Source organism: Physcomitrium patens, chromosome 8 (genome assembly GCF_059467195.1).
Source record: "Physcomitrium patens ecotype Gransden chromosome 8, ASM5946719v1, whole genome shotgun sequence".
Lineage (NCBI taxonomy): Eukaryota > Viridiplantae > Streptophyta > Bryopsida > Funariales > Funariaceae > Physcomitrium > Physcomitrium patens.
Window position 1 is genome coordinate 2,142,924 of NC_143417.1, and position 72,089 is coordinate 2,215,012.

The 72,089-nt window shown below is 34.5% G+C and overlaps 2 protein-coding genes across 3 annotated transcripts; both read left to right on the top strand.

Annotated features, from left to right (window-relative positions):
• The first annotated feature begins 7,878 nt into the window (after positions 1–7,878).
• LOC112285352 (uncharacterized) lies at positions 7,879–10,717 on the top strand. Of its 2 annotated transcripts, none has more exons than XM_024526088.3 (4): positions 7,879–9,045; positions 9,171–9,355; positions 9,589–9,864; positions 10,110–10,717. In XM_024526088.3, exons 1-4 carry the CDS (start codon positions 8,189–8,191, stop codon positions 10,397–10,399), a joined length of 1,608 nt encoding a protein of 535 aa, XP_024381856.1. In that variant the 5' UTR covers positions 7,879–8,188; the 3' UTR covers positions 10,400–10,717. The 2 variants fall into 2 exon arrangements, with proteins under 2 accessions (XP_024381856.1, XP_024381857.1); XM_024526089.3 differs by having other exon boundaries at positions 7,880–8,934.
• A 4,756-nt stretch (positions 10,718–15,473) lies between these two features.
• LOC112285571 (cell number regulator 2) lies at positions 15,474–16,796 on the top strand. The gene is made up of 4 exons (XM_024526495.3): positions 15,474–15,686; positions 15,842–15,913; positions 16,023–16,235; positions 16,455–16,796. The coding sequence occupies exons 1-4, from the start codon at positions 15,614–15,616 to the stop codon at positions 16,520–16,522; spliced, it is 426 nt and encodes a 141-aa protein (XP_024382263.1). The 5' UTR covers positions 15,474–15,613; the 3' UTR covers positions 16,523–16,796.
• The last annotated feature ends 55,293 nt before the right edge of the window (positions 16,797–72,089 follow it).

Below are 72,089 nucleotides of genomic sequence, written 5' to 3' on the forward strand. Positions count from 1 at the left end.
GTAGCGAATACAATTCGTCGCATCATAGATTTCCTCAACATATGATGACCGCTCCTCGTGGAACTCGTCTCTAGAAGGGGGGATAATGTCACGGCCATAATCATGTAAGCTAATAATTACATATAGAAATAGGTAGAAGTAAGTAAAAGTAGATAAAAGTAAGTTAATTCTATAATATTTAATATAGAAGCTTCTTAGAAACTTCCTAGATGCTGCTTTGACTTCATAGGTGTCTTTAATTGACTTTTTGGATTAGAAACGTGGTCAACAAGTTGGCCATGTGCCACACATGTTGTTAGCTTGAAGATCAAGCTAACTATGTGGCCCACACGTAGAAAAACTTGCCTTGTAAGTCAAGGCATGTGTCTTACAAAGTCAACACATATTGGAGGTCCTATAGAACATCGCCACGTAGCCCCTAGTTAGATAGTATATATAGAGACAAGAGTGAAGGCTTCTTCACTCTTGTCAACTCCTTTCTTGCTTCTAGTCCAAGTTCAAGAGTCTTTAGTTTCTTGTCTTGTGGCAATAGCCATTCCAGTTTCCTTTTAATATACCTACTTGTTTATATTTTGACTTATTATATCGAGATAGCCTTTTGGTGTATATTTTTCCTCATCGAGTCTTTGTCCTTGACATATATACTCATATTTAGGAAGCTTCTCAAGCAACTTATACCAACTAGAAAGCTTCTAGAAGGTTCTAGAGACTTGCTTCTAGAAGGTTCTAGAAACTTATCTCTAGAAGGTTCTAAAGACTATGTCCCTAACATCTTCTACCAACTAAGAAGCTTCTAGAAGGTTCCAGAGACTTGCTTCTAGAAGGTTCTAGAAACTTGTCTCTAGAAGGTTCTAGAAACTTGTCTCTAGAAGGTTCTAGAAACTTGTCTTTAGAAGGTTCTAAGGACTATGTCCCTAATATCACCTCTTCCTTTAGCTTTGAGGTCTCTGAGAAGCAATATTGTTGTTAATCAGTACCAATGCAAAAAAATGAAGATCTGTCGCATAACGTCTGCTATGAACTCCAACTGTTGTTCGCGAGGCAAGTGGTTCATTAGCCCTTGAAGCCAACGGTAGTGGCCTACTCCTTCGATTTTTGACTAAGCATGAACTTCCGTGTTCTCATTGTGAAATTTTCCTGAAAACATGCCTTCTCACTCACGATCGTAAGCAGGCTCGAACTCAAATACAATAACCAATGATCAGTTACTTGGTATCCTCCATCGTCGTCGTGGTATAGGCAGTTCTTCATCTCGGGGTCACCTTCGTGAGCTAGTTGGTTAAGATAATCTGACTAGCATAGTATCTATCTCTTAGCTATCCATATCAGAAGACCAAACTATGGCTACTGAAAAAATTCTACTTTATCTTGGAGAAAATAACTACATCAACTACGAATTTTGGTAGTGCTCTCCCCTTTTCTTATATTCTTGGGTGAGCAAGCTTCAGAAGGAAGCTATCGTCGAACTGGCTTAGGTTTATGAGGACGTTGTTGATGAAACTCTAGTACCTTTTGCAAGGCATTGGCGAGATTTTCAGCTGGCTCCTACGTTCGCTCATTAATATCATAGCCGCACCAATAAACAAGATACTCCAACTTGTCCCACCTTCACCGTGAATCCAGCATCTTTTCAACCTCATATTCCTCGTGGTTCTCGATCTCAATACTAGGTGGCAGACATTGCACTCTTCCAAGAAAAGACGACTCTCGATAAGGCTCCAATAGAGAAACATCAAAGATTGGATGGATCTTCATAGAAGCCGATAATTCCAGACAGTACACCATTGGATTGATTTGCTTCTGGATGATAAATAGTCCCAATCTTCGATAGTCCAACTTATCACATGGTCGCTTGGTCTTGATATTCCGTCGAAGAAGCCATGCTTCATCTCCAATTTTGAAAGTAGGTACTTGATTCCGAAATCTATCTGCAGACGCCTTGTAGGATTCTTGAGCGGATTGTAATTGAAGCTTCAATGTATTTTGAAGCTCTGATAGTTGTTTCGCAAATCCTTCAGTTGCTGGATTGTTATTTGTTGATGGACTCAATAAATCAAGCTTTCGATGATACCCATAGTTGGAAAAGAATGGTGTGTATTGAGTCGACGCATGGAGGGTGTTGTTATATGCAAACTCGGCTAGCGGCAGATATGTGGTCCAATCATCTTGCTGATAGTTGATGCTGCATCATAAGTATTGTTCCAAGACTTGGTTCACCCATTCCATTTGGTCTTCAGTTTGAGGATGAAAAGCCGAAGAAAGCTTGATATCCACCTTTAGTATCTCAAAGAGAAATCTCCAAAACTTTGATACGAACTGGGTTCCTCGATCTGATATGATATCATCTGGTAGTCCATGATATCGATATACATTATCGAGAAAGAGCCTTGCTGTGACTTCACTCGATGATGTCTTCTTGCAAGGAACAAAGTGTACCATCTTTGTAAGCCAATCTATCACGACAAAGATGCTGTCAAATGAGTTCAATGATGGCAGGTCCGTGATGAAGTCTATGGAAACTAAAGACCATGGTCGACGTGGAATCGTCAATGGCTGTAGGAGTCCATAAGGGCGATGCCGAGGATTCTTGGATCTTGAACAGATGTCGTAGGAGAGGACAAAATCTTTCACATCCTTCCACATTTGGGGCCACCAAAAATCTTGAGAAATAAGCTCCAAGGTCTTGTTGAATCCAAAATGTCCCACAGCTGGAAAATCGTGGCAAGATTGAAGAACTCGGAGTTGAGTTGGTTCTTTTGGAATATACAACCGCTCCTCAAAGTACAAAAGATCTCCCTCCACCTTGAACTTGTCGTCATTGGCACGTTGCTTGATATCAATGGCTACTGAATCTTCAATGTTCACGGCACGTACATGATTCAAGAAGTCAACATCAATTGGCACAATAGTAGCGCAAAGCCAAAATTGCTCTAGCTTCAACAATGTTGTACATTATTGATTAAATGCTGCTTCTCCAACCTTTGGTACAAAATACGATCTCCTCGATAAGGCATCAGATAGTCCTTGCTGCTTTCTAGGTCGATAAGTGATAACAAAATCGAACCTAGATAGCGACATACTCCACCAAGCTTGATGTTGATTTAGAACTCGAGCCGACATGAAATACTCCAAATTCTTGTGATCTGTATATACGGTCACTGGATGTGTAGCTCCTTCAAAAAAGTGACGCCATTCTTGGAAAGAATCTACTATAGTAAGAAGTTTTTTATTGTGGATCTCATAATTGATTTCAATAGCAGAGAACTTTTGAGAATAGAATGCAACCGGATGGAGCTTCTTGTCTTCTCTTATTTGTGAAAGTACAGCTTCCAAAGCAAAATCTCAAGCATCAGTTTCTAAATAAAAGGTCTTTGTAAAGTCTGGATGTACTAAGATTGGAGCCGTATTAAATGCGGTCTTCAGGTCTTGAAACACCTTCTCTGCTAGAGGTCCCCATTCCAGCTTATCCTTGCATGTCAAATAAGTGAGAAGAGCAACAAATTGACAGTAATTATTGATGAAGATCTGATAGAAGTTGACAAAACCAAGAAAGCATTGTAGGTCTCTAACTATCTTTGGAACCTCCCATGAGACGATTGCTTCCACCTTCTTGGGGTCCATCTTCAAGCCTTCCGTAGTCGTAACGAACCCCAAAAACTCCATCTCTATTTGGTGAAATAAACACTTCTCTAACTTGGCATATAGTCCTCGCTTGTGTAGTTTCTCCAAGACCAAACGAACATGCTTTTTATGCTCTTCCTCATTTTTGGAGAATATCAAAATATCATCTAAATAGATGACAACAAAATCGTCAAGGTGCTCTCGAAAAATATCATTCATCATATGTTGAAAGACTGTTGAAGCATTGGTAAGACCAAAAGGCATGACATTATACTCAAAATGGCCATACCTTGTACGAAATGTTGTCTTCTACTCATCTCCTTCCTTGATTCGTACGAGGTTGTAAGCTCCCCTTAGATCAATTTTTGTAAAGATCCTTGTACATCCAAGTTGTTCTAAGAGACCAGAAATCAAGGGTAATGGATAACGATTCTTCTTTGTTACCTTGTTGAGGCCTCGATAATCCACGCACATCTGCAACGAGCCATCTTTTTTCTTCACAAATAAGATGAGTGCTCCAGCTAACGATTTTGAATGATGGATGAAGTTCTTGGCTAGATTCTTGTCAATGTACTTCCGCAACTCCGCAAATTCCATTTGCGATAGACTGTAGATTGGGCCAAAAGGCGGTTGTGCTCCTTCTTGCAAGTCTATGGCGCAATCATATGGTCGGTGTTCTGGTAGCATGTCGGCATTCTTCTTTTGAAAGACATCTTTAAAATCCTTATATTGCTCAGGTATTCTTGCTGTCGAGATCTTCTCCCTGGTAGTTGGAGCCGCATAAATGACAAATGGAGTACCTTCCTTGGACGATCTTATAAACGCTCTTACTCCAATGAATAAGGATTTTTCTATTCGAGATTTTCTACTAGGCTTGCTCTTGGGTGATTTTGTGAGAAAGGTCATCTTCTGCAACCTCCAATCTATGGATGGGTTATGCTTTTTCAACCAGGTAAGATCAAGAATAACAGGATTTGATGGGGTTCTAATAATATTGAAAATAATATGACTACTATGGCCCTTAAACGTCACTTCTATATGTTTTGATTTATGGGTGACACTACCAAACAATAAAGGTCGCTCATCTATGACCTCAACGTGAACAGGTTTGGATTTTTGTACTAAAAGAATCTTATGATGCTTCACAAATTCTTCGTCTAAGAAATAAGCAGATGCTCCTGAATCTAATAATGCTAAGGTTCTCAGTTTTTGAAGGCCAATAAGTAAAGGGATTGTAAAGCAAAGGGCAAGTTGAGTGGAAAGAAAGGAACCTGGTTGTTGTTGCGATATTTCACTGTCCAACCGCACAGTTCCTATTGTGGTTGGGCATCCTCGTTTTTCTGAACAAACGCACCTCTAGTCCTGACAATATGTCGATTTTGCTTCTTGGGGCAATTTCCAACTTTGTAGCCTTCTTCACCGCAATACAAGCATAGACCCTCCTCCATACGCCACTTTTTTTCTTCTTGGGTAAGGGATTTGACACGTATCGCATCAATTTGCATGTCTTCTACCTCTGAATGTGAATTCATGCTACTTGCCGACATAGTTGGGGCATTGCGAACCGTATGTTGTCTTGAACATTAATCTTGGCGGCATTGGAATAGGTGATTATCGCACTTCACAGCTTGGCTAATAGCTTCGTCGAGCGTTTGTGGATCAAGAAGAGTTAACAGCAAATCCTTCATATCATCCCTTAAATTCCAATAGAATTGACTCATCAACGCTTCTTCATCCTAATTGATGTTGCATGTTAATTGCCTGAAGTTCCATGCATAGACTGATGTAGAGCGCATCCCTTGTCGTAGTGACTAGATCTTTGTTGTAGCCCATCGAACCTTGTCGTGTTTACCAAATGCTTCCGCAAACGCCTCCAAAAAGGTTTCAAAGTTGTTTAGTATGGACGATTGTTTCTCAAACAAAGGAACAAACCATGATAGAGCTTGCCCTGTAAGTAAGGTTCCAACAAGCCCAACACGTGACTCCTCCGTTGGATAGCGTTCGGGCTATAAAACTACTATCAACCTGATTTGATTGACGAATCCTTGAAACTTGGAACGCGTACCATCGAACTTATCCGGAAGGCTAACTCGGGGCTCCTTATGTTGTAGAACCAGCGGTGCTTGTCGAACGTGAGGCAAAGTTGCTTCTCCAAGTACAGAAGTTTGAGGCTGGTACAACCTAGATTGTGCCATCCCAGATGCTCCATCATTATGAAGCCTTGCCACAACTCCTTCAATCTCTGTAGTTCTTTGCGATAACGTAGCGAGGGTGTTCATGATAGCATCCAACTTGGACTCCGAACTTTCTGTCATACTAATGTCTTGGCCTCCGGCCATTCTAAGAAAAGGACAGAAGTGACTCTACAAGAAGACAATATTGGTTTAGAGGAGGGTACTCTGCAACCTCTAAAATGCCTTAAGAGCTTCAAGAAAAGAGGTAATCCACTCTCTCCAAGAAGAATAAGACTCCAATATTGTAACAAAAGAAGTATCAGTTTAGAGGAGGGTAATCCGCAACCTCTAAAATGCTAGTACACTTCCAAACAAAGGGGTAATCCACACTCTAACGAGGAAGAAACTAGCTCTGATATGTGAGGTGAGTGAAATCTCGACAAACTGTCACGGACACAGAAATACAGACTTGAGATCTAACAAGAAGTTCGAGAAGAATTGGTAAGAACTAGATTAATCAGATGAATACAAGAACAACACCAGAGAGGTGAGTTAGAGCTCCAAGAGATGTGTTATTGAGACTGAAGAACTCTTCAATATCGATTCCAATATATACTCATATTTAGGAAGCTTCTCAAGCAACTTCTATTAACTAAGAAGCTTCTAGAAGGTTCCAGAGACTTGCTTCTAGAAGGTTCTAGAAACTTGTCTTTAGAAGGTTCTAAGGACTATGTCCCTAACAAATACATGGCTAATTTGTTGGCCAAGTTTCTAAGCTACCAATCACATGTATAAAGGTGTATTACATCTATGAAGCTTTTCTATAAGATATTGTCAAATTAACTTACTTTTATCTATTTTGTTCTATTCATATTATCTAAATAATTATAGATATATCCATGACATTTTTTTATTTTATTTTTGTTAATTTTATTGAATCCTCTGAGTTTGTATATACTAGTCTTTGATTTTTTTTTGTATAATACTTGTGTATGGATGCTTCTATCTTCAAAGCATCTTTTGTATTTTCATACAACTGAAGAGATATTGAACCTATTCCTACTTCTTTGTGTTGTGACCGATCTTGCTCTATTCTATTCTAAACTTCACAAGGATTGGTGCAATTGGATCCTTGAGAGATGCAAATTGCTTCATTGGTTGATGCTATCCAATACTACAACTAATTATTCACATAATGGATTGTCTGCAAAATTTAGATCTAAGCGCTTATACATGCTTTGATTTTCATAAAGCCCTTGCTATTCATTTATGATCCATTTGGTGCCCAATAATTAGTCCAACATAAGTTCGTGGCAACTCTTGCCATATTAGTGATAGATTATTTTGCCATATCAATTTTGCTCAAACTACCATCCATTATAAATATTAGTATTTAAATTAATAAAATATATCAATAAAAGAAAATATTATAAATTCAAAAAAAAAAACCAATATGTAAATTTTATTGCAAATTAACAGCAATATTTTTCATTGCTACACCATGAAGATATATCCATGATTTCATGGTTAATTGTTCCACTTTTGATATTCTTAATATTTAGTCAAAGAAGAATAGTTAATAAAATATTTTGATTATTATTGTTCTAAAACACAATAATTTGGAGTTCATCCCACAATCATCCCACTTTAAGACAACAGTAAATGAAAAATCAGAGAGTTTCTTCAGTAATAGATAATAAAACCCTAATTCCTACATTGGGTACAAAATTCCAAAGAAAACCTGCTTTACTCACAAGCCACAGACCTTATTGAAGTTGTTTACTTCAATTTCATAACAACTTGTGAAGACATGATCCAAAATCATCTAAAACTAGTAAATCATGATGATGAAAAATCCCCAAAAATGTAAAGAAAACTAGCAAACAGGCACGTTGTTGTTGCATAAATAAAATGGTGTACTTTTTTTGTAGTTGTTTTTTTGGTAGAAATATTGTCATACACAAACATCTATCCAGCGTGATGTTGATGGACTTTCAGAAACCATCCAGAGCGGTTGGAACATCCATCCATTTCGATGGCATTAAATAGTGCAACCCAGCACCTGATCAGCAGTGTTCATGAGCAGCTACCCAGATGGTGTTCAGTAATTTGGAAGCTTTTTAGGGTTTAGGGTTTATGGATGTGTGGAACCCAGGATTGTGAACGAAAGCAAAGTGCTCACAGAGCTCTTAAAGTCAGTAATCAAGCTGCAGCTGCTTTTGAGGTTCTGTAGTTTAGTAGATGGTTTTGAGGATTTGGGCTTGTTTCCTAAGGTGGAGGTTTGCATATATTTATATATATATATATATATATATATATATTTATTGATAGATAGATACAACCGTAGGCCTTGAGTTGTCACCAAATTGATTTTGTGGGTTTAGGGTTTAGGAATGGATTTCATGGAGCAGCATGAGATTGTGGCGACAGCGGGGTACATTCTGGATCGTGGGTTTACTCGTGTTGCTTTGCAATTCCCTGACGAGCTTCTGCACGCCAGTGTTGAGGTCACGTCGTTGCTTCTCTCTGCTTTGAGCGAAAGAAATATTTCTCATGGCGTGAAGTTGTTTGTCATGGCGGATACCACATATGGTAGCTGCTGTGTTGACGAGGTAGCCGCTGCTCATGTGGACGCGCAGTGCGTCATACATTACGGCCATACGTGTCTTAGCCAGACATCTCGCCTTCCTGTATTCTTTGTCTTCGGCCGAGGGCGGATCGATGCATATCGTTGTAGCCAAGCGATTATGAATTTTGATTCTAACCAGGGTCAACCAGTCGTGGTCTTGTTTGGATTGCAATATGCACACGCAGTGGAGGACATTCGAAGAGAGGTAGATGCCGGTAGAGATGGTGGTGGCGGCGCCCGGACAGTTGTGTTTGCGGAGATCCCGAGACATGAGATGGAGCCAGTTCGAAATTCGGATTCGTGTTCTGGACTTCATGGATCCGGTGGTTGTTCGCAAGGGGCTTGTACTCCACGAGTGTGCGATGGTGGTCAAGTGTCTTCCGCATGCTCGACACGTTCGAATTCCAACGCTGCTTGTGTGAAAAGCCCACGAGTTGCTTCAGAGCAGGACTTGAAGCAAGACAGGGCGAAGACTGCACAATTGGCTGAGATTATAGGAGGTCTGAAATGGTATGTACCGAAGGGTACGACGATGGAGGATGTTGCGATTCTTTGGATCGGGGATGAAGGGGCAGCACTCACGAATTTATTACTAACTTATAACAAGAATAATATAATGAGGTACTTCATGGAGTTTCAGAATGGGGTACTTCAGTTTTGAATGGCATCTCGATATTTGAACTGTGCCCTAATTTGAGATGAAGGGTTCAGGGCGATGCTAATTCGTGCATGTTCGTTCTCGTCAGGTATAATGCAGACAATGATGTTTTGGTGAAAGACTTACCGAGCAAGAGCAGAGATCTAATGCGAAGGTTTGCTCTTGTTGAACGTGCAAAAGAAGCGAGCATCGTTGGGATTGTAGTCGGCACTTTGGGTGTTGCCGGATACAACGAATCAATTCGGCGTGTACGAGAGATAGTTGCTGCAGCAGGTCGGCCATATTCTTAATCTTTGGATTGTGTGTATGTGAATTTGGCAGTCATTCGTTGTGTATCACGTGTACTTTTTGTGTTTCAATACGAGCTAATTAAGCGATTCGTGAATTATGTACTTGATCAAACCCTAACTCCTAAAACGTTCATAATTTTTGGAGGTAAAATTGATTGCCACCGGACTTTGTTTAGAATTTGGGATTCTGTTCTGAATGAGTGATATGTATTGCAGGTAAAAAATCATATACGATGCTTATGGGCAGGCCCAATCCAGCGAAACTTGCAAATTTTCCCGAGTGTGATGTATTTGTACTTGTGGCATGTGCCCAAACAATACTTCTAGATAGCAAAGAGTACCTCGCTCCTCTTATCACACCCTTCGAAGCAGAATTGGCGTTTGTTGAAGGCAAAGAGTGGACTGGGGCCTTCAGTCTGGAATTGGGGTCGCTACCGAAACCTGGGGAAGAACCATCGTACAATGAAGCTGAAGCTCGAACCTTTCCTTCGGGTTCGTTGATCGTGACTTTGTACATTCGGTCCTGCTTTAAAAAGCTTAGTTTTGTTATATAATGGTCGAGTGTACTAACCACAACCATATGCCATTCGATTATTTTCTTTTTGTAAAAAAATAAAAAAGAAAACTGTGTAGTATCATAACTAAAGTAGACATCTCATGTGACGGCTTTGTCTTAAAGAAGTAGGGTATTGGACATTCTAAGTGCAAAGGTTGACAACACTTTTATGTATGTGCAGATGATGATGAAAACAGAGAATCAGTTCTATCAGAAGTTTCTGGACGTGCTCTACAATTGCGTCCTCCAGTATCTTCTTTGGCTGTTGCTAGTTCTGGGCGTACAAGCACTGGAGCAACGTCGAGCTCAGAGTATTTGGCTCTCCGCAGCTATCAAGGATTGGAGATGCATGATTCTGAAGCCGCACAGGACACCTCCATCACTGATTCAGCTATTGCTGCCAGTTATGAAGTTGTGGAAGGACGAACTGGACGAGCAGCAGGATACAGCGATGAAGCTGCAAATATGTAGCGAAACCACCCTCTGCAATGAAGGATTGCATGCGAGTTTGAGAGTTTTCTTTCCTCACATGCTTCAACGGTTTTTTTTCGGTAATTCGTAGTTATGTAAAGTAGATGATTTTTAGCCGAGCTTTATTGATAGGACGGATAAGCCTTGTGATTGAAAGGTTTAAACATGGTTTCGATTGGTCAATTAGGTTCTTCTTCAGCTTGTATGCTGTATTAGAATTTAGGATGGTCCATTCTTTAATCACTTGGCAAAAGAAACACTTACACAAAATGTAAATTCTAACTAAAACTTTTTAAAAGAGTTTTATTTGTTAAGAGACGAGTTTGTAAAAATTGTGTGATGGCTGAGTAGCAAGTTTGGATGCACTTTACGTTATTTCATTTCCATTTTATTTCTTTGCTTGCCTACTTGCCTAGTGTTTGATATTGGTATACAGCTGCAACTTGGTAAATGGCATGAGGTAGAAAAGTTGCTAACCTCCAATGTTTTGCATTTGAATGTGTATTTTTTTGTGCTAATATTTAGTCTTGAAAAGTGGAAATGGAATTGACCTTCAAGAGAAAAAGAGAGTAACAAGAACCAGACGTTGCAATGTTGATTTCAAGACTTGGCATCAACCTGCAAGTCTTGGAATCAACACGGTCCGGAAGTGGATTCCAATGCCACGGGCTCGCTGTGTGAGCGTCGCTCGTCATTGCAGGCGTTTTCGTGGGTTTCTGTTGTGCTGCTGGTGCTTTGGAAAGTGTGTGGAGTGTGGACGGGAGTGCTAGAATGAGCTCCCATCTAGTCTCCGAGACCCATGACTAACTGTGAAACCTTTTGCGCCAACTGAAAGAGAGCTTCCGTTGCAGTATTACTATGGAGCCGGACTTTTTCTTGCGTTCGAGAATAACGTGCAGTGGAATCTTACCTGTCTTGTCTGTTTTATTCCTTGCACGAAACGTCGTTCGAATCGGAGTTAGACCAGCGTGGCATGTGATGTATTTGATCTGATCAGCAATTGGGGGATAGTCATGCTTAGGTTTCAAATCGAGTAGGTTAGAGAGTTTGACGAGGGTAAAGAAGATTGGCGGCAAAAACATGGATGCAAACGTGTAACAACGACAATGTTGTTCCTGTTATTGAAGCAAAAGCAGGAGACGATACCCAATCCCATCATTCTGTTCTGTGATGCTGGACTGTGTTGGAAGTACACCTGCTTGAAATTATCCGTAGCTTTCAGAGGCTTTACATGAGGGCTATGTAGTATTTTTGTGAATGCACACAATGCCCAGACTCTCAATTAAATGTGATGTACCTTGTTTATGTCCACTTCATAATCATTGGCAGAACGACTAGATCTTTGCTTTCAATGAGGTAGAACATGCCGGACAGTAGTGATCGCCGTTTCCTGCATGACTGTATGCTTACCAAAATACGAAGTGTACTTGATTTTTGGCTTTACTCTCTGCAGAATCCGGGAAAGATCCATCCTTGAGATCATGTGTAAGTTAGAAAGGAAGTTACAAAGCAGAGGAAAATCTATCCAAAACCCTAAACGTAAACATAGACTGCCAAACACGGTGACAAGGGTGCACTTTCCAGGAGTTTATTTTCTCTCATTCACATCATGTAGTCTTGGGTTAGGTCTGTACTGAAAATATTTAGTGCAGCACTTGACGTTTGCTGCGGGACTTCCATCTAAGTGTGAGGCATTATATAACGTATCATAACGGTTTTACGACGTTTCACAATAATACTAATAAAGTGTTATCGATTTGGGCAGCTACTTTTCATCGTGAGAATTAATCTCCCATCTTTGCATTTTGATGTAATTTTGTTTAGTGGTCTACTGTGTAAAAGGCATAAATTTCTTTCTATATTGAAGTGCGCTGTAGTTGGTGGGCTACTTCGTTAGCTACAGTGGGTAGTGTATAACCTGCCCAAAATTATTTCCAAGAGTGATCATGCGAGCACAGCTACCGCTAGCATAGACAAAGTTTAGTAAGGAGTTCCCGGGGAGGAAGGTTGCAAGAAAATTGGGCAAGCACCGCAAGTCACTATATATCTTAAAAGACCATCATTTTCATTTAAGATTTGGTAATCAAGACATTACAATTTGGTGATTGTTCTTTGATAGGAGCATAAATCTCACGTCACTACCAACTTCTAACAGATGTGGTTCGTATATTATGGGCCACACGAGTGTGCGATAAGTTTATGATTGATTGTGTGAGTGTAGTTTTTGCCAGTGGTTGATGGAGAAGGCAAAACAAAGGGTCTAATTACCAGTGTGATATAGAAAGTATTGGTGGAAAAAGACTTCAGATACCTTGATGTGATAAGGTGAAATATCAAATAATTAGCTCGAGGATAAGGTGATTGTTTCGCTGAATCTCAGATGCTTTCATTCACCGATAATGTTGCTGTTATGATCTTTTCTCAACGAGGAATCAGTCATGGAGAAGAACAGTTCCATGTGAATTTTTCTAAAAGTAAATGTTAAAAGCGCTTAGTACTATTACCTGATGCTTTATAAGAGTTATTATTATTATTATTATTAATTAATGATTTTTTTTTTTGTGTTTGCAAGACAGAAAGAGCTCTCAATGTAGAAGAGACCGGGAAGTCTACTTAGAAGAAGAGTATTGGGCAGAAGCGAGCAGATGGTGCGTTCGAGGAAGGAGGCTCACAAAAAAGAATGTTCCATTGACGAAAAGGCAAGTAAAAAAAATTCAGTGGGTGGGAAATCTTGTAGGAGTGGAGGGGAAGGTGTCTACAATCGGTAGGTATACATCCTGTTGTGTGGCCGAGCATGAACTGCAAGTGTTGTTGCCGCTCACGAAGTAAGTTGAACAAGTTGAATTCTTTAGATAAATAATAATTACTATTTTTGGTACAATCATGTAGTTGCCTAATTTTATCAATGTGTGAAGTCAAATATATTACTAATCAATCCTTTCTCCCTCCCCTTGTTTCAACAGAGGTTTGTTTTGTCGGCAACAAGATCTCGAGTTGTTTTTATTGTATTAAAAACTGAACAGCAGCATATATCAGCTGAACAGTACCGTGGAGATTTCAATAAGTAGGACCTAGCCAAGCACATTGACTACATTATAGTAATGGCATAGTCGCTCCTTTTATTTACAGTAGAAGAAGTTTCCAACTGTCCTGTACGGAGATTAAGTTATTCCACGAGGTTTTATGTCATGTGGTTTGCATAATGCCAGTCATTTTACCAGGTTTGTATTCATTTTAAAAATTTCAATCATCCACAACGCACGTGCGTTGAATCCCAGAAGTACCCACCTAGCCCAACTTCATGACATAAGGTGGGCTATTTCTGACTGCATGTTTTAAATTGTAATTACAGGTTACAACTTTGTTGTACACACCGATTTTTTACAACTTTGTTTTATATGTCATTTATTTTATTTTTTATTATTTATTTTTTTCATATTATCTTGTCGAAAAGTTCTTGATTGCATGCTTTTAAGATACTCTGAATTTTCTTAACGTTTTGAAGTCACTGGCAGCAGTTGCAGCACTGTGCCTCTCATGAGTATTTCTGCAATGTTTATGATGTTCAAGGTGCTTTCATGTTGCTCACTGCTCAAGGAATGCCAACAATCCCAAAGAGATATGTATATAATATATCAAATGATAAGGTTTCCACAATAGGTCACAATGCTTGCCACCGAAAACTACATGAACACAATGTAAAAACCTTGCTAAAAAACAGCCCAGTAATCATATGGTTGTAGAAATCAACTATTACACCTTTGATAACTTAAATTACACATTACAACTTGATCATGGAATTTTGGATATTCCTAGATACAAACTCAGTAGATATCCTATCAAACCAATCATAACACTAATAGAACTCAATATACTATATATATTAAATATTATATAAAATAATATATATATATATATATATATATACACACAAATCTCATCATGTAGCAAATCAACATACAATATACTACAAAATACCACATGTCTTAAAAGGTACAACACATACAGTAACACATCCACTCTTGCTGTGCTTGTAGTACAACACCAACTACAGTGAACACGGTTTACTTACATTCAGACTTACTAATTGCACAACTCAATCCTAATAACTCATGTAAATATCTAGACATACAGGCTTATATACACAGATGAATGTATATATATTCGTGTTTAGATATGCCGATGAATGTTGAAGAAAAGGAAGTGGAAAGGAAAGATGGTGCTGCCGCTGTTGCCAGAGGTCGAAGTTGCAGGTGCATGTTGGCGAGGCTCCATCCCGATCACAAGCTATGGCCGCGTTGCTAGCGGGCATTGCAGTACAGTTCAGCAACGACTTACCAAGCAGCGTAATCGCCATTCTGCCACCAACACCATTTGTCAACCACAAAAAGACTAAAACCTGGTCTCGCTCTCACCGTGTGGACTGGCAGCAACCCCGACTGCTGAGTGGGAAGATGGATAAAAAGAAGACAAGTGAACTTTCTGGTTGGATGCATGAACAGTATCCCTGTTCGTACGCACTGCCGCTGTCGGTATTGTGAAGCTAGCGATGTACAATGCCCGAATTGTAGCCCCCGTGCCATTTCGCAGAATAGGTAAGCTCGCATTTTTTAAATCATACCTCCGTCATCCATGTAGACATTCCAAAACCAGCTTACATGGATGTATGCGTCCATGCGTGTCTACAGACACAGATGTCGGGTAGCTGCCTCGATTTTGTGAGCTCTTCACATCAGAACATTTTATAATATGATTTCTGCAGGCACACATGGATGACGGACGGATGATTTAAAGAGTACAGACTGCCAGCTGGTACCTGCTCTGCGAAATCGGAAATCGGTATCAACAGGTCTTGGTAGAAGGATCAGTCCATGGGGAGTTACTTCACTTCGACAACTATGTGGGTGTATTACTAGCCGCGTCTAGTTTAGTATGCAGGAAGTCAATTAGGGGGGTGGAAGATTACCGAGGTCACCAGCTGGGTCCGCGAAGGAAGCGGGTGGTAGTGGAGCGCACCCGTCGGTCTGGTTTTAAGGAAGTGATACCAGTGCTGTCCCACTTCACTGCCCACTTACAACAGGCCTCCCCATCTGCACTGAGCTTCCAGGTTGGATTCGTGTGGTTCGTCTTCCACAAGCATTGTTCGATCTAAGAGACTTCTCGTGTGTGTTCTTGCTAACGTATCGACGCTGCTGAAAGGCTAAGTTAGAAGAAATGGCGTATACCCAGACTGCAACCGCTCAATGGAATAGCGGTCTATGTGATTGCTTCCAAGACTGCGGATCATGTAAGCTGGTTTTGCAATGTCCACCAGCCACACCCTGTGCTGTAAGATTCCTGCATATGTTGCAAAGCTTGTCGCACAACCGAATTCTGGCAATTGCGAATGCTTCCCAAAGTTGAGGTTAAGAGCTTATTTTCTTGGGTGTTGGTGCATGGCAGTCTGCTGTTCATTCTGTTGCCCTTGCGTGGTGGTGGGACGCTTGGCAGAGATTATTGATCAAGGCATGACATGTGAGTGTGCCCGCAACATCGTCCTCTGTCTTGTTGCCTGCTCTGTTGATGTGGCTGGATTTCGGTTACTCGTGTGAATTTACCTTCAGAGGCGTGGAATGAGTTGCAGCATGCATTGGCGCCGGCTGCATTTTCTACTGCCTCCAGACGTTTACAGGGTTGGGATGCCTGTACACGTGCGGGTACCGTGCACGTCTGAGAGCCAAGTATGGGCTCGTTCCGGAGCCTTGCGGTGACTGCTGTGTGGATTGCTGGTGTCTCTCCTGCTCATTGTCCCAACAACATCGTGAGCTTCAGTCTCGTGGCATCAACCCTTCCCTTGGTAACAAGCCGAAGCACACCTCTTCAACTCATATCCGTGAGGTTTAAGCTTGATCGTGTGGATACTTGATTGCAACAAGCATATATATGTTTTAAAAAAACAGGAACTCGACCAAAGTACATTGGAATTCAATGCTATGTTTCTGTTGATCTTCAAGCTTGGAACCTGAAATGAACTCTTTGTCAGGGTCTGATATCTTGCTGTTATCGCTTTGTTCAGGTTGGTTGGCTAACCGGGAGGCTTACGAGAAATCTGCACCTGCACCTCAAAGAATGGGCGGATACTGACCATGAGCGAAGCAGGAAATGCCTTTCAAGAGTGTGATGCTGACGTCCAAGCGGCTTGTTAGCGAAGTAGGAGTTCTCCGTTAGTGCAAAAAATAACTTCACTTTGAATGGTGGTTAACTTCCGAGAAGGGACCACGTAGGATTTGCCTGAGAACAGGATTTAATTTCGTAGGGTATGCTACTTTTTTTCATTTTCTTTCAATTGTTATACAATTTCAGTGTGCAGAAAGTTTCTTTTGCTTGAACTAATACATAAACTTGTGCTATTTATTTACTTCATCATGTCAAAGAAGCTTAAAAGTTCAAGGTCAAGATTCAAATTACCAACTTATGTGGGTCAATTACTCGCCATATTCCTTGGTAGTTCAAGATCAACTTAGCACAAACCCACATCTCTAGAGAGTGTTCTCATTCTTGCCAGCCCACACTCCTTCCAATTGAATTTTTATTATTTTAAGTTCAAAAAACTTTACTTATCTTATTAAAACAACTACTGTATTTACATACATATGTAAAAAATACTTTATATATATATATATATATATATTGAAAAATGACATTTGAAAAAAATCAAAACTCTTAAATTCTTTTTGTTGCAAAAACTGCTTGTGAAAAAGAATATTTATAGGAAAATTTGTGGCTTTCTCACTAAGTTAGTCAAAGCAGTCACAAAGTGTTATTCTGTAGTTTAGTATGTTTAAATTACATATTTTTTTGAAGAATTTCAGGAATTAAATTTTATCATAAATAAATTAAGACCAAAAGGCTATATAAAAATGAAATTTAATATAATAAAATTTGTAAATATTAAACCAATAAAATCTTACAATGTATCATTCCTAAAGCTTTGAAACCTTTTAAAGTTGTTTAAATTCAGAAATTAATTTTTTTTTGATATTTATGTATATTTTTGTAGAATATTTGGATGGTCATGCTTGTTTATATACAAGAAATAAAAAAGTAAAAATAAATAAAGTGTATATATGTATATATAATGAATTTTGTCTATTAAAGAATTTAATTTATAAAAATATATTGTATAGGAACTTCATTTTCCTTCATTTTATTATTTATGAATATAGTGATATCTTATATTAATAAAAATTTAATCATAAAATTTTAATTTTATTATTTATAGTAACAAAGTATTAGTTGTTTTAATAGATTGTGTTTAGAAATGATATGCCACCTCTAAGTTCTTTTAATAATTTTTGTAGTCACATGAATTGTTTTAATACTATGGCTATGGTTATACATTTTGCTTTGGTATTTGATTGAGCCACAACATGCTATTTTTTAAAAGTAAAAACCTAAAAGAGAAGAATTAAAGTAAAAAAATACTTTAAAGTTTATTTTTAAAATTAAAACAACCTTGTATAATCCACATCACACCATCTATAAAGTTGTGGTGAAGATGTGATTATATAAGCTTCGAAAAAATATAGACTATAGTGTCTAGTTTCTTTTAAATTTCATTTTTTTTTTTTTTTTTTTTTTTTTTTTTTTTTTTTTTTTTTTTTTTAAAGATTCAAGATATATTTTTCTTATAATTTTTTTTAATTGGAATAATTCCATAAAATTTGAATATCAAGTAAATATATTTTATTTTATTATTTATGATATATGTATTTTAAAAATAAATTCTTTAACTAATTTGATAATAAATTATTAAAAACTAAAAAAAGATTATTAATATAAACACCAAGGTAAGTAACTAATGTAGAAGGATTTTTAAAATAAAATTTAATATTAGAAAAATATTCTAATTTTTTTAAAAAAACTAAAAAATTCATAAAAAAGTCATAACATATTTAAAGAGTTTTTTTTAATCTATAAATTGATTTAAAAGGCAACATATCTTATGCTTATTATTAATAGTATGAAAATATTTTATTTAAATTATATGTATATATATATATATATATATATATATATAAGGTGCAATGATATAAGATACAAAAGACAATGGTTAGTCATCTTTAAACACTTTATGAGTAATGTGTAGAAATAGCAAAATATTAATCTTTAGTATAGTATCATAAAAGATGATACTTGAATTTATAAAAAGTTTTTATTGTTATAATATCAAATACTTAATGGCCATTAATTCTAAGATATTGTTCATAATAAATAAATAAATATTATTATATTAATAAAATAATTAAAACAAAAAATATTTATAAAAGTAAGATATTCAAAAATAAATAAATATTTTAGATTAATTTTTTTTTACATTGATTATAAGATATTATCTTTAAAAAATAAAAATAATATAAAATATTTTAATAATTACAAGTATTAAAAACCACTATTAAGAACAAAGATTTATTTTAGATAGATATAAAATTATTCTTTATAATCAATTTATACACAAGAAAATATATTACTTGTAACAAATTGGCTTCAATTAAGAATCCATGCCTAAAAATTATCTCTTTTTAACTCATGGATTATTACAAGCTTATTCTTTAGTTATAATTTATACAAAACTTAGCTTATCTTGTAGAACTTTCTATTATTAATTCACTCTCTTTGATTATCATATAATTGCATCAAATTTAGACATTAAATCTTCAAGATTTTAAAATCTTAACTTCTTTAATTATAAAATCTTTAAAGATTTTAAAGAGTTTTTATAATCTTTAATCTTGTTTTAAGAGACTCTAGTCTTTTTTTCTTTGATTGTAGCTATTTCAGTTCAAATATTATACTAATTTTGAATAAATATATACCCTTTTCAAGTAACATAAGAGAGTATTGAAGTTTTATTTGTTGTAATTTATATCCTTAAAATTTTGATAAGAGTGCTAATTAAATTTTCTTCTTTTGATTTAGAAGTAAGTGAATTACTCCACTTTTATTTTTATACTTTAAAGATTATAGATTATTTATTTTTATATTAATATTTTAATTTTTTAATATTTATTTAAAAAATTAAAAAAATAAGATTTTTTTGTAGCTACAAATTATCCTCCTCTAATTTGACTTATAGATTTGTTTGAGTTGTCTATGAAAAGAAAAATTATAGATGCTACTCTTTGCAAAAGTGAGAATAGATTTTTAAGTCTTATAGATCTTCATGACCTTACCAATACTCTTAAAAAAGAAATTTTACATATTTTTAACATCAACCATGGAAGTACTATTACTATGCATATTAAAAAATCAACAATAAAGTTCAAAGTCTATGCCAAAAAGTTGTGCAACTAAGAGAAGTAAGTAGATCAAGTTCATAATTGAATTTAAGAAGTCTTGCTATTACAAGTATAAGTGTCACAAACATACATATTTATCTAAATAAGAAGTACTAGATAGAAGGTAAATATAGATAAATTTGATATTATCTTATAGCAAAGCTTCTTAGAAGCTTTATAGACACATATTTGATTTTATACATATTTATAGTTGATTGATAGATGAAAAACTTAGCCAACAAGTTAGTCATGTGTCGCATGTGTAGGTTGCTTGTGGTGTAAGCTAAAAATATGGTGTGCATATAAAAAACTTGCCTTACAAGTTAAGATATGTGTCTTGTAGATTAGAGAAGTATTGGAAGTTCTATAGAATGTTGCCACATACTTTTTAGTTATATAATGTATATAGAGGCAAGAATAAAGCCCTTTTCATTGTTATTAATAAAATTTTAATCTTCTTCTCTTTAGTAATAACCATTCTAATTTAATATTATACCAACTTTGAATGTTTATTTAATCTTTTTGAGTGTTAAAAGAAGGTATTGATTTTTTAATTCTCTAAGATTTATGTCCTTGGAAATTTGTCAAGACATTTGATTTTTTATTTTTATTTTATTTTAGAAGTGAAAGGATTATTCTACTTCTAGAATTATATTTTGTAGGTTACAAACTATCCATATTTAAACTAATTTTTAGTTTTTAAACATTGATTTTTTCTAAAGAAAATAGATTATCTGTCTCTATAGAAATTTTCATTTGGTATTAGAGATTATGGATTATATTCCTCGAATTTATCTTATAAATTTATTTGAGTCATCTATAGAAGAAAAAATTATGGATGCTACTTATGATAGAAGTGAGAATAAGTTTACAACTATTGTAGATCTTCACAAGCTTATGAAGACTTTTAGGATCAAAATCTCATTTATTTCTAATATAAATCATTGAAATACTATTTCTACACTTGCAGATGAAAACAACAAGGAAATTCAAATTCTATGCCAAGAAGTTGTGCAATTGGGAGAAAAAAGTAGATTGAATTCACAATTGAATGAAAAAAGCATTGTTTTCATAAGTATGAGGAAAATAAAGATAAATATGTTAGAAAAGTTTGATGGAACATGATTAAAGTTTTGAGGATTTCTACAATAAATAAAGTTCTTTCTAAGGTTGCATCTTTTATAATATCCTAATGGATTTATTCAAGTTTGAATTGTAGGTGCACTTCTATCTAAGAGTATTTTCTTTTGGTTTGCACCTTTGATAGAAATAATTCATAATTCTTTTATGATTTTAATTCATTCTTAGAAGTCTTTATGGATACTTTTAGAGAAAATGATTAAAAAAAAGGTAATAGAGATCAAATTCATATCTTTATAATAAAGATCACATTCAACCATCATATATGCTAAAAAATTCAAAAACCTTACTTATAATATAAATTAGAATAACAAAATCTTTATCAATCAATTTTGATATGAATTGAAAGATAATGTTTTAGATTTATTATTGATAACTGTTGTTCTCATTGCGTTCAAGCTTTAGTAGACCAAAGCAATTGAACTAATAGAGGTCGGTTCGAACACATGAAAAGACTGGTTATATGAATTGGATCTGTTACTATCACAATTGACTGTATTCTAGCTATCTGAAATCAAGTATCAAACTACAAAATACTGAGGCTTACTACTTCCATCTTAATTCAATCCATAATCCATTCTATGATTATCAATTCAACAATACTTCTCTCAATCACCATTCTTCATAAGAAAATAATAAAGAAAACAAAGAGGTAGCACCAAGCTTACCCCGGCTTACGACTCTCAGTTTGGCTCTCGATCTCTCTTTTCTCAACTTATTTATCCTACCAAAAAGATGATCCATCGGCCAGCAGATTCCAAAGGTTATGATCCTTTGAATTCTAAACCATTTATTCTACTAACAACCTACTATTACCAGCTAAACTGCCTAATCATCAGTCTAATTTTCAAGATTATCAATAATCAACTAGTAACTTACCACAAAGTTTATTTATTCATTCTACATAGTCCCACTCCTAATTGTGCAGCGTCCTCGCAAACATTATTTAGTCTCAACTTATAAAGGCATAGTAGCGTTGGCTTCTTCAGTCAATGGCATTGGCTTACCACCCTTTGAATTGGTGATCTTCTCCTCTTTACATCTTTGTTGTTTACCTCGAACGTGCCGTCAGATTCTCATTCAACAAATCTAATTTTTGTACCTGAGACTCACGTCGGGTAATTTGGTTGTCACACTTCTTCAACATCTTTTGCCATTCTTCTGACGGTTTCAAAGGTATCTCCAAAGGTGTTATTGCTGAAACTGGCGTATTGGTCTGTATTAAATTATTAACCTCCTTCGTTAATGCTGCTAGTTTAGTCTACAACATTGAAACCTCTACCTGCAGCCATTCTTGCCATTCTTTCCAATCGATTGCCATCCTTACTATCTCAAATATCATGTTCACCATCTTCTCCTTAACCACAAAAGAAAATATGATGCTTATCAAGAACCTCCCTCCTACTTCTTACTATGGTCCAATCAATTGGATCGATTCCCCCTTTTGTAACAGAAAATCCATCTCGGATTTATATATAGTAAAGTTTAAGCCGATTACCATTGATCCTTGTGATAAATTTAGTACCCATAAAATCTTTCAATTGTACTGAAACATTTGGAAATCCTTCAATAACTCAATATGGCCCATGCCATCGAACTTGAAATTTTTCTAAAAAGTTTTTAAATCGACTATTATAAAGAAGTACCAAATCATTTGATATAAAAGCCTTTGGTCTAAGCTTACTATCATAGTAAGTCTTCCTTCATTTTTGGGTAGTTTTTATTATCATTAATGCATTGGCTCTAGTTTCATCCAATTTTTTTAATTCTTCTAAATGGTGCCGTAATGAATCATGATCTTCCAATCTATTATCTATAGCAATTCATAAATTTTGGACTTCCAATTCAATAGATAAGATTACTTTTTGGCCATAAACCAATTGAAAAGAGGTAGCATTGGTAGTAACTTTATACGTAGTATGGTATGCCCATAAAGCTACAAACAACTTAGTGTTCCAATTTGTTCCTGCTCTTGAAACTGTTTTGTTAAGATTTTACATAAAATTCTATTAGTCTTTTCCGTTTGTCCATTGGCTCTAGGGTGATACGGTGTAGTCTTCCAATATTTTATCTCGTATTTAGCCGTGAGTACTTTGATTGTACTATAGATAAAATGAGTTCTCCAATCACTAACCAATTCTCGTGGACAACCAAACCGTATAATAATATTTTCATACAAAAAGGTTGCTACTGTACTTGCACTATCGGTTTTCATAGCTACTGCTTCAACCCATTTTTTTACATAATCCGTTGCTACCAATATATACCGTTTTTGTCTATTTCTTGAGGCTGGTGCAATTGGTCCCACAAAACCAATTTCTCATTTTTCAAAAGGCGCTTGAGCCAAAATTGGTACCAATGGCATTGCTAAAGTTCTAATAGGTCGACCCGTTGTCATAATGTGGTATGGCTACTATATGAAAATAATGTAATTATATACTTAATATATAATTGATTAAGTAACATGGTGAGAGCCATGTTAGTAGATTTTAGTTGGTTGTAGAATATAATTTGATTATTACTTTGAAAAGAGGTTGTTTAAAAGGATTACTATAAAATTTTTATAACTTTAATTTTTTTTTGATAGTGACTTTTAAGATTGATTTTGGTTGATAGTAACTTCTAAATATTCAGAATCACCTTTGTTAGACATTGGTGACTTTTGAAAACTTCTTTTGGTTCTTTTATTTGGTGTTTAGAGCTTAAATTATGTAAATCTTAAAAGAAAAAGGATTCAAGAAGGATTTTGGTAGCAAAGGGAGTAATTAGGGCACCAATATAGATGAATGGAGATGAATAATGAAAATCTCCATTCCTATTGGTCAAAAATTATGACCAATGGGCTATGAGGAGGCTGCCCGAGGCCATATTAGAGATTAGGGTTAGTTTCTCGAGGCCATTTGAGTTTTAAAGGCTAGGATCAAAAGGTTTAGATTTTTGGCTATGGTTTTGGTACAAGTTTTGTATGGTTTGGAGTTTATATGAAGGACATACAAGCGCTCAAAGTTAAGGTATTGATTTGGGAACTATTATCACACTTTTTGGCATAACGCACGCATACAGATAACAATTGAGGATCGGTGATTGCGACTAGAGAGAGCACTTTTGCGGCTATACTTTATATATACTACTGACTAGATTCCAAGTTGAAGTAAAGGAGTTATTAGATTTCGAAGTCAGTGCATGCAATCTTAGGGTAGTTAGTAAACCGATTTACTAGTGGTTGTCTCTTGAGCTATATCTTGAACAATTTGATAAGGTTTTGGTTCAAAATTTCAGAGAATATGTAATTTCATATTAGTAAACTTTATGCATAAGTTTTATAATATTTGGAGTTTGGATTTTTGAGATATAAGGAAAATAGTTTTTCAAGTGCTTGTAAATTAGGGATTAGAGTGTCTGCTAGGATTTCTTAGATGCCAGAAGATCCGGAGTGAATTTGTAGTTGGTTTTTTTTGTAGTAAAATTTAAGGGTGAATTCTATCTATCTTATAAATTTTAAACAAATTTTATGATTAGATCAATAGTTATGATTTTCTGAAGTTTGAGGCAAGAAAACTCCTCCCGGGAAAAATATGTTTTGAAGAGATTTTATTATATTTGGAGTTTTATACAAAAATAAAGGAGTTTTGGAAGCTAAGACAAGAATTATATAAAGGTTTAAGATACACTCTCTATAGTTAGATATCCAATATATTCTCAAATAGCAAATCACGCCATACGACAGACCTGGTGAACCTGACGTGAAAATTTCTGGGGTAGAGAATTTTGAAGAAATATTTTGGCTTTTATTATGGAAGGGGGGCAAGGAAGTGGTTGTAGGAATTACACTGGGGAATCTCCATTGCAACTTGATCTTGCTACAACTCAAATGTTTCAAGCATTTGCACTTTTTATGTAACAACAGCAAGTAATGGAATGCAAGGAGGCAATGGCTACTAAAGCCTTGCAATCTCTTGTTGGGTTTTTGAATCAATTTGATAAAAGAAATATTTTCAAGTATCTTGAGTATTATTCTCGGAAGATAGAACTCAATAAAGTATCGGAGAAAGATATAATTCTTACATTTGAGCTTCCAGTTGTATCAGAGCTTCGTGAGCATTTAAAGAGCATTATTAAAAGCCATGGAGAGAAATGAGAGGATTTTATCCTTTAGCCAAAAGAAGAGTATTCTTTGGAAGATGCAAAAAGGGTGACAAGAAAATCATTTATGGAATGGGTCAATAAATCCAATAAGGGACTGGTTGCAATAGAGTTATTTCGAAAATTTGAAAGACAATTTCTTCAATTGTTTCGAGTGAAAAAGCTTATACTTAAAAATGATAAGGTGGAATTATTTCTTCAATCAGTTGGGAATGATTTATAAAGAGAGTTGGAATTATTATTGGAGGATATACAGAGAACAATGGACTTACTACTGATTGGAAGAAAGTCTCTGAAGTTGTGGACATACTTGCTAAAAGAGAGTATCGGAGGAAAAAAGTGGTAGTAAGGCAAGAAATGAGACCTCTATCAACTACAATATCTTGTAGGCAAATACCAGAACCTGCTATACCAGTAAGTACTATTCCAATTCCTATGTCTATAGTTGTACCACAGAAAGATGCAATAGATGAGTTGGTAAAAAGAATGAAAGACTTATAAATCAAACTAGCAAAGCTAGAAGAGAAAGAAGGATTATCTGAGAGCAAATTTGTATCAAAGCCAAGATATATACAAAGATGTATTTGGTGCAATAGTATAGAGCATCTTCAAAGAGAGTGTGAAGATTTTATTGATATTTTACGACAGGGACTAATTTTATGGACAGATGGAAAAATTGCGTTGCGAGATACATGTGAGTTTTTCAAAACCAATTTTGGAAAAGGAAGGATGAAAAAGGTTTTGGAAGAGCATTTATCTCAACAGGCTATGGCATCAAGAGAATCTATTACTTATGGCATTGAGGCTATAAAGGAGAAGGAAGATGTTTTTGACAAGCATGTAAACACATGGGAACTATGAAATCATGCTATTATCAACATGAATAAAAAAAAAAAAAATGCAAGAATTACTTAATATAGCCATAATAATTAGAAATGCTACAGGATGAGATGACCCTGTAGATACTATGTCTGTACATGCTTATTTGACAAAGTCCCAACATGAAGCTTTAATGGAGGTAAAAAAGAGAAGAAATGAAATAGAAGAAAATTTTGAAGAGCCAAGTAACAAGAGGAGATCTCAAAGGCATGCAAAAACAACACAAAATAAAGAAATACCTATACCACAGGCTAATAGACCATCCAAGGCTGGGCTATCGACATTGCACCATGAAAAAGCACCATTGCCAAAAGAGAAATGAGAAGAAAGGATGGAAGTTGATAAAGAAAAAGGAAAGAGTAAGCATGTTATTTATAAGCTTCAATCAGATATTGAGGCAGCCACAAATTTGAAAGGAGTCTTGGAAGAAAGAATATTGAATGACAAAATTGAATTTACTCTAGGAGAAATTTTAGGCATTGCAAAGAGAGAGTTTCATGAAGTCATCATAGACATTATTAAGCGAAAGAGATAGTTGACTGGAGAATCTGCTATATTTAATGCTTTGGATACAATCTTGACTGAACAAGAGGAACATAAATTGGCAAAATGTTTATATCAATAAATAGGAAAAATTTGATTTGGAAGAATACAAGGATGATGAAAAGTGCCCTAGACACTATACCAAGGGACATTAGGCAAGAGCCACCACAGAGACTTTAGTAAAAATAGAAGACTTTGAAGAACCAATAATTGCTCTCGTTGACCATAGATCTGAAATTAATATTATGTCAAAAGAAGTCTATAAATGTGGAAGGTGGTCCATTGATATTAACCATGGATGGATGATTTGGGCAGCAAATAATACACAAGGAGATCTTTATGGTGCTTGCCCCAATGTGAAGGTAAAGGTTGGAGATGTGACTACAGAACAAATTTTTTTTTGTTCAAGACACTACTTTATACCTATTGATTCTTGGTCAACCATATATTACAGCTGTGAGGATGGAGACCAAAGTTTTGGATGATGGATCAGCATGTGTTCGTATTAGAAATCAAGATGAAAAAAGGGCAATGCAATTTCTCATAGTACCTGCAAACCATGAGCACAATCGGGATTATTTATGAAGTAATTTATTACCAAGGATTAGTGAAGAGTTTATGGATTTTTATAGGGTACCACTATAGAGCGGGAATATAGTGGTACATCAAAGAAGGTACTCTCACATGAAAAAGAAAGTACCTTTTGTACATGTGTTATAGAATTATCTAAGAATGGATTTGTTATCTATACACAACTTAATAATCTACCAAAGTGAGAGAAAAAAGTTGTGCAAAAATCTGAAAAAGACCTAAAAAGAGTGGATATGCTTGATAGAGATGATATGATAGTAGGTGTATATATGGAGACTGGTTTAGAAGATTTTATGGAAGAACTTTTAGAGATTGAACAAGGAAATGAAGATCAAGTGATATAAGTATATTTAAGAGAGGTCTACTCAGATATACAAGTATTTCAAGATTATGAAGTCAAAGTTGAAACTAGATATAAGATTGTAGAGAGGAAAATAAAACCTGTAGCTATATCATTACTTAGTGATTCCAATCATCAAGTTCAACAAGCTTTGAAGGAGAAGGGCTTACGGGATTCTAAACAAATTGGCCATAAGTTTACCAAGAACACACTCAATGAGTTGAAAATAGGATCTACAAATTTCCTATTGCTTGTTGAAGAAATGGAACTTAGAAATATGTTCAGTACACATGGAAAGGCTTTTGCTTTTGAACCTTCAAAAATTAGATGTATCAATCCAAGTGTTGTAGTACTAATAATTATATTTACAGTTTTACATATTCTTTGGAATTTAAGACCAATTTCGGTGCCTAAAGCACATTTATCTAAACTTATGGAGCTTTTAAAAGAAAAGATGCAAATGAAGATCCTCGAGCCATCATTTACACTATATTCCAGCTGTTAATTTATAGTACCAAAGAAAAATGGAACACTGCAGTTCATTCAAGATATGCAACCAGTGAATCAAATAACTATTAGAAATACTTGAGTTGGACCAATTGTTGGAGAATTTACTGAGACATTTGCTAGTAGAGCTATTTATTCTATTAGAGATCTTTATTCTGGATATGATCAATTTCAACTAGCTGAAGGAAACAAAGATATTACTACTATGAGGATACCTTTAGGTGTGGTTAATATGTGTAGATTGCTACAAAGAGTAACAAACTCAATAGCTCACATGATGAATGGGATGAATAAGATTCTTCATTCATGATTTCATTCTAGAAAAGACTATGCCTTTTTTGGATGATATTCCAATAAAAGGGTGTGTTGAAGAAGAAAAAAATGAAACAATGGATCAGAAGGGGTGTCGTAAATTTATATCTAATCATATTTCAGACTGTGACAAAATTTTATCTCGACTTGAGAGGGTTCACTTGACACTATGAAGAGCTAAATCTACCTTTGGAATTTGAGAAGTTGTTATTGTAGGACATTTATGTAGATGGTTTGGTCGCAAACCTGATCCTAATAAAGTGGATGCGATACAACGAATGAAGGATATTTGTAGCTCACAAACAGAGGTACGGAGGATTTTAGGAACTTCCATATTTTATTGTATATGGATTCTTCATTATGCATATGTAACTAATCATCTTTATAGTTTGCTACAAAAAGAAAAGAGATTTAAATGGGAGAAAAAATATACATAAACAATTCAAAAGCTAAAGCAATTATTATCTTCTTCACCTGTATTTTGAAGGATAAGTTATGAGGATGGCAAATTGGTGATACTTACAATTGATACTAGTCCAATAGCTATTGGTTGGACTTTAGGACAAAATGATGAAGAAGGTAATAGATTTGCTATTAGATTTGGAGCTAAAGTATTAAGTGAACAACAAAGAAACTATCCACAAGTGAAACGGGAGCTATGGGGAATAGTTACAGCTATGAAAAGTTAAAGAGATTATTTAATTGGAGCACTAGTGATAGTGGAAACAGATTGCTTGCCACTATTGGGAATGATTACCAATTGTAACACCCTTGATATTGCTATGTTAAGATGGATTGCATATATTAAATCTTTAAATCCTGAATTTAGGCATATAGCAAGCAAGGATAATCTTGTAGTAGATATGCTATCCTAAGCTAGATATGAACAAGAAGAAGATTTGATTGAAGATACTGAAGATATAAGTACTATCTTTTATTCTAGGGCACAAGAAGGAGAAGATGAATATCCAAGACCATTTACAGAAGAATTGTATGAAGAAGAATGGATTGATATTGGACGCTATTTAAGCACATTATCAAGACAATTAGGATGGAGTGATATTCATTTCAAACAGATTAGACGGAAGGCTTATAACTACCTCTTACAAGGTAGTTACCTATAGAAGCAATGTAAACAGGGTAGTGGAATATCGCAAAGAGTAGTTTGCAAGAAAGAGATGCAAGAACAGTTAATCCATGAATTTCATGATAGTTTGTGGGTTAGACATAGAAGTATTTATGCCACCTTTAATAAGCTCAAAGAAAAATATTAGTAGCATAACATGTATAGAGATGTAGTGAAGTTTGTAGAATCATGCCAAACCTGTTAGATATACTCGGAGATTCGACATAGAGATGGATTGCATCGTACATATCCACTTATAATACATTATAAATGGGTTGTGGACCTAGTTACTATGCCTATGGAGATATGACAAATATAATACTTAGCTCTGACATGAGAAGATTTATCTAACCAAGTAGAAGAAAGAGCTCTATGAACAAAATCCACTGAAGGAATTTGTAGATTTTTATTGGAAGATGTGATTTATAGATATAGATGTATTGGAAAAATCACTGCTGATTATGGGAAATTGGATGTATATAAAGCTAGACAGTTCTTTGAGAGATGTGGAGTCAAGCTTGTACTTACAACATCTTAAAATCTAGAAGGCAATGCTAAGAGTGAGAGAATTCATTCTCCTATTGTAAAGGCCATTGTTAAAGCTTTCAAAGGAAGAGCAAGAGAATGGTCAAGATTATTACCATTTGCTCTTTGGGCTGATCGTACTACTAACACTTCAGTGACAGGATATATGCCGGCAGAGTTAATGCAAGGATAGAAGCCCATTGAAGAGCAAATACCTACTTGGAGTATCTTGCCTTGGCAAGATAATATATCTAAAGAAGAATTTCTTGTACTTCAAATTTGTCAACTAGAATGAAGACCTGAAGATGTGAAAAAAGTAATTATAAGGCTGAGAGAGTCGCACTTGAAGAATAAAGATAGATTTGATAAACGACACAAGTTGAGGCCAAAAGATATTTAAGAGGATGATTGGGTTGTGATATATGACAACAGCTTGGATAATCAATATAATGCTCTTAAAAAGTCCTCTAAGCATTAGTTTGGACCTTATGTGGTTGTATATGCTTTGGATAATGCTACATATGTATTAAGGAAATTAGATGGAATAAGATTCAAAATTCTAATTGCAAGAAAACATATAAAGCTTTTTAAACAACAAAATCAAGAACTAATCCTCAAAGATATTGAAGAAGAATTTGATCTATCTAGTTATGAGGAAGAAGAATTTGATCTATCTAGTTATAAGGAAAATAGTTTTTCGGATGCTTGTAAATTAGGGATTAGAATGTCTGCTAGGATTTCTTAGATGCCAAAAGATCGGGAGTGAATTTGTGGTTGGTTTTTTTTGTAGTAAAATTTAAGGGTGAATTCTACCTATCTTATAAATTTTAAACAAATTTTATGATTAGATCAATAGTTATGATTTTCTAAAGTTTGGAGCAAGAAAATCCTTTGCGAAAAAAATATGTTTTGAAGAGATTTTATTATATTTGGAGTTTTATACAAAAATAAAGGAGTTTTGGAAGCTAAGATAAGAATTATATAAAGGTTTAAGCTACACTCTCTACAGCTAGATATCCAGTGTATTTCTAGATAGCAAATCATGCCATACGACACTGTTCTTTGACATGGATTATAATGATGGACAAATTGGTGGGCATCTGCAAACATTGTTGGCCACCAATAACTAATCTGTTAAGCTTTACGAGCCATGCTGTCACCCGCAAAATGTCCACCATAACTGTCCAAGTGACAACCTTCTAATATAGTACACACTTCAGTCTGATAAATATAATGTCACAAAACTCCATCTTTACCTTGTTTATATAAAGCTTCATTAATCATCGTATAAGGTGCATATTTTAATATTAAGCATCGTTTAAGCTTTTCATTAAAATTGAATGGAAAGGTTTAAAATGTCAAGTATTGAATTATTTTACTTTACTTTGGAGTAATTACATCTACCACAAATAATTCCGTATTGAATGGTGCATTGTTAATGGATTCATTACTTAATATATTGGATAACAGAGATAAATGGTCCACATTGGAATGTGATTTTCCTGGTCTTCCTTGAATAATAAAGTCAAATTTCTACAAGAATAGAATCCATTGTATAATACGACCACTCAATTGAGGCTTATTAATCATATATTTTAAAGCATCATGGTCGACATAGAAAACAAATTTATAACCAAGAAGATAATGTCACAAGTTTTATACAAAATAAATCATCCTCAATGCTTCTCTTTTGGTTGTTGTATAATTTCTTTTAGTTGCTACCAATAAACAACTTGTATAATAAATAGGGTGATCAAAACCCTGTTCATCTTTTTGGCTTAGCACAGAACCAATTGCGATATTAGATGCATCCATATAAACTTGGAATGGTTTTGTCCAACAAGGTGCGACCAATATTGGTGTTGAAATCAATTTTTGTTTCAATATTTCGAATGCAATTGTACATTCCTTTGTTCAAAATAGATTGGTCCCATTGGTTGGTGGTTTCTTCAAGAGATTTGTCAAGGGAAGGCATATAACTACAAATAGATAGATAAATCACAGATAATAATTGACATGGCTGACAAATATTCAAACACCCGTAATAGTGTCTGGTTGCTTTAATTCTACTATAATCTTTATTTGATCTGGATTTGTATCAATGCCTGCCATCGAAACTATATGACCCAATAGTTTACTAAAAGGTACACCAAATTGGTACTTTTCTGAATTTAAAGAAATTTCATATTTGACACATTGATTCAAACATTGACCTAGACATTCTAAATGCCTGACTTTCGTACTAAATGTACAAAAATCATCTAGAAATATTTCTATTGAAATTTGTAGATAATCTTGGAATGCTTGTGTCATTACTCTTTGAAATATAATTGGTGCATTACAAAGCCCAAATGGCATAACCTTATAGGCAAAGGTCCGTCAATCCATAATAAAAGTAGTTTTTAATTCATCTTCTCTTGCAATTTTAACTTGATTATAATTGGAGAATCCATCAAAAAATGAATAACATTCATGTCCAGCCACAACATTCAATATACTATCTGTGAATGGTAAAGAAAAATAATCCTTCCTGGTAGTTGCATTTAATTTTTGAAAATCTTGACAGATGTAAATTTTTCCATTCTTTTTCAGTACCATAGCAATTGGTGAAATCCATTCATTGAAAGGAACTAGATAGATAAATCCAACCTCCAAGAATTTATCTAGCTCTTCTTTTACCATAAGTGAGTATTTTAGATTAAGTCGATGTTGTCTTTGGCATACTGATGTAGCGTTCTCCTCCAATATAATTTGATGCTCACAAACTTCAGCTGGAATTTCTTTCAAATCCGCATACGACCATACGAAAGAATTTTTTTGCATTAAAAAGTAATCTATTTAAATTTTTTTTCCTTGCCTTTTATACCATTGTAAATGTGAATGATTTGGGGAGCCTCTTCTATACCTAAATTAATTGGTTGACATCATAGAATTTCAGGAGTTCCTGGACTGATGTTCTACTTCATTCCAAAATCTTTCATAAAATCTGACACATGAAAACTTTTCAACTCTAGTTTCATAGCACTAACATGATTAACATCCTATCTATTCATCCAATATGCAATCATATGATCAAAATCGTCAATAACATCTGGAGGAACTAAGTACTCTCCCTATCCCCTGTACTGGTAGTTCATTCTAGTGTGCTCGACAACTTACCTTGTATCAGCATAAATTGGGATAGGTGCACCAATTTCTTCTTCTGTAGACTCATCTTCACAATCTAATGTGAATTCTGAACTGACAACTTGAGTTTTTTCATGATATTGGACATGATATATTTGAAGCATAATTTTATCATTACCTTTTTTAATTGTCAATGTTCCATGGTTCCAGTCATTTCGAGCTTTAGCTTGATACAACCATGGTTGTCCGAATAAAATTGGATATGACAATATAGAGTTTTACAATCAAAGAATAATATAAATAATTTTGTAGGTAATCCCCACAATTACTGTATTAATACTTTGTAAAATATCCATAGGTTTAATTGGACTGAAGTCAACCATTCTCAAAACTACTATAGTAGACAATAAGTGATCCAAACCCAGTTCCTCCATTGTAGCGATATTCATAAGATTTACACTAGATCCTCCGTCTACTTGTACTTTTGATAATAACATTCCATTAATTGAGACATCAATCATAGGTGCACCCGGATTCGGATTCAAACTTACTTCTCAGATTTCTTTATTTCGAGATCTACGATAAATTAATGAAGAATTCAAGATAGTTCAGCACTTAGGTGCTACCGCCAATAGTTGTTTCATGGAAATCGTGGATTATATGGTGCCCAAATCTTTTAGAATAACATATGGTTCTGTATTAGTGATAATTTCCAATATTCGTTTTTTCTTCTTAGTCATAGACACCAACGCACGTAAATTGTTTTTTTCTATATTAAAAATTGATAAAGGTCCTGGAACTAAATTTGACGGAGCCTATAAAATTGGTTCTTTCAATGGATAAGATTGTTCTCCCAATTAGGTTGATATTAGTTCCTTAGAATTCATGCCTCTTAGAGGATCTTTGAACGGAAAGGACGTTTTTCAAAACTGTGTAGAGAACAAAACAGCTCGACATGGAATCAAAGCCTTTGTAATTGGTACTTCATTGGGGTGCACAATCGATTTAGGTCTTATATTGAGTAAGGGACCCATGTCCGGACCTAGATTGGATGTCCACATAATTGGATCCAATTGGCCCTTTGCTTCAAAATCACCCAAATATTGAATTAGTCATTTTTTTTTTATTGACTTCTTATAAGGACAGCTTGGACTACTTCTACCTGATGAACTGATAAAATTTGAGGACCTTGATTTATCTCTTCCATTTTTCCTTGGCTTTGGATTTGTTGATCTCGATTATTGAAATTAAACGGAGCATTATATTACTGATAAGTATGTCTCAACTGCTTGTAATTCACACATACTGGTGCATAATCGTACTGGCTATGGGATTGAGACATTTACTAGCATAATGACTAATCTGTCTACAATGAAAACAACCAAGTGGTCTTCTTGCACATCCATCAAGCATATTGGATGTCTCCATCGGTATATACCTACTAGGCTTGTTCTATGTAGGGTTAAAAAATGTTCCTAGTTGTCCTATTGGTATGGAAGGTACTTGATTCAATGATGCTGATGGAGCAACGATTAGAATGGAAATCAAACATTCAATAATTTCTATTCCATCCATACGTATTTCTTGTTTGAGCTTGATTGAATTTCCACTGAGTCGGTGGGATCATGGACTAATTATTGAATTATTGTTACCTTTGTAAATCCCTGCAGTTTTTGGTAGGGTGCTTTCCTTTGCAAAATGTACATTGAACACTCGTTTCTTTGGATGATAGACATTCCGTATCAAAATGTCCTTGTCTCTTACAATTATTATACCATACATTAGGTCTCGTATTAGAAGACTTATGTTGTTTCTCCTTATCTTTAGCCAAATTCACGGCCAATTCTTCCATTTTTTTTGTTAGATTTAATAACAAGGCTTCATTTGGATCTTTAACAGTCACATTTGTGAACAACTCTGGTAATTGATAGGTTAGTAATGTAAAATAAGGTGTCATCATTATTGGCGCTATTGCTTGGAGTGGTGTAGCATTAATTGGTTGTTGCAACATAACATTCTTCACATTGGAGGCAGCTAATTGTGGATAATTATCCATTGATACATTTTTTGGTTGTATTTGTTGGCTTCCTGAACTTGGAATCATCGTCACTATTGAAGAGGACAATGTGCCACTTAATCTCTTATTAAAATTACCATTGCCTCCTCCAATTATCTTTTCGAGACTTTTCAACCTCCTTAATTTACTATTATTATCTCTGAATAAGTTTATTGATTGAATTGGAGGTGAAAACGATGGATTTTGAAATACGCTGAATTGGCCCTTATTGGCAAGAAATTTATGCCATTCTACAGAACCAATTTTTACAGAATCGATAGTTTTCGCTATTGAAAAGGTATCCAATGGAATATCCAATTCTTCTGTGTTTCTTCCACTTGTAGTTAAGAAACTCAAGAGATACACTGGGCTGTTGACAAAATTTTCTACGAATGCTCTTGGCAATTTTCTTAATGGTATATATGTTTGAATTATTAGAGAACGATCAGCTTCTGGGTAAGCTCAGATATGCTGACAGGCATGCAACTATGGTTTAATCTAATTTTGTCGACGCTTCTTTTTTAACTTATATTCTTACTCATTTTATAACAATTTTCTTGCTTGCGCTCTCTCTTATCTTTCTTTTGACTGGCATATTTTCTTTACTGCAATATTTTGATTCTTAATAATGATAATCTTTCATTATATACTACTGAATTTTCTTTCTATTTTCCATCTACTCATCCAACAATTAATTCCTAACACTCAATGCTATTGTCAATCTCTGGCAGCAGTGCCAAAAATGTGATTGTCATTTTACTTATTCTACAATTCCTTCCAAAATAAACATGTATAAGAGAATTCGAACACAAGGAAAGACTAAGCGCATGAGTTTCACTTGTTAGGATCACACAATTAACTATATTTTGAACCACTAAAACACTAAGAAATACTATAATGCTTCCTCCCAGTAATAATACTCCTTCATTAACTGATAACCACAATGTGCAATCCTGCACTCTCAAAAGACCGCTCAAAACTCAATAAATTCCATCCAACACCATGAATAATAGACTTCACTCCAACCAATTTGAATTCACAGAATTCCTATAATTATAGACTTCCTCTGTGAAAACACACACACACAACTCTCAATAAATAACAATCATAATCTTCCATCCATAATCAATCTTCTAATAACTTCTCAAATAATTCAATCACTTAGTATTCAAATTACATAATCAATAACTCATAAATTAATCTCTGATTTATTCCACAGACTTACTTCTCAGTATTCAAAAACTATCCATTATTCTTCAACAACAAAGAAAACAAAAGAAACAAAGATGAAGCACCAAGCTTAACCGCGGCTCATGACTATCACAATCTGGCCCCTCAACAAACTTCTACAACTCCTATATAATTACTACTGATTTCCAGATTCTAATTGTAATCCTATAATAACCGCTTTTAATAACTGAATCAATCATCCGTCTTCCTAAACTAACTATTTTATGGACTATTAGTTTATTTTACCAATATCTTACAAAAACAAACTAATATCTATTCTACATGCAGCAAAGGTGGTGGAGGTTTTCATCGACAACATCCATTAAAATCAAGATGAAAACCTTCTTTATAAAAGAAACAAGATCTAGGTAAGATATCATTCTACTTTCAATCTTTGTTTGTAGCATCTTTGTAGTTGTGACACTCAGGAGATGGAGATTTAACAACCAACAAATTCGATTCAAGAGCCTTTGTTTGCTGACCTGCTAGACGAGACATTATGATTGTGTCAGCATATATAAAGCTTCTAAAAAGCTTTTGTAATAAATACTATAGAATTAACTTACTTTTATCTACTTTTACTTACTTCTATCTATTTATACATGTAATTATTCACTTACATGTGTATGTCCATGATATTATCCCCTCTTCTAGGGACCAGTTCTAAGAGGAGCGATAATCATATGTTGAGAAAATCTATGATGTGACAAATTATATTTGCCACATACTCTTTTCTTTGTTCTATTTGAAGATGATTGATAGGGCCTATGATATATCTTTATAGGTATATATAAAGCTTCTAAGGATTTTATAGGTATCTTTAATTGACTTTTTGAATTAGAAACATGATCAACAAGTTGGCCATGTGCCACACATGTTGTTAGCTTGAAGACCAAGCTAACTATGTGGCCCACATATAGAAAAACTTACCTTGTAAGTCAAGGCATGTGTTATACAAAGTCAACAGATATTAGAGGTCCTATAGAATCTCGCCATGTAGCCCTTAGTTAGATAGTATATATAGAGACAAGAGTGAAGCCTTCTTCACTTTTGTCAACTCCTTTCTTGCTTTCAGTCTAGTTTCAAGGGTTTTTAGTTCTCTTGGCTTTTGGCAATAGCCATTTCAATTTCTTTCTCAATATATATATCAAGTTATTTCTATTTTGTCAGCTTTCTTTGAGAGAAGTTTCACTTGTTATTTTTCTTTATCATGTTCTTGTCCTTGATACTTGGATGTGAAGAAAAAGGCTTTGTTTCTTGTCTTTGCCTTGTATGGCTTGCTGGTCTTAGTTCTGATGAAGGATCTTTAAGAATAGGTGATCTTTTCATTTTTGTTGGCCTTTCTATCTCTTCTCCTCATCATTTCTACGTCTTTTTACTTCCACGGATGTGTTGAAGTTCAGAAAGTTCTTACTTATTTACTACCATATAAAGATTAAGTATAGTAAATTACTAATAGTCAAATGGCAGTAAAAGATTAAATGAAGTTACTATGGTGGTAACTAGGGTTTTAAGGTGATGGCTAGGTTAAGATGAATCTAGATCTAGATCTAAATTAAAAGGATGAAGGTGACTCTGGATGAAGTCTATGTACTTGGGATGTAAACTCTACCTATAATTAAAGGGTGTTGGAAGTAAAAGACATCTTTCTCCATACTTCACTTAGACTACAATCTTTGCTGATTCTAAGTGTTTGTAGCTTTAAGATTTTTTTTCTTAAATAGTATGCATCATAAGATTCTGTTTTTCTATGCTCACTTATCAAATAGGCTCTTCTGATAGTTACATCAACTGAATTATTCCACCCAATTAGCTTCTCGATAACTTGTGTACCCCGGACCATTACTTCTTTAGATTCAAAAGATAGAGCTTTTATCTTATTGTGCTCTTCTTCAATGCTATAAGTTTCTGCTTCTTTGCCACGTGACAAGCTACCTTTGTCTAATTTCTCATCTATCAACTTTTTCATACCACCTCTTCCAAAATTGGTCTCAATGGCCTCATTACTTGTTGCATCTCTAATTCTTCCTTCTTTAAAGGTAATAATTCCATTCTATATGGTCTCAACATATGATCTACAATCTCTATGCTTATGGTTTCGATTATCTCATCAAATGTACTATATTATAAATCCTTTTGCACCTTCTGTTGATCATGTAGAATTTGGCTTTGTCTTTCTTTTTAAAGCACTCATTTCTATCTTTAATTCTTTAATTTTTTTTATAAGTTCCTCAAGAATTCCATCATCCAATGTCTTACCTCTTCAAGAATTTGTTGACATGTGATTATCTTATGATGCCGCTAAAGCTTTTGTGACAATTATTGGAATTGCCTCCATCCTTACTTCTAGCCCTCTAGCCTTCACATGCTGTTGCTTTGCAATAAGACTTATTGCCTCTTTTAATCTTCTCTAGTTAATTATAAACCTACCTTTTGTTGTTACATCTTGTAGAAGAAGAAGCAATCTGTCTTCTAAAGTCTCATCTGCAGCTTATAAAAAATAACTCTGATTTTCTAACCTCCAAAAGGCACTTCTCAGATAATGGAAGTTGTCCAAATTTCTTTTCAAATTCTCTCAGTAACTCATTAGATTCCATATGCTTGCTTGGTTGTTCTTCTACTCAATCAAGAAATGTTCTCTTTGATATTCTTTCAATATCTTCATCAAAATATTGGTCAAAAATTCTTTCTTTAAACTTGGTCCATATATTCTCATGGGTTTTTTCATGAAGTTGCCAAACTCTCTCCCTTATCTCTAGCACAACTGCCAAATCAAAGGTTTCAATCATTTTATTCTCAGGCACTTAATAGATTTCCATCTCGCAAGTATAAATTTTAAGAAAGCCCATGATGTTCTTACCATCAAATCTTCCAATCTTACTAATTATTCCTCTTAAAGCTTTGGTAGCTCCTTGCCTTGTTGCATTTGCAGCTTATTCATTCATAAATATTTGCATGACCTTCAAAATATCTTCAGCAAAATTTTGACTTCCACCACCACTTATTTCTTCAAATCTAGAATCTCCCATCTTCACTTGTAGAGAATTCAATGCCTCAAGGCACTCTCAATAAAAGCACCAATAATGTCGGGAGAAAGAAAGCTTGCCTTGAGAGAGTGCTGGGCTTTTGGCTCATACTAAATTCTCAATTAATCATAAGATGAAAAATATTCCAAGATTATTTATAATTTTGTTTATATTCCTTTCTAAAATATTAAACATAGTAGCAATAAAAATCAAATGTCAAGCTTCTAATAATAGTAAAATTTGTAGTAATAAATAATAATTATTAGACCTCTAATAATAATAAAAATTATAGCAATAAATAATAATTACCAGACCTCTATTAATAATAAAAGTTATAGCAGTAAATAAAAATTATTGGAACTCTAGTAATAGTAAAAGATATAGTAGTAAATAATAATTATTGGACCTCCAATAATAATAAAATCAATTAGTAATTCTCAAATCTTTTGTTATTTTCGAAACCCTTTTTGTAGTAGTAAAATCCTTGTAATACCAAAATTCCTTCAATACCAAATCCCTTTGATGCACTGAAATTTAAAATTTGATAATTCTCAATCCAATAGTTAGATTGAACTCAAATTATTTGAGAAGTAAGTCAGTACCCTTAACTCTTTTATATCCAATTTTCAACTATTGATTCTTTATAAAACTCTAGATTACACAATTTCAGTAGCACGGCCTTTACATGTTGACTTACAAACACCTATGTACTGATTTTGTGATTTCTTACAAATCCAATACTCAAATGACATGAATTTTTTTTTGTGTAGCTTCTCAATATTATAACTACACCTTTGGCAAGTTTGCACCAAAATTCATTCAAAAATGCTCAAAAAAAAGGCTCAAAATATAACCATCAACAATTCGGTTTACTTACTACCTTAATTTTTAAACTCTAACTTCGACTAGCCATTTCTTCCTCACTTCCGATCTGATTTTATCAAATCTTACATATTAATTGAATTCCTTTAAGTTAGCTTTCCAACTCCACCTTTTGATTGTTAAATGCCTTTTTACAACTCTTTGTATACTTAAAAGAGTGATAGTAGGTACAAATTTCACATCTAGATCTTAAACAGCCATAAGTCTCTCATTGAAAACTTAAAGTTAACAACCCTTGTACGAAAATTGTATTCCTTCAAACTAGCTTTCCAACGACATCTTTGGCTTTCCAAAAAACATTCTACAACTTTCTGTATGCTTAAAAGTGTGACAGTCAGTAAACAATTCATATCCTAACTTCAAAAAATCTTAACTTCTTCATACAAAACTCAAATAACAAACTTTATACACTAAAATTATAGCCCAAAACACAAGCTTTGTGAATCTTTCTTCTAGACCTTCAAATGCCTCCAAAGAAGTGGGCTCCTCTTCATTTTTCTCTCAGATAGTCCCTTGAAGCTCATTAGTCATGACCTTTAGCCAATGAGAGTGAAGATCCTCTTATCCTTTCCTTATCTATCCACGTAGATGTTCTAAGGCCACAATACTATAATATCAATATCCATATCTTTCTATATCTTTCATATTAAATAATCCTAATACTTCTATTTTTACTTATAAAACTTACACAAGTTATATAAGATTTCTATAAACCATGAAATTCTATAGAAAATAACTCATTATTTTTTAAGTTCATTATTAAATAACATCAATATAATAACCATTATTTTTACTTTATGAATAAATTAAAATATGACACTGTATGATTAGGCCCCTACTTGGTTAAAAAAGTCTTTCCAAACAATTTAGTTTGGTTACAAACTCTTAAGATAGAAGACTTTTTTACTAGAACTTTTGGCAATAGATGCAAGGAATATTAAAAGTGATTTTCATCACATGTTTGTCAAATATTTCATCTTTGTGTTTATACTTAACCAACTTCTTAAATAGAAAATCATCAAAACTGAGAAAATATAGAAAGCTAAAACATTGAATGTTAAGACAAACTATATTAGTATTCATATGTCTTACCTTTCTCTCAATTTAGTTCTTTCACCAAATAATTAGAGATATTTTAACTAAAGGAGACAAGTACTTGATGAGACTTTCATAAAAATATATATATATATATATATATATATATATATAATTAAGAATTATAAAAATGTGTCTTAGTAAATATCCAAAGGGCATAGAGTGATGGGTCAGGTGAGAGATTATCAAGTGACTGTCTCGGATTCAAATCCGGTTGGAAAAAATGGACTATCCTAATGAGCTAGTGTTAGTACAAGAAAAGACCAACCTTGACACCTAATGAATATATAGACCTTAAAATGTTGATAGTAAAATCCTCTCATATTAAAGAGGAATCTAAAAAAATCACTTTTTTATTTCTTAGCTCTGATATTTTTTTATATATATAATCATTAAGTCTTAAATTAGATTTAATTTTCTTTATCTTCCTTGTTTGGATCTATAGAATAAAAATTACTTTAATTCTTTTTGATTAAAAGTAAAGTACTCATTCTCATCTTGGATATTTGTTAAAATACTTTTGTAGATAATTTTTCTTTTTATTTGATAGTATTTTGAAAGATCTAGGTTCTTCTCTTTTACAACTCATCTTAGATAGTCGCCATGTGTGAGTCATCAAATTGACTCACTTATTATTTTAGGATAAAAATATGCATTTAGAATGCTTTAAAACATAATATACAGTGAGTAGTATAGAAATCCTTAGAAAAATAGAACATTAGAATGTAAGTAGTGGAAATAGAGTTTTAGTAAGTCTTAGAGGTAATTATCCTCATTGATCTAGTATTTTTATTTTATTGTTGAATATTAAGGATTATTTATTAAGAAAAATATTTATATTGGTTTTCTATTTATATGTACTACTTATAAAAACTATAAATGTTAGTAGTTAGAAGAAACATGAAAAAGAACCTCATGTCATTTTAGTTATTAATATAAAAAATAGGATTTATAATGGATTTAAATTGATTTTTATTATTATCAAAAATCATAAAGATAGGAAAATATATCTTTAAATATATTTTAGTATTATAGAAATATATATAATTTTTTATATTTTTTTAGAATTTATTTAGAATTTATTAGGAATTTTTAGAGTAATTTTTAAGATCTTGGTAAAAATAAATTTTATCACTTGGGGAGCCTTAATGAAGAAATGGAGTAAGATCCTTAGGCTCATTGGGTATTTTTGAACACCATGGTGAGGTAAAAATTATAAAAATGTTGATCCTTCTAGTAGAAAATAGAAGGACCAATAGCTAGTGTAGTCCTTCTAGGAAGGGGAGTACATAAGTCCCATATGGGTTGTAGCACCTTGAAGGTAGTTAGGAGGATAAGACTAAGGTCTTGTGGCCTCGCTTAAACATCCTTATACACTACATGTGAGCCTTGGTGAGGCTCGAACCCTTGATCTATAAGCAAGTTATCTTTGAGGTAAAATATTTTTACTTCACTTTTTAATTATTTACTTCATATCTTTAAAACTTCATAACTTACTCATAGTAATTCGGATTTATATGTTTCTTATGTCATTGGAAAGATAATAAAATTAAATATCTAAAAATATACCTTTTCCTTTTATTTTTATTTTTTACTAGATGAAAACACAGTGAACAGACTGTGAGTTAGTTTTAGGTGTCGTAATTGTTTCATATCATTTATTTCAATTGCTTTGTGGTTGTTCTTTTTTTGTTCTTGTTATTTGCTTACTTCACTTTATACCACCAATTATAAGAAATTATTAATTGAGGCCATCTTGTAACTTAGATTGAGGAGTAAAAATTTACACTCACAGGTTGAATAGACCTCTCAACTATCTTCAAAGAGAAAAAATAATAAAGTATGTAGCAAATATAATTCTTTGTATCTTGGATTTTTTAAACATATGAAAAATGCTCCTTGTAGAAATTATTCCTAAAAGTAGGAAGTAATGTCATGAACATACATATTTATTCTAATATTTACCTATATGATTAAATAAAAATATATAAAAATAAATTTATTTCATAATATTTTCTAAAAAAGCTTCCTAAAAGCTTTATAGAAATTTCTTTGATTTTACATATATTTGTAGTTGATTAATAGATTAAAAACTTGATCAACAAATTAACCATGTATTGATACCTTACCAAACAAGTTAACCATGTAGCATAAATATAAAAAACTTGCCTTATAAGTTAAGATATGTATCTTACAAAGTCAATATGTTTTGAAGGTCTTATAGGATATCACCACATAGCTTCTAGTTAAAAATATATATGGAGGCAAGAATGAAGCCTTCTTTACTCTTTTCAATTATTTTTGTGCTTCTAATCTAGTTTTAAAAATATAACTTTCTAATCTTTGGCAATAGCAATTCTAATTTTTTTTTAAATATATATACTTTATTATTATGATTTTTTTATTTATCTTTGATACTTATCTCATTTATTTATGTATCTTTTTTTGGATTCTTATTCTTGAATTTTTTTTTTACTTGTCAAAAATGCAAGAAGAGCTATAATTTAAAAAAATATATTAAAGATTAAATAATTAATAAATTCCAAAAAATATTGAATGTCTGTGAATGTTTTTGAAATCTTCTAATCTATGATAGTTTGGTCCTTCTTAAGATCCATTATAAGACTATTTTTTAAATAGATGTATCCTAAAAAATCAACTTAAGTAATGTAAAATAAATACTTTTTCATCATGGCATATAATCTTACATTTTTTAGTTTTTATAATATTTAATAAACATAAAAATCATAGTCTTATTTATTTTTAGAGTAGATTGGAATATTATCTAGATAATAAATGATAAAGATATCAAATAATTTATCAAAGATATTATTCATTATATGTTGAAAAGTAGCTGATGCATTTATGAATCCAAAAGACATGATATTATATTTCAAATATTCATATTTTATTTAAAATGAATTTTTTTATTCATCTCTTTTTTTAATACATATTAAGTTTTATGCTCCTTGTAGATCTATTTTTATATAAATCTTTGCTTATTTCAATTGATCAAAAAGTCTTAAAATCAAAGATAAAGGATACAAATTTTTGATGGTGATCTTGTTGAATCTTTGATAGTCTATGTACATCTATAGAGATCTATCTTTTTTCTTCATAATTAAGATAAGAGCCCATGTTAGAGATTTGAAATGGCATATTAAGTTCTTAGCTAAATTTATATCAATATACTCTTTAAATGCAGCCAACTTATTTTTAGATAAGCTATAGATTGGTCCAAATGGTGGTTGAGCTCCTTCTTGAAGATCAAGAAAGAATATTAGAACATTCATAGGAATGATGGTCTATAAGAATATTTATATTTTTCTTTTCAAAAATGTCTTAATAATCTTGATAATGGCTTAAAATTCCATTGAAAATCTTTTTTCTATCAAAAATAAGTGTAGCATATATAACAAAAGTTGACATTTCTTTTGTAAAATACATAAAAGCTCTATTATTTATCAATAAGGATTTAAATATAATAGATTTTTAGTTTTTTACTTAAAAAATAGAATATTAGGCTAAACTACAAAAAAAATCAAGATTATAAAAAATCAAGTCTATTTGAAGATTATAATTTTATAAAAATAATAATCCTAATATAATTGGATTAAAAAGAGATCTAATCACATAAATATTACTAAGCTATTATGATCTTTAGTTATTATATCTAAAAAAACTATTTAATAGATAATATCTTTAAAAAAAAAAATAACCCCCATCTATGACTTCTACATGCATAAGTTTATTTTTTTTCATTAAACATATTTTTTATTTTTGAATAAAAGCTTTATCTATAAAACAAGTTAAGGCTCTTGAATCTAATAAGGCAAAGACTTTGTAATTTTTTGATCCTAAAAAAACTTCTATTGTAAAAAAAGGTGAAAGATCTAAAAAAAAAATATGACCTTTTAGGTGTTATATAAGATTCTAGTCACATGTTTCCTATTATAATTGAAAAAATTTATTTTTCAATACATCATTTTTTTTATAATTATGCTATTTATTCTAAAATTATATTGTTTCTTTGGACAATATTGATCATTGTGCTTAGATTTTCTATAATATAATTACAATCCTTTTTGAAGATATCAAGTCTTTTCTCGCTTAATAAAATATTTAAAATATACTATATCAATTTGTGTAAGTTTCGACCTTGATGAATAAGCTTCTGCAAACTTAGAAATTATTGCCATGATTTGACTTATAATTCTCCAATTAAACCTTTTTTTCTTAAAAACTTTCAAAGAATTGATTGTTGTATGTAATTACTTAAGTTATAAATTGCTCTAATGAATCTGCTTTTGATGTTATTGTAGAATAGGTAAATAAACTTTGAAGTAAGTTAGTAGTTGGTTATTGACAACCTTGAGAATTAGACTGATGGTTAGGCAGTTTAGTTGGTAATATTAGGTTATTAGTAGAATAAATGGTTAAGAATTCAAAAGGTCATAACCTTTGGAATCCGCTGGCCGACAAATCATCTTTTTGGTAAGATAAATAGGTTGAAGAAAGAGAGATTGTAGAATAGATATTATTTTATTTTTATAAGATATTGATAAAATAGATAAATAATCCATAGAATAGTAAGTTTAGGAGGACGAATGATTGATTCAGTTATTAAAAGCGGTTATTATAGGATTACGGTTAGAATCTGGAAATTAGTAGTAATTATATAAGAATTCTAAAAGTTTGTTGGAGTGCTAAACTGTGATAGTCATGAGTCGGAGTTAAGCTTAGTGCTTCTTCTTTGTTTCTTCTGTTTTCTTTGTTATTGAAGAATAATAGATAGTTTCTGAATACTGAAAAGTGAGTCTTTAGAATAAATCAGAGATTGATTTATGAGTTATTGATTATGTAATTGGAGTACTAAGTGATTGAATTATATGAGAAGTTATTGGAAGATTGATTATGGATGGAAGATTATGATTGTTGTTTATTGAGAGTTGTGTTTCGATAGGAGAAGTCTATAATTACAAGAATTCTGTGAATTCAGATTGGTTGGAGTGAAGTCTGTTATTCATGGTGTTGGATGGAATTTATTGAGTTTTGAGCGGTCTTTTGAGAGTGCAGGGTTGCACATTGTGGTTATCAATTGATAAAGGAGTATTATTACTGGGAGGAAGCATTGTAGTATTTCTTAGTATTTTAGTGGTTCAAAATGTAATTAATTGTGTGATCTTAAGAAGTGAAACTCATGCGCTTAGTCTTTCTTTGTATTCGAATTCTCTTATACAGGTTTATTTTAGAAGGAATTGTAGAATAAGTTAAATGACAATCACATTTTTGGTGCCGCTGCTGGAGATTGACAATAGCATTCAGTATTAGGAATTAATTGTCGGATGAATAGATGGGAAATAGAAAATAAATTTAGTAATATATAATGAAAGATTATGGTTATTAAGAATGAAAATATTGCAATAAAAAAAAATATGCCAATCGAAAGAAAGACAAGAGAGAGCACAAGTAAAAGAATCGTTGCAAAACGAGTAAGAACACAAGTTAAAAAGGAAGTGTTGACAAAGTTGGATTAAGCAATGATTGCATGCCTGTCGGCATATCCGAGCATATCCAGAAGTTGACAGTTCTCCAATATTTCAGACATATATACCATTAAAAAAATTACTAAGAGCATTTGTAGGAAATTTTGTCAACAGCCCAGCGTATCTCTTGAGCTCGTTAACTACAAGTGGAAGAAACAGAGAAGAATTGGGTACTCCATTGGGTACCTTTTCAATAGCGGAAACTGCCGATTCTGTAAAAATTAGTTCCGTAGAATGGCATAAATTGCTTGCCAATAAGGGCCAATTCAGCGTATTTCAAAATCCATCATTTTTACCTCTAATTCAATCAATAAACTTATTCAAGGATAATAATAGCAAATTAAGGAGGTTGAAAAGTTTGAAAAAGATAATTGGAGGAGGCAGTGGTAATTTTAATAAGAGATTAAGTGGCACATTGTCCTCTTCAATGGCGACGGGTGGTCCAGCGGTTCCAATAGTAGTCCAAATAGGTGACGTGAGTGATCGCATAATGGACGTGGCTCCATTACCTACTTTTAGGGACTTTTTGGATGTGGATCCCGATCAACATTTGTCTCAGTTTTTGACAGTATGTGTAGCCAATAATGGAAGAACCAAAGATATTTGGTTACGATGGTTGCCAACAACCTTAAAAGATATGACATTTGAATGGTACAATTGCCAATCAATGGATCAATTTTTGAATTGGAAAGCATTGAAGAATGTATTTTTAATCCATTTTTGGTCAATAAGTTTTGATGATCGTCTTCGAGAGAGGTTAATGAATAGCAAAATGATCCTAAGAGAGGTGATGGAATTGTATTATGGCTGGGTGGCTGATATACTCAGTAAGTGGCCAAGTCACCAAATGTCGGAGGCATTTATCTTATCCATATTAATCAATGGTTTACAACCACCAGAGTTAAAAATATTTGTGAAGGAAGCTCAAACCATTACAGTGTTTGTATCTTTTAATAGACCCAAGGTTTGGGAGAAATGTCATTATCATCAGTTTTTAGCTACGGGAACTACGTTGATTCTAGTTCAAGGTAATTATCAAAGTCCGACTTGGAACGGATCAGTGGGTGCTTATCTATGGATGTTAGATACAAGGGCCAATTTTGGTACAAATATTCAGGAGCCAGTTAATATCACCTCATTGCAAGCTATACCATCGAATGTGACAATAGCATATGCTCCCTATTTTTTGTATCAACAACAAGTATTAACTGCGACAGAGTTACCAATAATACCAGCTCCAAAAGATTCCAATGAAGCCTTGTTGTTGAACTTGACAAAGAAAATAGAAGAAATGGCCGTCAATATTAGCAAGGATAAAGAGAAGAGACAAAAGCCTACCAATACTAGAACCAATGTTTGGTGTGGTAATGGTAAGGGCCACGGTCAATTGATAACAGAATGCCCTTCACCCTCACAAATGATGGGTCAATGTACATTTTGCAGAGGAAAGCACTTAACAGCTAATTGTTGGAATTTACAAAAGTAATAATAATTCAATAATTAGACCATGGTCCTACCAACTCACTGGGACATCAATCAAGTTGAATCAAAAAATGTGTTTGGATGGAATGGAAATCGATCTAATCGATAAAATTGAGTATTCAATAACTTTCAAAGTTCCAATTTTAATCAGGGATCTATATCAAACTGTGATTGCTCGTTTTATTTATTCTAAATTAATCTAATGGGAATAAATCCATATAGGGGGATTCGAACATGGAGATTGACTAGTTGCTTAAGCGTTCACGTTAAGATCACACAATCAATTATCTCCTGAATGTATCGTCTCTATTTCTAATATCTGAACATACAAAGAAACTATAATCTCCTCCTTTATCTTCTCGGTCTCTTCCTTACAGCAATTCAGCCATATCAATAACTGCTATTTCTACCAATATATTCACCGTCATAATCTCCAACTGTAATACTTCGCCCTTACAACTTTCAGCACACAATTACCCTCATTCCAATCACTGGAATTTCAATCAAATTTTAGCATTCAATCTTTCTTCTTCTCAAACAATACCAATCATATTTCCATTCCATAATTTACTTCACAATATTCAGAAACTCTCAATCCTCTTATTCAAAGAAAATAACAAACAAAAGAAAAGAAGTAGCACCAAGCTTATCCCGTCTCACAACTATCATAGCGATGGAATCTTAATTAACTTCTACAACTCCTATATACTTTTCCCTGATTTTCCAGATTCTAATCATAATTCTGTAATTAATCACTTTTAATAATTAAATCACTCATCCGTTGTCGTACTGTAATTACTTACAGTATGTAAAAATTAGTGAAAACATATAATATGTTTATAAGTCTTAATGTGAGTTAGAATAGTTAGTATGTTAATTTAAAATGAATTGAAATAAGAAAAATTATTTGGAAGTTAATCTAGTTTGATCATAGAGTTTATATTATATAGGATTTAGATAGTTAGTATAAAGATTAAGGGAGGGGAGGAGTTAAAAGATGAAAATATAACTAGAAGGAGGCTTATTGGGAAGGATGAAAGTAAGGCATGGTTGGATGAAGGCAAGGGGTGAAGAACTTCATCCCTATTGGTCGAATACCATGCCCAATGGGCTTTGAGGAGGCTGCCCGAGGCCATATTAGGAATTAGGGTTCCTCTTTCGAGGCCATTCGAGCTTTTGAGGCTAGGGTCAGAAGGTTTAGGGTTTTGGGTATAATTCGGGTGAAGATTTTGTGTGATTTCGAGTTTTTATGGAAAAGATATGAATGTTCAAAGATAAGGTGTCAATTTTGTACCTACTGTCACTTCTTTTGGGCATCACATACAAATACAGAGAGCAACGGAAGATCGGCGACTGGATTTGGAGGGAGCATTTTCTCGGCTACACATTCTACTTACTGTATAATGAATTCTAAGATTGGGTGAAGGAGTTATGAGGCGTTGAAGACAGCACTTGTAATTTGAAGGCAGTAAGTATATCGTTTTGTTGCTAGTTATGGGTGAAGCCATATCTTGAGTTTCTGGACGAATTTTTGGCTCAAAATTTCCACAAGTGTGTGTAATTGGGTTAAGAAGCTTTAGATCAAAGTTTCATAGTATTTGAATAATTACTTTGTGAGATATGAAGGAAGTTGTACACGGGTGTAAAAAAGCTAGGGTTTGAAGCTACAGTTAGGATTTTCAAGATATCACAAGATCCAAGACGAATTTACGGTTGAATTTTGGTGTGGTAGTTGCTAAAGATATATCAGTACTTCATGTAAAATTTGGAGTTGTTAAGACGGTTAGATCGTAAGTTATGAGCTGTTGAACTTCGGGAAAAATTCCTCATAAGGATATATAAGTTTTTTATAACACCTTATCAAGTATTTTGGTGTTCTTTGGATTTTAAGGCTTGTATATTGATGTAATTGCTCTAAAGGAGAGGAGTTTATATATATAAAATTGTTACCCTTATATTTCAAACTTAATTGAGTATTTAGTGGCAGCCAGAAGCCCAGCGCTTTCTTGAGGCAAACTTTCTCTACCCCGACATATTTGGTGCTTCCACTGAGAGAGCCTTAAGGCACTAAAATTCTCAATAAGTTAGAATGGGGGATCAAATTCCAGGGTTTTGATTACCAAGTGGAGTAGGTGCTCATGATTTATTCAGGGCATTTGCTCAATTTATGGAAGAAAGGCAACAGGTGCATGGGGAGGATAAGAATACCACCAAAGCTTTACAAGTAGTGGTGGATAAGGTTGGGAGGTTTGATGGGAGGAACATCACTAAGTTCCTCAGGGTTTGTACATGTGAAATGGAAGTACATCAGGTTTCAGAAGTAAAGATGATTTCTACCTTTGATTTGGCAGTGGTACCAGAAATCAGAGAGAGGGTGCAAGAGTTGCATACTGAGACTATATCATGGAAGAAATTTGAAGAACTCTTGAAAGATGAGTTTTTTGAGGAGGATTCAGAAAGAATGACAAAACAAACTTTTTTGGATTGGATTGAGCAAAGGCCAGGGAATCAAATGGCTCCCAATGAATTAATCAGGGAATTTGAGGCTAAATTTGGACAGTTACCACGACAAGAGAGGCAGCTTTTGGAAACAAGGAAGACTGGATTGTTTTTACAAGCAGCTGATGAACATTTGGAGGATAAGCTACTCTTTTATCTAACAGACAAGACATCTGAGAGTGGTTTTACTAATGATTGGAAGCTAGTAAAAGAGACAGTGGGACTTTTGGTTAGGCAACAAAAGATTAAGACTCGTGGATTATTACCAAGGTTGGAGCCAATGCTTGCATCTCAAAATCTAATGCCACCTCAAAACGGAATCAAGACTGTTAAAGATGGTACTCTTGAAGAACTAATTAAGGGCATACAGGACTTGAAGGTGGAAATGACTGAATTGAAGAAATCCCAGATGGCAAGCTCATCAAAGATAATTGAAGGCTCAAAGGGATTTATAGAAAGATGTATGTGGTGTGATAATCCAAACCATAAGCGTGGTGAGTGTGATAGCTATAAGGCTGCAATCAAGGATGGTATTGTGTATTTCAAAGAGGGCAGGATAAGACTCACAAGGTCAGATGAGCCTCTAAAGACTAATTTTGGGAAGGGTGGCATGAAAAAATTAGTAGAGGAGCAAACATCAAAGAATAGTGCCATAAAAGGGGAAGGAGCTTAGTCTTATTCTATTACAGTTGAACAAAAGGGAGTTAAGGCTGTTTCTTTGCCAACTAAAGGAGTCATGATGAGGGGAGCTGAAGCTATCAGAAAGAAAACTGGGTGGAATCATCCAGTTGATGCTATTAGCATTAAAGCATATTTGTGTGGAGGCAAGCATGATGATGATATGCATGATGCTATGGTTGAGGAAAAAAGAGGTAGAACTATTTATGAAGAGGATGTTATTGAGCCTGAAAACAAGAGGAGGTCTCCAAAAAATAAAGAAGCTTCTAAGGAGCAAAAAACTGAGAAGGTATCTTCTTCTACTCATCCTGGTAGTGCACCATTACCAAAAGAGTGGTGGGAGAAGGGCAAAGAAAAGGAGAAAGAAGATACAAGCAAACCTAAAGGTAAAACTCCTGCTTATAAACTTCAATCTGAGATTGAATCATCTACAGATATGAAGAGTATTTTAGAGGAGAAGATCTTGGATGCAAAGATTGAATTCACTCTAAGAGAGGCTCTAGGCATAGCCAAGAAGGATTTTCATGAATTAATCATCAATGTGATAAAGAGAAAGAGGCAAATGACAGCAGAAGCTATTATGGTAGAGGCATTGGATACTCGGGTAACTGTGGATGAAGAAGAAGAGATAAGACACGTATTTGCACAATTTGCAATATCTGAAATTAGAAATAAGGTTGATATGGAAAACAAGGTTTCATTTAAACATGTTGAAGGTAAAAGAGAGCATCAAGTGGAATGCACACCTTTTGAATTTACAGGGATAAGGAAGGATGCACAAGAAGCAAGTGTTAATACTTGCTCCAAATGTGAAAATGAGGGAATAGAGAGTAGTAGTTATTCAGTTCCTTATTGGGCTAGAGCTACTACAGAAACATATGTGAGATTGGGGGACTTTAAAGATCCAATTTTGGCCCTGGTTGATCATGGATCTAAAATCAACATCATGTCAAGGAAGATATATGAGAAGAATAAGTGGCCAATTGATATCAACCATGGTTGGATAATCAGAGCTGCAAACAATCAACAAGGTGATTTACATGGAGCTTGTCCAGCTGTAAAGACTAGAATTGGAGATGTAGAAGTGGAGCAAAATTTCTTTGTGCAAAACTCTGCTACATATCCGGTAATACTTGGTCAACCTTATATTACAGCTGCTAGAATGGAGACTAGAGTCTTGAATGATGGTTCACATTATGCCAGAATTCGGAGTTGAGATGTGAAAAAAGCTGTGCAATTTATTACTGTGAAACCTATCCATGAGAGACACAGAGAACAATTAAGAGGGATGCCCTTGGAGCCAGGAAATAACTTTGTGGATTTCTAAAAAGCACCCTTGTAAGATGGGGGCACATGGGTGCAAATGATTCATCTACAAACCCCAGTGTAGATAGTATGAGTTTTGGATTTTTGAACTTATCTAGTAATGGATTTGTGAGTGTTCAAAAGATTAAAGATTTAGATTCTATAAATAAAAAAAAAGATAAAGAATCAAAAGAAGAACTTAAAAAGAGTGGATTTAGTTTCAAGTGATGAAGCCATAGTTGGAGTAATAGAAGAAATAGGTTTGGAAGATGATTTGGTAAAGGTTTTGGAGAATCTGGCTATAAACATAGATGGAGATGCTATAGTAGAAATATATTCAAGAAGGACTTATGAAGGATTAGAAAGGATGGTAGCAAATGGTGGACTTGCTACAAACTATGGGTTGAAGCATGAGGCTAGAGTACAAACTAAATATAAAACTGTGGTAAGAAAGGTAAAGCGTGTAGCTACACAATTACCAGTTAATAATATGGAGCATATTAAACAAGCAGTTATGGAGCCAAGCCTAAGAGAGAGGCGTCAAATTGGACATCAATTTACACAAGAATCATTAGCTAAGTTGAAGATTGGAGGAGGTGACTTCTTAACATCAATGGAGGAAGATATGTTTCAAGAAATGCTTATTAGACATGGTAAGGCATTTGCCTTAACTCCTGATGAAATCGGATGTGTGGATCCTAGTATTATAGTACCTATGGTAATCTTTACAGTGCCATATGTTCCATGGGATTTAAAGCCTATACCTGTGCCTAGAGCTTTACTTCCAAAATTGATAGAATTATTAAAAGAGAAGGTGAAGATGGGTATTATGGAACCTTCAATTGCTCCCTATTCTAATAGATGGTTCACAGTACCCAAGAAGTCAGGGGCATTAAGGTTTATTCAGGATATGCAACCTGCAAACAGGGTGACTATTCGAAATATGGGATCAGGTCCCATAGTAGATGAAGTGGCTGAATAATTTGCAGGTCATGCCATTTATTCTATTGGAGACTTATATTCTAGATATGACCAATTTCAATTGGCTAAAGAGAGTAGAGATTTAACTACCATGAAGACTCCTTTGGGTTTAATGAGGATGTGTACGCTACCTCAAGGTGCAACCAACTCAGTGGCTCATATGTAAAAATGCTATGAACCAAATATTAAAAGAATTTGTACCTGAGAAAACCATTCCATTTCTAGATGATATACCTATAAAAAGAGATAAAGAAGAAGACAAGGATGAGACTATGGAAGTTGAAGGTTGTAGAAAGTTTGTGAAGAAACATATTGAAGATGTGGCTCAGATATTAGAGAGATTGGAGTCAGTTAATCTCACGTTATCTTTGGAGAAATCAAGCTTTGGAGTTGATGAGATTCTAGTGGTGGAGCACATGTGTGGCAGGTATGGTAGGAAACCAAACCTTGATAAGATTGATGCTATATCTAGAATTAAGGCTTGTAAAAATGTTACAAAAGCCAGAAGGTTTTTAGGAGCATGTGTATTCTATCACATTTGGGTGCCACACTTTGCCCATATCTCAGAGCCACTATATAAGTTATTAAGGAAAGGTAAGAAATTTGTATGGGAAGAAGAACAAGAAACAGCTATAGAAAATCTAAAAAAAATGTTGAGTTCACCACCTTTGCTTAAACAAGTGGATTATCAATGTGAAAGACCAGTAATTGTAACAGTGGATACAAGCCCTATAGCAATTGGATGGACTATTGGACAAAATGATGTAGAGGGAAGAAGATTTGCTATAAGGTTTGAAGCTAGGATTCTTACAAAGAGACAAAGGGCTTATCCACAAGTTAAAAGAAAGCTTTGAAGAGCGCTTACAGCATTAAAGGCTGAGAAGAATTATTTGATTGGAGCAAGTATGGTTTTGGAAACAGATTGTTTGCCATTACTTGGAATGATAATTAACTGTACTACTCCAGATATTGCCATGCTAAGATGGATAGCCTATATAAGGACATTAAACCCTGTTTTGGTACATATTACTGGTAAAGAGAACTTGGTGGCAAATATGTTGTCCAGAGCTAGATATACATTTGAAGAAGAGATGATGGCATATGAAAGAGGTGAAGATGAAGAAGAGAAGAATTATGGAAGTTCATTTGCTACTGGTGGAATGGATTTTGGTGACAAGGTTCAAAATTTCTATGAAGGTACGTATGAAGGCAAGTTGAAAGATATTGGAATTTATTTAAGCACAATGAAAAAACAAGAAGGGTGGATGGACAAAACCTTCAAAGATATTAAACATCAATCCTATGATTATATACTCAGGGATGGATTTCTATGGAAGAGGCCAAAAAGAGGTGACAAAATCCCATTGAGAGTTATAGGAGATCTTGAAACTAAAATTAAGGTTTTAAGAGAATATCATGATACACTTTGGGCAAGACATAGAGGAGTTTGGGCCACATATACTAAGATCAAAGAAAGGTATTGGTGGAAGGGTTTATACAAAGATGTAGAAGACTTTGTGAGTTCATGCATAGAGTGCCAACTACAATCTAAGGTTAGGTATAAAGATGGATTACATCCTACTTATCCACCTTCTATACATTTTCAATGGGTAATTGATTTGGTAGCTATGCCTTCAGGATTATGGGGTATGAAATATTTGGTTTTAGCAAGAGAAGAGTTATCAAACTATGTTGAAGGAAGGGCTTTGAGAACCAAGACCACGGAAGCAATATGCAGGTTTATATTAGAAGACATCTTCAGCAGATATGGCTATATTGGGAGGATGAGAGCTGATAGAGGAGAATTGGATGCCATAGAAGTAAGAGATTTTTTCAAAAGGTACGGAGTTCAATTGAAGTTGACTACTTCTTATAATCCTGAAGCCAATGGAAAGAATGAAAGAGGTCATCCTCCAATCATTTATGCATTGGTTAAGGCATGTAAGGGTAAATCAATTCAATGGCCTAAACTGCTTCCATTTGCTTTATGGACTGATAGAACTACTCATAGTACTGTCACTGGTTATATGCCTATAGAATTAATGCTAGGACAAAAACCTATAATGCCTGTTGAAGCAACCTATCCTACATGGATGTTTTTGTCTTGGGAAGATAACATTAATAGAGAAATGTTATTAGAGCTTCGAATCCAACAGTTAAGAAGATTACCTAAGGACCTACAAATTGCAGCTGAGAGATTAAAGGAAGCAAGATTAAAAAATAAAGAGAGGTTTGATAAGACTCATAGGTTAAGGCCTAAACCTATAAAGATTGGAGATTGGGTTCTAGTTTATGATAACAGCCTTGAGCATCAACATAGTACTGTAAAGAAATTTACACAAAAATGGTTTGGACCATATGTGGTGGTTATAGTCCATGATAATGCCACCTATACCTTACGTGACTTAGATGGAGCTATCATTAGAATTCCAATAGCAGGGAAGAGGGTGAAGGCTTTCAGAAGAAGAGATGGGCGGTTTCAAATAGAAGATCTTGAAGAATTCTTACCTCAATATTTGGATCAAGAACATGAAGAAGAAGACTCTATGAGTGATTCCAAGAAGTCTCAAGAGGATGAAGAAGAGTAGTATGTAGCACATACCGGAGGATGTGCAGGTTTGAAGGGGGTGGATGTCGTATTGTAATTACTTACAGTATGTAAAAATTAGTGAAAACATGTAATATGTTTATAAGTCTTAATGTGAGTTAGAATAGTTAGTATATTAATTTAAAATGAATTGAAATAAGAAAAATTATTTGGAAGTTAATCTAGTTTGATCATAGAGTTTATATTATATAGGATTTAGATAGTTAGTATAAAGATTAAGGGAGGGGAGGAGTTAAAAGATGAAAATATAACTAGAAGGAGGCTTATTAGGAAGGATGAAAGTAAGGCATGGTTGGATGAAGGCAAGGGGTGAAGAACTTCATCCCTATTGGTCGAATACCATGCCCAATGGGCTTTGAGGAGGCTGCCCGAGGCCATATTAGGAATTAGGGTTCCTCTTTCGAGGCCATTCGAGCTTTTGAGGCTAGGGTCAGAAGGTTTAGGGTTTTGGGTATAATTCGGGTGAAGATTTTGTGTGATTTCGAGTTTTTATGGAAAAGATATGAATGTTCAAAGATAAGGTGTCAATTTTGTACCTACTGTCACTTCTTTTGGGCATCACATACAAATACAGAGAGCAACGGAAGATCGGCGACTGGATTTGGAGGGAGCATTTTCTCGGCTACACATTCTACTTACTGTATAATGAATTCTAAGATTGGGTGAAGGAGTTATGAGGCGTTGAAGACAGCACTTGTAATTTGAAGGCAGTAAGTATATCGTTTTGTTGCTAGTTATGGGTGAAGCCATATCTTGAGTTTCTGGACGAATTTTTGGCTCAAAATTTCCACAAGTGTGTGTAATTGGGTTAAGAAGCTTTAGATCAAAGTTTCATAGTATTTGAATAATTACTTTGTGAGATATGAAGGAAGTTGTACACGGGTGTAAAAAAGCTAGGGTTTGAAGCTACAGTTAGGATTTTCAAGATATCACAAGATCCAAGACGAATTTACGGTTGAATTTTGGTGTGGTAGTTGCTAAAGATATATCAGTACTTCATGTAAAATTTGGAGTTGTTAAGACGGTTAGATCGTAAGTTATGAGCTGTTGAACTTCGGGAAAAATTCCTCATAAGGATATATAAGTTTTTTATAACACCTTATCAAGTATTTTGGTGTTCTTTGGATTTTAAGGCTTGTATATTGATGTAATTGCTCTAAAGGAGAGGAGTTTATATATATAAAATTGTTATCCTTATATTTCAAACTTGATTGAGTATTTAGTGGCAGCCAGAAGCCCAGCGCTTTCTTGAGGCAAACTCTCTCTACCTCGACACCGTCTTCCTAAATTTCCTATTATAAAGAATATTAATATATTTTATCAATATCTTTCAAAAATGAATTAATATCTATTCTACATAGCCCCACTACTATCTGTGCAGCATCCTCGCAAACACACCATTAATACCTATGTAAAAATTATCTAACAAAACTCTACAAAAATTACAATCCCTCTGGCCTATCTAATTAATCGTTTGCTGCATTATCGAATTTAGGTTCGACCAAATCTGGTTCCAACTACAAATCTTCTTCTTCTTCCTCCAATCCTTCCATCAGCTCCTTCCTCAACTGGTTTTATAGATCTTCATTATACTCACCCAGTACATAGACTTGAGCATACAGTTACAAGATCTGGACATCCCAAAGTTCCAATTTTTGTTGCTACTCATCCATTTTAGAATATCTTCAATCGATACTTGTGACTGGCTCCTCACTATTAATTTTTATTTGAAACTACTACTCTCAAAAATACAAGAAATACAAGAAATTGGCACTCCAGCCAACCCAAAACAACACCACAGAATGACATTAACTGATGCCCCACTCCTATCCTTTTACTACTTGGTGATAATGACAACATGTTACCCATACTGTCCGTGAAATGTAATGGAGAGTAATCTTTCTAGGTGGCCGCATTTAACTTTTGAAAATTTTGACATATCTGGATTTTTCTATTCTTCTTTGGCATCATCACGATTGGCGATACCAATGCACTATGCAGAATAGGATAAATAAAATCCACGTCAAAAAGTTTATCCAATTCCTCTTTCACTAAAAGGAAATATTTTGGATTAAACCGGCGTTGTCTTTGACGAACTGGCATAACACCCTCCTCCAGAATAATTTGATACTCACACATGTCAACTGGTATCCCTTTCAAATTCACATACGACCATGCAAAGGCAGATTTGTGATGGACGAAAAATTGATTTCAAACATCCAATTCTGTACCTATAATACCGACATATATTTTAATTAGCTATGGCGTTTCGTTGGTATCCAGATTAATGGATTGACACACTGGGTCTTCAACAACCTTTGATTTAATTGTCTTCTCGTAATCTGAATATCTTGTATTATTTGACATATGGGAACCACCCAAATCTAGTTCCAATGTGCTGACTCTATTGACTGTGGAATTGTTCATCCATTTGGCAATAGCATGATCTAAGTTAGTCACATCCTCATGATGCAGTAAATATTTGTCGGGACCTCCACATTGGTAAACTCCTGCCTTTGCTGTTGAAGTGTTTTGTCCTACCCCAAATTACGATGAACCTATAGCATCGACATCTTCTATAATCGATTGACTCTCGTTGTCTGATGTAAATTTTGATTCTGGCAATTGAGATTCTCCACGATATTGTACCAAATACATCTGTAGAACAATTTGGTCCCAGCCTTTTCCAATAATCAATGTGCCTCGATCCAATCATTCTTAGCTTTGGCTTGATAAAGCCAAGGTTTGCCCAATAAAATGGGATACGATAACGTAGAACTCTGTAATCGAAATACAATAAAATCAATTTTGTATGTCAATCCCACAATTACAGTGGCAATATTTTGTAAGATTCCTATTTGTTTTATCCGACTATGATCTGCCATTCGCAAGACCAATGTCGTAGGTAGCAATTGCTTTAGATCCAAGTCCTCCATTGTATCCACTGTCGGGGTAGAGAGAATTTGCCTCAAGAAAATGTTGGGCTTCTGGCTGTCACTAATTATTCAATCAAGCTTGAAAATAAGAAAAGCCCTAATTTTATATATAATTTTTCCCTTTTGAGTAATTACACCCAATACACAATCGTTAAGTAACCCACAACTTTTAAAATATGATAAAATCATCTAAAACCTTGTTTATTCTTATGTAGAGATTTTTCCGAACTTCAATACCTCATATCTCCTAATCCGACCGTCCAAACAAACTGAAATTTTACATGAGGTACTGATGTATTCTTATTAACTTCTACAACAAATTTCAACCACAAATTCGTTGCAGATCTTGAGATTTCTTGAAAACCCTAACAGTCGCTTCAAACCCTTGTCTTTATACATCCGCGTGCAATTTTCTTCATATCTCACAAAAAATAAGCTCAAATACCATGAAATTTGTATGTATAGCTTTTTAACACAAAAATTTACATTCTCCAAAAGTTTGAGCCAAAAATTCATCTCAATACTCAAGTTATGGCTCCAACCATTACTACAAACAAAACCGCTTATTTACTGCCATTGATTTGGAAGCGCCGCCTTTAACTCCTTACAACTCCTTCATATGAACTCCAAAAGCAATAATTCTTTCATGAAAGATGTAGGCCTTGAAATCGCCGTTCTAGTCGCACCTTCCGATCTTCAAAAGCTATTGTAAAACTCCTCGTACCCTCAAAAGAGTAACAGTATGTCTTAAATAAACACCTTAACTTCAAACGGCTATAACTTTTTCATCCTGACTCCAAATCCTCTAATTTTTGTACAGAAATTGTACCCCAAACCCTAAAATTTACAATCCTAGCTTTTAATCTTTGAATGCTTTCGAAAGAGGAACCCTAATCCCTAATAAGGCCTCAGGCAGCCTCCTTGAAGCCCATTGGGCATGGTATTCGACCAATAGGGATGAAGTTCCCCATTCTTTGCCTTCATCCGACCATGCCTTGCTTTCATCCCTCCCAATTAGCCTCCTACTAGTTTAGATTTTTATCCATAGGCTTCTACCTTCTCCTAAGGCTTCATACTAAACATTTAGGTCTTATATATATATATTTTTTTTAATGTCAAAATCAAAACAAGTAAAGAAATAAAGTAAAGTTTCTTATACCAACTCCTTTTAATTTAATCTACTAGCTACTCTAATACACATCTAGATTTATCAACATATAATATGTTTTAACTAATTTTTACATACTATAAGCATTTATAGTACAACAACGGTACATACGACTATAGAATAAACAGTTTGTCCGGTTCTTGATATGTTCGGATGCGCCGACAAGCTTACAACCATGGCTTAATCTAATTTTGTCGATGCTTCCTTTTAAGATTACATTCTTGCTACTCTCTAAGGAAGTTCCTTCCTTGCGCTCTTCCTTGTCTTTCTCTCAACTGGTTTATTTTCCTCGATGCAATGCTCTCGTTCTTATTAATCATAATCTTACTTCAAACACTACTAAAATCATCTTCCATTGCGAATTTTCTCACACGTTTGATAATTAATTCCTAACACTCAAAGCTATTATCACTCCCTGGCAGCGGCGCCAAAATATGATTGCTCGTTTTATATATTTTAAATTAATCTAATGGGAATAAACCCGTATAGGAGGATTCAAATACGGAAAATGACTGGCTGCTTAAGCGTCCACGTTAGGGTCACACAATCAATTACTTCTTGAATGTATCATCTCTATTTCCAATATCTGAACACACAAAGAAACTATAATCTCCTCCTTCACCTTATCGGTCTCTTCCTTATAGTAATTCAATCGTACTAATAACTGCTATTTCCACCAATATATTCACCTTCATAATCTCCAACTATAATACTTCACCCTCACAGCTTTCAGTACACAATTACGATCATTTCAATTACTTGAATTCTTCATACAGAACTGCCATTCTTATTACAATGTTTCACACAAACAGAGACTCATTCTCTCTGCTGAACTACAATTAGATTTCAGCATTCAATCTTTCTTTTTCTCAAATAATACCAATCACATTTCTATTCCATAATTTACTTCACAATATTCAGAAACTCTCAATCCTCTTATTCAAAGAAAATAACAAACAAAAGAAAAGAGATAGCACCAAGCTTATCCCGGCTCACAACTATCACAATGATGGTATCATAATTAACTTCTACAACTCCTATATACTTTTCCCTGATTCTCCAAAATTTAATCGTAATTTTGTAATTAATCACTTTTAATATCTAAATCACTCATCCATCCTCCTGAGTTTCCTATTATATGGATTATTAATATATTTTACTAATATCTTTTAAAAAAAAATTAATATCTATTCTACACAAACCTCCAGAACTACGAAAAGGAGCAGCAGAGGTATTAGCAATATGCTCCACCGGCATCATCGAACCAAGTTCCCTCCATTCCAATGAGATAATCAAGATCATTTTCTAACCCTACATGGAATAAGCCTAGTAGGTATATACTGGTGGAGACACCCAATATGCCTGATGGAGGTGCAAGAAGACCACTTCATTGTTTCTATTGCAGATAGATTAGCCATTATGCCACTGAATGTTCTAATCCTAGAGCCAGTGATGATTATGCACCAGTTTTTAGCAATTACAAGCAGTCGGGGCATACTTATCAATAATGTAATGCTTCGTTCAATTTCAATAATCGAGATCAGTAGATCCAAAACCTAGAAAAAATGGAAGAGATAAATCAAGGGCCTCAAGATTCTCTAGTAAATCGGGTGGAATGTGTCCAAGGCGTTCTTACTATGAGTTAGCAAAAATGGAAAGGACCAATTCAACATTTGGATGATCTTAAAGCGAAGGGCCAATTTGACCCAATTATGGAAAAGCTCCTCTAGAAGGCGTGAATTCTAAGGAAGCTCGGTCTGCTGTTCCAATTCTAAGTCCAGTGTAGAAAAATATCTTATCTTAAGGAGTTAAACTCCAACCAATGAAAAAAAAGAAGGTATTGGGTATTATTCTAAATATGGAATCCTATGACATAATCAAGGATCTTGATGCTATTTGGCCTTCTATTTCTATGAAGCAACTTTTAGCGGTCGCACCAGAGTACAGTTCTACATTGAATTCATCGTTAATACGGCATAGGCAATGTAATAAAGAAGTTTGTAAAGTCAGTTTGAATCCTGATTCAAGTGCACCAACCATCGATGTTTTGATTGATGGTGTTATGATCTCGGGTATTCAGGTGGATGGTGGTTACAATATCAATTTAATGAACGCTGATACAATGGATGCTTTAGATTTGAAACACTTAGTATCCACGACATTGGTATTATGGATGGCAGATCATAGCCGGGTTAAATCAATGGATATTTTATGGAGTGTTCAAATTATAATTAAGGATATTGCATATATAATTGACTATATCGTCTTTCAGCTACAACGTTCAACTTTATCATATCTAATTTTATTGAGATGACCTTTGCTTTATCAAGCGAAGGCCAAAAACAATTGGAGTTGGAGTACTTTGATAATTGGCAAGGACGACAATAAAATGGAATTACAAATGTATCCAGTACACTATCACGGGGAGTCTCAATTGCCAACATCTGAATTGACTTCGAATGATCAGCTTAGCTCTAATGTTGATGTAGTCACATCGATTACGGAGGTATCCATGGAGGCAGTGCAACACCTTGGTAGGGTATACCAATATAGAGGTCCGGGAGAGTACTTAATATACCTGACAGATTCAGAAAACTCTGAGTATGTTAGTATTGATTGGATGACCAAGTATGATGTGCACCATATTAATGCCCTGGACACAAGATTCAATACTTCGCACATGTCAAACTTATCTACTGATTTTCAACCAGCGCAGGGATTGAAACAAAATATCGTCATTGAATCTTCATGTCAAACTATTAACTTGACAACCACAGCAAAGCCACAGACAATTAAGGTCTATGAAGGTATTAAAGACCGAGAGTTGACCTATTGGACAGAATTTTTCTTACATCATAAGTCCACTTTTGCTTGAACTTATGTTGATTTAAAAGATATTCCTACTAACGTCTCTGAGCATCATATCATTTTGGAGGAGGACGTTGTCGTGTTGTAACACAAGTATACCGTGAAAATATAAAAAAAGAAGACTTTTATTAATGTTCAGTTATCTCGAATATTGGGAGCAACGACCAATTCCAGTGCAAATATTGAGAGGCCAGGTTCAGTCACTCCGTTACAGTCAGCCGGGGCATACTGAAATGCTCCATTCGATTCCAATAATGGGAGTCAACAGAAAGGAAAAGGACCAATTCAACGATGGGTGAGCCTGGTTCAAAGAGCCAATTGGATCCAATTTCAAGACATCCAATTCAAGTCTTACTACGGGCCTCTTAGCCAATCTGACGCAAAGGACTAATTTGACCCAATTATGGGAACATCTAGGTCTTACTACGGGCCTCTTAGCCAATATGAGACGTGAATTGGTCGGGCGACTCAATGTGGTCCCGATTACGGGGCTCCAATTCTGTTTCAGGCTGTTTCGTCCTTTGTGCCGTTCCGGGAATGTCCTTTCGGTAAAAAGATCTCTTAAAGGTAAAAATGGAGGAAAAAGCTCTAACGGCGGAGCCAATTCCGAATCCAAGACAGAAGATTGAAGAAATTCAGAGGCTAGGATTTGAAAGAAGGGAGAATTAGGATTAAAGGGGAGGATATGTTAAGAAATGAAGGGAGGGAGAATAAAGTTTTTTAAAGGAGAGAGCTAGCTTCATGCTTCGGGTGGGAAAAAAAGATAGAGAATTGGGATTTATTTTCATAGGGTTTTGAGAAGACTCAGGTAATCGTTGCTGAAGTCAGTGTTGTACTAGTGAATCGGGATTTTAATGAAGTGGGTGTGATTACTCTTGACTGTTTTGTGAAATCAAAGTTACGTTTGTAATTGAAGGATTAAAAGGGTGTCTATAGGATTGAGTATGCGGAGTGAATGAAAATTTTTGGGTTAATCTAACAAGACAGTCAGTGGATACAAGATCGTGAGTATAAAGCGGTATTGAAGATTAGCAGTTTGAATTGTTCAGGGTTCTCTGTAACGTCTAGAGACCTACCGACTGGGGTAAAAAGGATTTCGGCGAGCAGTCGAAGGACATCCATATAGATTTATGGTATATTCTTGCAGCTGTTTATATTCCAACAGTCAATAACCGATAGACTGCTTGAATATTAGCGAATCTCCATACTACCTTCTAGAGCCAGACGCCCGGTGCGTTCTCGAGCAGGAAAGCACATAATAGGACAATGCTAAATCGGTACAACAAAGGCAACATTGCCTTAATCTTAAATATTTCCTCATGATGAAGGAGGAATTGGAATAGCTTCTTGCGGTTGATTTTATTTATCCAGTATCGAATAATGAGTGGATTTTTCAAATTGTCTCCAATCGTAGTATTGCTACAGATCCTAACAAAGTACAGCATATAATGAACTTGCCCGGACCAGAGACGGTCTCAGGTATTCGTAGATTTGTATGCCATGTCAATTATTATTCAAGATTCATTCATTCATTTGAAGTTATTTGTCAAACTTTAACAAACTTACTGAAGAAACCTCCGTCAGATGGGACTAGTCCCATCTGGACCATGGAGTGTACTGTGGCCTTTGAAGCGTTGAAGTCAAAATTGATCTCTACACCAATATTGGTGGCTCTTCATTGGATGGAGCCCTTTCATGTGTACGTTGATGCATCCAATGTGGCTATTGGATTGGTGTTAAGTCAGAACGAAGACAAGGGTCTAGATCATCCTATCTATTATGCCAGTCGACAAGTGGTGGCTGCCAAACGTAATTATACTACTACTGAATATAAAGCATTGGGTATGATATACTTGGTTTAGAAATTTTGGTACTATTTGCTTGGGTATCTGATTATTTTTTTATGTGGATCATGATGCCCTCAAATATAAGATTAATAAGCCTCAATTGAGTGGACGCATTGCCCGATGGATCTTATTCTTATAAGAGTTCAATTTTATAATTGTCATACAACTTGGGAAGAAACATGCCAATGTTGATCATTTATCCCAGTTGTCTAATATTCTCGACAACGAGCCTATCCCAAATGCTCTTCTTGATGCCAAATTATTTGTGGTGGATATGATTTCCCTTGAGTATAGTGAAATCATTCAATTTTTGACCTTCCACACCTTCCTGCCGACTTTCACTGAAAAGCTTAAGAAGCGACTCATTCTGAAGAGTGCCTTGTACACAAGGATTTTGAAGAGTGCCCTATACACAAGGATTTGCGATGCTTTATATAAACAAGGCAAAGATGGCATTTTATGCCACTGTATCTTTCCAAGTGAAGTATAGTCGATCCTCGAAGATTGCCATTTGGATAGTTGTGGTGGTCATTTTACGGGAGATAGTACTGCTTGCAAGGCTTTAATGGCCGAATATTGGTGGCCTACAATGTTTTCTGATGTACACTAATTTGTTCGTCATTGTGATCTATGTCAACGAATTGGTCGACCCATGGGCCCTTCCACCATGCCATTAGTTCCAATCTTGGCATAGGCACCGTTCAAAAAATGGCATATTGATTTTGTCGGTCCCATCGTACCAGCGTCAAAACTTGGCCAAAAATGATATATTTTAGTTGCCACAGACTATGTAACAAAATGGACAGAGGCTATTGCTACTCGCCATGATAATGCTAGTATAGTTGTTACGTTTTTATATGAGAATATTATAACTCGATTTGGGTGTCCAAAGGAATTGGTTAGCGATCGTAGCATCCATTTCCTAAATACTACCATAGCTGCCTTGACGAACACATATGAAATTAAGCATCAAAAAACCACTCCATATCATCCTCGTACTAATAGACAAACATAAAAGACCAACGAAATTTTGTGCAAGGTCTTGACTAAGACAATTTTGGAGGTGGATATCGATTGGGAGACCAAACTCTTTGTGGCTTTATAGGCATATCGTATCGCATATAAAGTAACTACCAATTCTACTCCATTTCAACTAGTTTACGGTCAAGAGGCAATTTTATCCATCAAGTTGGAGGTTCAAAGTTTACGGATTGCCTTGGATGAACGACTCAATGACAAAGAGTCATTACATTCTTGGTTGGCAAAATTAGAAGAATTAGATGAAATACAGCTACAACTCTTTTCTACATGGAAACAACTCAAAAACGGAGGAAGAGTTATTATGATAGTAAACTACGTCCAAAGATTTTTTATACCTAATAATTTGATATTACTGTACGATAGCCGGTTTAATCATTTTTCGAGAAAATTTCAAGTTTGTTGGTATGGGCCGTATTAGGTGATTGAAGGTTTTTCCAGTGGATCTGTTCAATTGGAGGATTTCATGGGCCATCGCTTCAGTACCCACATTAACGAGAACTGATTACGGTTATATAATACATAAAATTCGGGACGAATTTTTATTTTTTTTTGGAGGGGTGACTTCGAATGGAGACAAGGTAGACCTAAGTACGGTATAAGTGCATTAAGGTGTAGAGGTGACTAAAAAGTTAGTTAACAATTATTAAGATGTCAGATGGGACGGAGATGAGAAACGGACAATATGAGTAAGATGTTGTCATGATCACCGGTAGTAAGAGAATAGGAGTGGAGCACCAGTTAGAGGTTATTTTATGTTGTCGTTCTTGGTTTTTATCTGAGATTGCTAGTTCTTGTATTTCTTATGTTTTTGAGCGTTGTAATTCCAGTTAAGAGTTTGAGAGAGGGAGCGTCATGGCAATTGAAAGTACAAAGCGAGCTATAGACAAAGAGGATAGTGGCCAAAATGTGAGAGCTAGATGTGCATCAAAACCTCTTTCTGTGATAATTATTACGAATATGGAGCAAATGAAGTTGGATATCTGCTCGATGCCAAAAAGAATAAAAGACTTTTGAAATGCATAATTGTTCTAGTTTTTGTACGTATCAGATTACTTACCATCAATTAATATATCATTAGTGGAGGAATATATTGCAAACTATGACCCGGAGGATGGATTAAGTGTGGTACAAGGACATATTATCGGGATTGATGGAACAATCCTGAAAAAGGTGCTCTATCTTTCCATTGGAGAAATTGCAGTAGGAGCTGATGACTCAAGTGACTTTAGTTTAGGAAGATTTTTGAAAGGAGGTATGTTGGCCTTTGAGAGGAGCCAAGGTTGGCGGATTGCTGAGGTAATTTCACCAGAACTCATGGAATCATTCTATTTTATGGTGAGGTGGTTAGGATTGTATCGACACCCCACATATATGTCCAAATAGTTATTATATATAGCGGTAGGAGTACTAGAAGGGATGGTGTTCAACTGGATAGCATATGTAGCCACTTGTATTCATGCGAAGATATGAGCCAAGTAGAAATTGGAAAAATTCACTCACTTACTTTTATGTGTATGCTGTGATTGTGCACACATTGTGTCATACAATGCAAGTAGAGAAAAGTCCTATACCAGTGTCAGTGCCTCCGTAGAGAGAACAAAACTCGTTGGTACAGAATATCAATACAGCAGATATAATACACAAAATTGGAAAGTCAAGTCGTATAGTGGCACAAGGAGTCGTTCCAATTATTGAATCAGAATGGATTTCAATTTGTTTAGCGATGGAAAAAGAGAATGAAACCCCAATTTTGATCGATATTAATCAGTTGGCATTTCTACAAGGTTGATTGCTCAAAGAAATACCTCTTAAGAATACTTATTAAAGCACATTTCACAAATATATTATATGGTACGAGCATTGGATATAGAAGGCAGTAGCAAACAGGATTTAGAGGACAATAAGAAGGTGATATCAGAGCAAAACCGAAGAATTAAAGAGCAAAAATGGGTGAAAAATGAAATTATAGAATCCAAGCTGGTATTGGAGTGGAAATGAATTCACCAATATGAGTCTTGGACAAAAGAAAAAGAACACATCTTATGGATTGTAGAAAGACGATGGGATGAATTGATCTAGAATCGCAAGACATGAGATTTGGAATGGAAGAATCTCAAATGTCAGTTTTAGGTAGAAGGAGACAAGGCAGAGTTATTGACGAAAGAAAAAGAAGCATTAAGTGACCAATCCAAATATGAAACGAAGAAGTTGAGGTTCGAAATCAAAGTTTTACAAGCTTAGGTGACAAAATTGATGGAAGAGTTAAGAGTGAGAAGTCAGTCTCAAGTGTCAATTGAAGATGTTTCAGAATGGATGAGTCAGTAGCAGCATTAGTTGGAACTCCGTGATGCCTAGATCTTGAAACTGGAGGCTCAAGTCTATGATTTGAGTGAGTATAATGAAGATCTATCAAACCAACTGAAGAAGGAGCTAATGGACAGATTGAAAGAGGAAGAGAATTTGAATTTAGAACCAGAATCGGTAGAACCTACATTCGATAATACAGCAAATGATTAATTAGGTGGGCCAGAAGAATTAGTAATTTTGTAGAATTTTGTTAAGTAGTTTTTTGATAGGAATCAATTGCGTGTTTGCCAAGATGCTGCACATATGGCAGTAGGGCTATGTAGAATAGAGATTAGTTTGTTTTTGTAAGATATTAGTAAAATAAACTAATAGTCCATAGAATAGTCAGTTTAGGAGGACGGATGATTGATTCAATTATTAAAAGTGGTTATTATAGGATACTGGTTAGAATCTAGAAATTAATAGCAATTAAATAGGAGTTGTAGAAATTTGTCGGGGGGCCAGACTATGATAGTCATCAGCCGGGATTAATCTTGGTGCTTCCTCTTTGTTTCTTTTGTTTTCTTTATTATTGAAGAATAATGGTTAGTTTTTGAATACTAAGAAGTGAATCTTTGGAATAAATCAGAGATTGATTTATGAATTATTGATTATAAAATTGGAGTATTAAGTGATTGAATTATATGAGAAGTTATTTGAAGATTGATTATAGATGGAAGATTATGATTGGGATTTATTGAAAGTTGTGTGTGTGTGTTTTGACAGAGGAAGTCTATAATTACAAGAATTTTGTGAATTCAGATTGGTTGGAAAGAAGTCTGTTATTCCTGGTGTTAGATGGAATTTATTGAATTTTGAACGGTCTTTTGAGAGTAAAGGATTGCACATTGTGGTTATTAGTTGATGAAGGAGTATTGTTACTGGGAAGAAGTATTGTAGTATTTCTCAGTGTTTTAGTGGTTCAAAATACAATTAATTGTGTGATCCGAACAACTGAAACTCATGCGCTTAGTCTTTCCCTATGTTTGAATTCTCCTATATAAGTTTATTCTGGAAAGAATTATAGAATAAGTAAAATGATAATTATTTTGTATTTATAAGATTCTTTACTGGCTCCCATGTATGTTCACTAATATCTTATTTGTGCCAATGGACAAGATATTCCAATTTATTTCAGCACCGCCTTAAATCTAAGACTTCTTCCACTTGAAACTCTTCATTATTGTCCACTTCTATAGGAGGAAGTTGAGCTTGTCTTCTTCTTGGTATGTCCATTGTCTTGTATGGTTCAAGAAGAGATACGTGGAATATTGGATGGATTTTTATTGACTACTGTAGATATAAATGATATGCAATTGGATTGATTTGTATAGAAATAGAAAATCGTCCAAGCTTTCAATAATCCAACTTGTCACAACAACAAGTGGTCTTGATATTGTGATAAAGTAACCATACCTTATCACCCATGTGAAATGGTGGTTGTTCCTTTCGATAGACATCCGCATTGACCTTTTATTGTTATTGAGCTTCTTTTAACTGCACCTTCATTATTGCATGTAGCTTTGACAAATGAATTCTAAAATCTTTTGAAGCAGGATTATCAACTTTTAAAAAATCAAAAGTATCAAGTCATGGATGATAACCATAATTAGTAAAAAAAGATGTTTGTTTTATAGAAGAATGTACCATTGTCGTGTTGTAACACAAGTATACTATGAAAATATAAAAAAAAGGGACTTTTATTAATATTCAGTTACCTCGAATATTGGGAGCAAAGACCAACTCCAGTGCAAATACTGAGTGGCCAGGTTCAGTCACCCCGTTACAGTCAGCCGGGGCATACTGAAATGCTCCATTTGACTCCAATAACGGGAGTCAACAGGAAGGAAAAGGACCAATTCACACAACGGGTGAGTCTGGTTCGAAGAGCCAATTGGATCCAATTTCAAGAATCCAATCCGGGTCCTCTTACCCAATAGGAGACCTGAATTGGCCGGGAAACCCAATGCAGTCTAATTACGGGAAAAATCCGGATCTTACTACTAGACTCTTATCTAATATGAGACCTGAATTGGTCGGGCGACTCAATGTGGTCCCGATTACAGGGTTTCGATTTTGTTTCAGGTTGTCCTGTTCTCTGTGCCGTTTCAAGGAACGTTGTTTTCGGTTAATGGATCTCTTAAAGGTAAAAATGGAGGAGAAAGCTGTGACGGCGAGAGCCAATTTTGGATCTAAGCCTTGATGGCGAGAGCCAATTTTGGATCTAAGCTCTGACGGCTGGAGCCAATTTTGGATCCAAGACAAAAGATTGAAGAAATTCAGAGGATAAGGTTATGGGAGAGAATAAGTTATGAGGGGGGTTTTTTTTTTTTATGGAGAGTTTTGGAAGATAGGAGAAAGCTAGCTTCATGCCTCGGGTCGGGGAAGAAAAGACAGAGAATTGGGTTTTTCTTCTTCATAGGGTTTTGGGAAGACTGAGGCAATCGTTGCTGAAGTCAGTGTTGTAATGGTCAATTGGGATTTTTAATGAAGTGGGTGTGATCACTCTTGACTGTTTTCTGAATCGAAGTTACGTCTGTGATTGAAGAATTAAAAGGGTGTCTATAGGATTGAGTATGCGGAGTGAATGAAATTTGTTGGGTTAATCTAACGAAACAGTCAGTGGATACAAGATCGTGAGTACAAAGCGGTATCAAAGATTAACAATTTGGGTTGTTCAGGGTTCTCTGTAACATTTAGAGACCTACCGGCCGGGACAAAAAAGACTTCGGCGAGCAATTGAAGGGCATCCGTATAGATTTACGATGTATTCTTGCAGTCGTTTATATTCTAATAGTCAAAAACTGATAGATTGCTTGACTATTGGCGAATCTCCATACTACCTTCTACAGCCAGACGCCCGGCGCGTTCTCGAGCAAGAAAGCACGTAATACGATATAAGTGGTGAACCCGACGTGAAAGCTTGAGGTGGAAGGTATTGGATTTTGATTGATTTTATATTTATTTTATGGAAAACGAAAATAAAAATTTTGAAGGATTTTTGAGAGGAGTTTCTGGTGGGGATTCTTCTAAAGGACAAGGTATGCACATGGATCCGTCTATTACTAGTATGTTTCAAGCCTTCTCATTATCAATGCAGCAACAGTAAAGCAATGATCAAAAGGAAGCTTTGGCAACCAAAGCATTGCAAGCAAAGGTCAATAAAATTGATCAATTTGATGGGAGGAATATTTCAAGGTATTTAAGATATTATGTTCGTGAAATGGAATTAAATCGGGTTTCTGAGAAGAAAATGGTTGAACTATTTGGACTTGCCACGATACCGGAGATAAGAGACCACATTACATCGATTACGGATCATTATGGGAATTCATGGGAGGTTTTTTTACATGCATTGAAAGATGAATATTTCTTAGAAGATGCTGATTGCGTTACTAAGAAGCTGTTTCTGGAATGGATTGAACGGCCCAATAAGAATTTGCAAGCAACAGAGCTACTAAGGAAATTTGAAAGGCAGTACTCTCAATTATCAAAGGTAGAAAAATTGACATTGGAGCCGAACAAAGTTGATCTATTTCTTCAAGCT

Bases quoted from the DNA above. Each gene is read 5' to 3' on its own strand.
- LOC112285352 (XM_024526088.3), top strand. From the start codon at position 8,189: ATGGATTTCATGGAGCAGCATGAGATTGTGGCGACAGCGGGGTACATT. The intron at 9,046-9,170 runs GTACTTCATGGA...CGTTCTCGTCAG, and splicing joins AACAAGAATAATATAATGAG to GTATAATGCAGACAATGATG. The intron at 9,865-10,109 runs GTTCGTTGATCG...ATGTATGTGCAG, and splicing joins AGCTCGAACCTTTCCTTCGG to ATGATGATGAAAACAGAGAA.
- LOC112285571 (XM_024526495.3), top strand. From the start codon at position 15,614: ATGGCGTATACCCAGACTGCAACCGCTCAATGGAATAGCGGTCTATGT. The intron at 15,687-15,841 runs GTAAGCTGGTTT...GGTGCATGGCAG, and splicing joins CTTCCAAGACTGCGGATCAT to TCTGCTGTTCATTCTGTTGC. The intron at 16,236-16,454 runs GTAACAAGCCGA...CGCTTTGTTCAG, and splicing joins TGGCATCAACCCTTCCCTTG to GTTGGTTGGCTAACCGGGAG.